Consider the following 68874-nt stretch of genomic DNA (forward strand, 5'->3'; position numbering starts at 1 on the left):
TGATTGCCATGACACCACAGACAAGTGCCACTCATACGAGTGGAGGCCGTGTCAATAAGTCGAGACTGTATCTGTTTGGTGTGTGTTGCTTCCTTTCCTACTAGACAGAGTCTATAAAGAAGATTTTGACTTGTAATAAAACTCAGCCAGATGTATCGAAAGATACAGAGGCTGGAACCTCTTTCATTTGCATAATGAAATAAGTTTCCCTTTGTCTAAAAAAATGTATGTTCTGTCTCGTACATTTATGCATTGATCAAGAGATAACTAGAGGAATGAATAGTTGACCACCGAAATATATGAAGAGCATGTGCCTCTCTATTGTAAGTTATCGACGAATCCATTGTACACGTTGATGTTTTGAAAGGAGAATCTCCTATTGTTACGAACGATAGGCAAGATAAACGACGAAGAACACCAGATCAATCACAGGGGACACAAGATTTAACGTGGAAAATCCTTCCAAGGAGGAAGAGAAAAAAACCACGAGCGTCAGCCAACAAATCTTCACTATGTCAGGTGAGGTTACAAATGTCGAAGATTTACAACTTGGGATACCCTAACTTGGAGGCCTTCCCGTACAGTAGTCTATGGTGCATCTTTTCTATGAGAGAGGTGGTCCGTATATATATAGGGAGGAACCCCCCACACTCATCTATTAGCAATATGATACTAATAAATGGTGTAGTCCCTCTTAACACTAATGGGCTGCTTTGCTTCGGCCCAAACCTACCGGCGAAGGCGAAGGGCCTCGCTTTGCTCCGTCCGAAAGTTGGAGCATAACTCAACAAACTCCACCTTGAGACAAATTCCTTCTTGTAGCATAAAATGAACCTTCACCTTGACACAACAAAGAGAACACTTTCGGCGCCAAATAGCCTCTTGGACTAAATAGTTATACCACCTAAGCTTGAGCAAAGCTCAAACTTAGCAACAGGAAATGGCTTTGTCATCGTATCAGCAGGATTATCATAAGTGCTTATCTTGCATACCTTCAGCTTACCTTGCACGACAACATCGCGAACATAATGATATTTGACATCAATGTGCTTTGTTCTCTCATGAAACATCTGATCTTTAGTGAGATATATGACACTTTGACTGTCACAAAACAAATTAATGCAAGAATCATCTCCACAAAGCTCAGCAATCAAACCTTTCAACTAAACTAATTCTTTACATGCTTCAGCAATAGCCATATATTCTGCTTCAGTGGTAGACAAGGTAACAATAGGCTGTAATGTTGCCCTCCAACTCATGGCACAACCACCAACAGTGAACACATAACCTGTGAGGGATCTCCGCTTATCCAAATTGGTAGCAAAATTTGAATCCACGTAGCCAGTGAGTCCCTCATAAGTCCTGCCAAACTTCAAACAAGCATCTGTTGTGCCACGAAGGTACCTGAAAATCCACTGAACAACCTTCCAATATTCTTTACCAGGATTAGCCATGTATCTACTAACCAAACTCATAGCATATGATAAATCAGGACGAGAGCAAACCATGGCATACATCAAAGAACCAACAACACTAGAATATGGAACTCTTGACATGTACTCAAAATCCTCATCCGTACTAGCACATTGTAAAGCTGATAATTTAAAATAAGGTGCGGTAGGAGTACTAACAAGCTTTGCATCATGAATGTTAAATCGATGAAGAACTTTCTTAATGTAACTTTGCTAACTAAGAAATAACAAACCGGAATTTTTGTCTCTAATAATCTCCATACCTAGAATTTTCTTAGCAGCACCAAGATCCTTCATCTCAAACTCACTACACAACTATTTCTTCAATGTAGTGATTTCTTTCTTGCTCTTGGCAGCAATCAACATATCATCAACATATAACAGCAAGTATATAGGTGATCCATCAACAAATTTAATGTACATATAGCTATCAAATTCAGACCTCTTAAAGCCATGTGACAACATAAAAGAATCAAATCTTTTATACCATTGACGAGGAGGCTGTTTCAAACCATATAAGGACCTCTTTAATTTGCAAACATGATCCTCCTTACCAGGTACTATGGATCCTTCTGGCTGGTGCATGTATATCTCCTCCTCAAGCTCTCCATGTAGAAATACAATCTTTACATCTAACTGCTCAAGCTCAAGATCACGCATAGCAACAATACCGAAAAATGTACGAATTGAACTATGCTTTACAACTGGAGAGAACACATCATTATAATCAACACTAGGAATCTGATTGAAGCCTTTTGCTACTAACCTTACCTTAAACCTCGAAGGCTCACTGGGAGATAAACCCTCCTTTCTCTTGAAGATCTATTTGCAACGAACGATCTTCTTTTGTCTAGGCAATCGCATAACATCCCATGTGCCATTTTTCTCGAGTGACTGCATCTCTTCATGCATAACGAAAATCCATTTCTCGCGGTCACCAGAACCAACAGCTTCAGTGGACATAGATAGCTCATGAATGTTCTCCACTTGTTCAGCACAACTAACAGCATAATGAACAATATCATATTCCTCAATTAAACGTGGACGAGGCCCACAATTCCTCTTTGTTCTGTGATCTACAATGGACTGATTTTGTGCCTACAAAACAGTAAGTGAGTGCTGAATAATATCATGAACATCATTATCAACAATTTCAGTTTCCTGATCATTTGCGTGCTCTACCTGCACGCTAACATGTTGCTGCTCCTCATCAGAACTAACTAGAAAAACATCTGTTGACAAGCTGTCATTAAACATAACAGATTCATTGAAAATAACGCTCCTGCTCATGAAAGTCTTTTTAGTTTCAGGATTCCATAACTTATATCCTTTTACTCCAGAACCATAACAAAAAAATAGACACTTAATGGCTCTAGATTCTAGCTTTCCATTATCAACATGAGCATAAGCAGTGCAACCAAAAAACTCTCAACTATGAATAATCAGCAGGCGTACTAGACCATACCTCAATGGGAGTATTTTTATTGAGTGGGATAGAAGGTGACCTGTTTATCAAGTAGCAGGCGGTATTAGCAGCCTCGGCCCAAAAATGCTTGTTCATACGAGCGTTGGACAGCATGCAACGAGCCTTCGAGATGATGGTTCTGTTCATATGCTCAGCCACACCATTCTGTTGAGGAGTGTACGGGATGGTGTGATGCCTGACAATGCCTTCCTTCCTGCAGTAATCATTAAAAGCATTCGAATAGAATTCACTGCCATTGTCAGTTTGAAGCAATTTTACCTTCCTTTCAATTTGACTTTTTATCATAACTTTCCACTCTTTAGAAGCAACAAAAGTATTATCTTTATCTTTCAGAAAGTAAGGTCACACTTTTCTAGAGTAATTATCAATAATGGTAAGCATGTAATGAGCACCACAATAAGAGGGCTTACGAGACGGCCCCCACAAATCAGCATGTACATAATCAAGTGTACCTTTGGTGCGATGAACAGAGGTGTTGAATTTTACCCTCTTGTGCTTACCAAAAATACAGTTGTGGTGGATCCACTTCGGATTTGCTTGATTAAACATGATTAAGCCGCCTGATATGCGACACTCACACCTTAACCAAGTAAACACGAAGTGCCGTCGGATTTCATCCAATTTAACCACTTGAACAGGACTAAATAGCAAACTCACACGAAGGTGAGTGGTTTCAGAGAATACAACAAGTCCACTGAGTTAAGCAAATTAAACATTTAGTTTGGCCATAAAACAACATCAAAGTTTACAAGGTTCAGAAGAAAACAACAGAAGGTAAAACAACAAGCGGAAGCTACTTCGTCGGGGTTAGACATCCTTGGTGAGGCCAACCGGGACGTCAGAGATCCCTCTCCTCGCCGTCTGAGGAGAGATCCCACTCAACCGTCCAACCCGGAGGGAGTTGGGGCAGCCAAGTGCCAACAGATGAGGGCTCAGAGGCAGCAACTTCACCTGAAAAAGAAGAGCCAAAACAAGGCTGAGCTACTAAGCTCAACAAGACTTAACCGGCAGGGAGTACGCTACTCCACCACTTCTAGACATGCAAGGCTTTTTGGCTGAGGGGGGGAGGTTTTGTTTGCCAAAAGCGCTAGGGGTATCCCTACTTTCAAGTTTTAGCTTAGGTTCGAAGTTCATTATCCGGTCTAAATTTGCAACCTAGTCTAAGCAACCATAGAACCAACCAAAGGTATATACATCATCATCAAGACCATGTCATCATCAGATTCCTTTATTACTCAGGGTGACATAGCGATCAAGCAGTCTCAGACTGTGAGAGGCAGACGAATCGATTCGAGTTTCTTGACCATGCATGGCGAACCTAATCTCACGACATCCGCGCACCACCAGGGTCGCTTCCTGTGTCGGCCGTCCCCATCAATTCCCAGGCGCGTGTCAGGTTCAAACTTCCCTTGGCATGCAATGCTCCACAGTCCCGATCTCTACCGTACTGTGACCGCACTTGCACCCACATGATGCACCATGGGAACCTCATTCCAGGGACAGCAGGGGTATAACCACGCCCTAGTTCAATCAGGTACTAGGCTTCCCCATCCCATACTAGGTATGAGATTAGTACATTCAAACACTTGATCACGAACACCACCACTGTCGGGCCTTAGCAAGTTTCATAGACAGACGGGGCGATCAACCGACCACCAAAGAGTTACCCAAAACCTTGCCCCGTCCATCGTCCTTATAGCTGTAACAGAAGGAAAACAGCCAAATCCTACAACTCGCGAGTGACAGGACATCACTCGGCTTTTACCGTTTCCTATTTAAGCAAAGCTTCTACTCGGTCCAACAGCTAGTGATCAGATCAAGGGATCTAAGTCATGCATCTATGGTTCCAGACAACCCCTATACGTAAATGCACAAGCATGATAAAGAAGGCATGCGCAAGTTTGGTAAAACACAGGGGGATTCATGCATCCGGGGCTTGCCTTCAAGCGAGAAGGAAGGAAGCTGCTTTTCTGTTTGGGCGGCTTCGGCTTCTGGAGGCAGGAGCTCGGCTACACCTTCGTCTTCTAGCGTTGGTGCAGCTCGTAGAAGTCGTTAGCGAGACGCAGGTCTACACGAATGCAATGCATGGGTTAGCATTTAGACGGTTATTTCATAGCAACACTTGCAAGTTTGAGCCCAGAAACTTGTGGCAAGTTACGGGAGGGTGGGGAGGTTCGCTTGAGTTGGTGGAGATCAAGATATAAGGGTCGGATGGGAAGGAACTTATGATCAGACCCTTAATCTAGAGGAATAGATGTGCTAGGGGTCCTCAGACTTAACGCTGAAAAGTCCCCAAGTTTTACACATATACCCTTGGTTCAAGGAAAAAGATACAGCCGAGCCCTCGGGCGAGGCGGAGAAAGGTCGGCGGAACAGACAGGGTCGGGCGAGACGGAACCGGGGTTGAGCGGATAGGAGGGGTCGGACGAGACGAACAAAAGGTCGGCAGCTTACCTTCGTCTTACAGATGAAGCTTGGGGTCGGGAAAGAACAGGCTTAGGCGGAAAGACTATGGCTTGGGCAGCGGCGATGATACCCGGTGGTACTCCGGCGGCGGCGGTGCTTCTTGTGAACCACAAGCAAGCGTTTGCGCAGTGCGGAGGAGTAAGAGGCTGGGCGGATTGAGAGAGCGGTGTGGAGAGGAGAGTTCCTCAGAAACTTAGGCGGTGGCGCTGTGAGCACCAACAGGGAGCAAAGCGGGAGGGCAGCGATGGCAAAGGGGAACTCCGGCGGGGCTCCGGCATTCCCTTTTATAGCTGCACGGAAGAGAGAAGGTTGGAGCGGCGCAAAGACCGGGGAAGAAACGATGGAGTGCGCTACCGGGGCGGCGATTGAGCAACGAAGGCGGTGGAGCAGGACTTCGGGGATGGCACCGGCAGTCATTGGGCACCAGAGGCGGGGCGGCGCAGGCGCGGTTTTGCCGGTGGTTGAGATTTGGCGAAGGCGGGCGTCGTCGTGCGGTGGATTTGATGGAAGAGACCGCGGGAACGGTGCTAGAAACGAGGGCGCACAGGTGAGAAGACAGGCGGCTGTGGTCGCGCGGGCGAGCGCGGAGCAACAGATTGTCGGGGGCGGAGCTCTGACAGGGCGTAAAAGGAGCTGTCGCGGCCGTGGTCTGGGTTGGCGGAGGAGGAATCGTCGTGTAGCGTGGACCGGGGCGGCGCGACTGTGGAGGGGCGACGGAAAAGACGGGCGGCATCGGGCTCTGCAGTCGGGATCTGGCGAGGTGATGATGGGCGCGGGCGGCGAGGTGCTGCAGAAAGGGTAGCAGAGGAGCTTCCGCTGCGATTGGGGAAGGGGCGCGAGAATCCATCCGGTCGTGGTCGGCGACGAGGCGGAGCGGCGGGCGTCAGAGAAGTTGAGCCACGCGGCAAGGGGACTCTGAAGCGGGCATGCAACTCGAGTGCGTCTGTCGCGGGAGATCTGGGAGAAAGATCTCGTGGGTCCACCGGTCAGTCTCGGTGGTCCACGGCTCAGATTGAAGGGAGGCGTTGTGGGAGGACTTAGAAAGATCCGGCGGGTGAGTTGGGGTCGGCGGGGTCGGAACTGGGGAAAACGGCGAGGGTCGGATAACAGGGGTCGGGACTGAACTGGAGGTTGAGCACTTAGACTTGGTAAAACTGAGACAGGGACCAGGGGCTCGGATTAAGATTAACGTGAAGGATTTTAACCGAGGTCGTTACAACAGTGCTCACAGAACTTCATGGTACTCAAAGTGCAACCATCTAGCAGGTCTCTCTTGATCAATTCTGCCATACCAAGTTCACACATATGTCCAAGACGCATATGGCACAGGTTAGTCGTACTTGGTTCATCATCAGAAATAGTAGCAACAGCAACAGAACCATGTAAAGTACTTCCTCTAAAAACATATAACTTTGCAGAATTCATATCACCTATCATATGAATGAGAGAACCATTTGATACCTTGCACACTCCACCTAAGCCGGAGTATTTGTACCCCTCGTCATCAAGTGTGCTGAGGGAGATGAGATTTCTGACCATCCTTGGTATGTATCTCACATTTTTCAGTGTGCGTATCATGCCATCATGCATCTTGATCTGAACGGAGCCAATGCCCACGATCTCTTGTGGGTTGTCATCTCCCATATGCACGACATCTCCACTCTGCATAGACTCGTAAGAACTGAACCAATCTCTGTTAGAGCATATATGAAACGAGCATGCAGAATCAAGTATCCATTCATCATGACTAGCAACACAACCATAAAAAATGACGAGACAGTCTTCTGAATCAGAATTATCAGCACCGAAGACAACAGAGGCCTTACCATCACCATCGGATTTATTTTTCGGTTGATACGTGCCGTTTCTTTACTCCTTATTTGCAGCTTCCAACAATCATCAATAACATGTGTTTTTTTCTTACAATACCTGCAGAACAATTTGCCTTTGGACTTCGAACAACCTGTACCGTTCTGGTTCTTGTCTCGATTATAGTTGTTGTTGTAGGTTTTCTGCTCGGGCCTGCCTCTAACCTGCAATGCTTCGCCTTTGGAGGATGATGCGTCAGACTGAACCATACCTTTCATCTTCTCCCTTATCTAGAGAGTCTCATATACTTCCGCAAGGGTTAGTTCATCATGGCTTAGTAGTATGGTGTCTCGAAAATTTGCAAACGAACTAGGCAGTGAGTATAACAGTACAAGACCTAAATCTTCATCATCATATTGTACCTCCATGGACACTAGGTCGGCAACGATCTCCTTAAAAGATCGATAGTTCATCACCGAACCACCTTCTTGCAGCTTGTGCGTGAACAACTTCATCTTCACGTGCATCTTACTAGTTAGATCCTTTGACATGCAGATCAATTCTAGCTTGAGCCAAAGTTCTGCGGCAGTTTTCTCCTGCAACACTTCTTGCAGAATATCATTGGATAGATGAAGTTGAATCATAGACAGAGTCTTATGGTACTTCCGCTTCTCCTTAGCGGTGTACGATTCCTTCTTGCTTCCGAAACCATCCAGCGCCTCGTCAAGATCCGAAAATTGCGCTAGAACTGCCCGCATCTTGACTTGCCAGAGCGAAAAATCTTGTCTTTAGTCCAGCAGCGGTAGATCAAATTTCATTGATGCCATCGCGAAACCCTAATGTGGAACAAGACTCTGATACCACTTGTTACAAATGATAGGCAAGATAAACAATGAAAAACAGCAGATCAATCACAGGGGACACGAGATTTAACGTGAAAAACCCTTCCAAGGAGGAAGAGAAAAAAACCACGAGCGCCAGCCATCAAATCTTCACTATATCAGGTGAGGTTACAAACGTTGGAAATTTACAACTTGGGGATACCCTAACCTGAAGATCTTCCCGTATAGTAGTCTATGGTGCATCTTTTCCATAAGGGAGGTGATCCGTATATATAGGGAGGAAAATTCCTCACACCTTCGTTTATTAGGAATACGGTACTAATAAATAGTGTAGTCCTTCTTAACATTAATGTGCCGCTTTGTTTCGGCCCAAACCTACCAGCGAAGGGCCTCGCTTCGCTCCATCCGTAATATGGATCATAACTCAACACCTATCAGAGGTAGATGCATAAAAAGAAAATCCAACCCATTGTCTTCTCCTATCAGAGGTACACGTTTCCAATTGTCTTACGCCTGAAGTACACATCTACGTATCGTACGTACACCGGTTGATCGATCTGGTGGGTGCCATGGAGTCTAGCAAGGACGTCGTCGTCCACGATGCGAAACGAGCAAAGCTGAGGCTAGCAACCGCCGATCACCATGGCGGCACCGCCGCCGCCGGGTGGCAAAAGGATCTCATCAGCGGCCTCTGCGACGACGTGCTCCTGCGCATCCTCGGGCTGGTCCCCGACGCGACCGACGCGGTGCGCACGGGCGCGCTCTCGCGGCGGTGGCGCGGCCTCTGGACGCGCGCCCCCGCGCTCCGCTTCACCCTGTGGCCACGGAACAGAATCTGTTGGCCGCATAGGCTAGACAACGCCGAGCGATTCATCGCCTTCGCCAGCAACGTCCTCGCTCTGCGCGCGCAGCAATCAGGCGACGCCGCCATCGAGCACCTGAAGATCTCGTTCCCATTCGACTTTGAAGGCGACACAGATCAGCTCCTCCGGCTACAGTCCATCCGCGCCGCGGAGACGTGGATCCGGTGCGCTGCGCAGCAATCGGTGAAGTCTTTCTGCTTCGACCAGCGCCTCCCTCGACGTCCTATACCTGCCGCAGAGAACGGGGATGAGGAAGATGAGGACGAAAGAGACGAGGGGCCTGACGTGATGGTCCTCGACGACCTTCCGAGCTCTGAAAAGCTCGAGACCATGAGTTTGGATCTAGACGGCGGCTGCAGAGTCCGGCTCCCTTCCGCCGTGGTGTTCGCGTCGCTCGTGGATCTCACGATCAAGTTCATGAAGGTGGCGGCCGGGAGCGGCCACCTCCTTGCCCGCCTCTTGTCGTCGGATTGCTGCCCGAGCCTGCAGAAGCTCTGCATGTGGTTCGTCCGGCTGCCTTCTGGGATGAACGAGCTGCTGCTCGAGAACAGCTCGCTGCTGGAGCTGACGCTGGATGACATGGACGACATGTCGCTGATCGAGCTGAGGACTCCCAGCCTTCGGGTTCTCGAGGTCAAGGAGTGCATGGACCTTGAGGTGCTCGTGGTCTCTGCCCCGAGGCTTGAGGAGCTCATGTTCTTGGAAAACAGTTCTCAGGTTCTGATCGACGGGGACTTGTCGTCCGTGGGGAGGCTCAAGCTTGACTTGTACGCACATAGGCCCACGGATGATCACGAAAGTAACGTTTCCCTCCTGCAGCGTTGTACCTCAGCGAGGTTCCTTGATGTGTCCCTTAAGCTGACAGCGGTAGGTTCTTCCAGTTTCACATAATTAGAATGGAACTTTCTTTCTTAGAAACAACTGATTTGGATTTTGACATTTATGTGATTGCATTTATATAATTGATGAATCCTCTGTTTCATCTATATGATGACCATTTCCCCTTCTTCCTCGTTGCCCTTTTTTTCACTAAATATTCTCAACTTATATGATTGACATGAATTATACTGTACTTACCTCCTATCTAGCTTTACATATGACATTTAATTTTATTATTCCTAGTGTCTTACTTTACCTAGCTTCAAAGTGTAAATTTTAACTTTGTTCACAATAATTTTCTGTGTGGTTGCTTATTTACCTATCATTTTATCAGAAAGAAGATGTGCACAACATTGACATAATCAAAGGTAGGATACCGCATCTTGATCATGTCACATCATTGAACGTTCATATTTCTCCACTCAAGCGACATTCCTTTGGAGATTATGTAGCAAGACTACTTTCATTGTTCAGGAATCTCGCGTACCTATGTCTTGACTTCGACACCTACATCAAGGTGAGCAGCAAACTTATCATACCAACATTAACCAACTGGTTGATTTAATTAGTTTCCTCCTCTGTTTTAACCATTACACTAAATCATGATCACATTCTTACTGCAGCCAGATGATCAATGCTTAGGCTCAGATTTCATCTGCGACCACCTAGACCATTGGAAATCCTATGAAATCTCATCTCTTCACCTCCAAAAAGCAGAGTTCAGGGGACTAACAGGAACCGATTGCGAGCTACATTTTTTTCGATCTGTGCTCGCAAGTGCGAGGCAACTTCAGATGGTAGTTGTAAGTTTCAACCCGAACTACTCGGTAGAGGAGAAGAGAGATGATTTACAGAACATGCTACTTGGCGGCGGAACATGGAGTGACTGCCATTGGTCATATGAGCGGAGGCCGTGCCAGAGATGAAATTTTAACGGAGTGTCGCGATACTTATGATGAGTCCTATGATACGGAGGCCGTGTTCATAAAATGGTGGATATTTGCTTCAAGAGTTGGAGAGCTCCATGTACATTTGCATATAAAGAAACATGTGCAGGCATTCATATCTACTTGAACAATTTATTTTTTAATTTATCAGTCCATGCCATTTTTGCCGCTACTATACTTATGCTTTCTAGCTATGCGATGCACTACACTACTCCTTTTCTAGCAAATATTTTATATTACATTTTAGAAAGGAGAATCCATTATAATGCTATTTCTTACGAGTGCATTTCGGAGCTCGAAAAATTTGTAAACTTTGCTCGAAAGAAAAAAAAATGGCACAGGATGCTATATATGTAGATGACCTTTTTTTTTTGACAAATAGATCAGCCAAGATATCAAAGAAGAGCACAGTGAGCCTAGTAGTTAGCCCATTAAAAGAACAGTTCCGATCATAAGAAAAAAAACGTCAGGGTTCGGTGTAGGAAATTTGTATGGGCACATTGTCCGATTACCACAGGCTGCCCACCGAGCCGATCGGACTGCATTTGGACGAACTGGATGGAGAGGGTCACGTATAAATGTATAATAATCCTGTTTGATTCCTATTCCAACTGTCCGGATCGGACGTAGTACGTTTCGTTCTGCATATATTTTGCGCTCGAGAGCACCAATAGTCTAGCGATCAACCTGTCGGCCATGGAGTCCGGCGATTACGTGGGCGAGGAGAAGCAAACGAAGCCCATGCCGGATGCTGACCACGGCGACGGCGGCGTCGATCTCATCAGCAATCTTCCCAACGATGTGCTCGTGTGCATCCTCCGGCTGGTGGGCGACGCGAGGCAGGTGGTGCGCACGAGCGCGCTCGCGCGGGCGGTGGCGCGGCCTCTGGGCGCACGTCCCCGCCCTCCGCTTCGACTCGGGGCCGGAGTTCCAGTCACCCAGCGACGCCCAAAGATTCATCGCCTTCGTCAACAATGTCCTGGCCCAGCACGCGCAACCAGCTGGGTCCGGCATGGAGCAGATGATGGTCTTCCTTAATTTGTACTATGAGCGCGGCGAGCCGCATCTCGCGGCGACGACCGTCGTCGAGGCCGCCGGGGGAAGGATTCGGTACGCTGTGCAGCACGAATTGACGTCTTTCGCCTTTGTAGTTAGTGCGATGACAAAAAAGTGGCTGGATATGTTCTACCCAGAAGAAGAAGACGATGACCAGGGTGAGGTGATCGAGGAGGAAGAGGAGGAGGAGGATATGCCCTTGATCGCTCTTGACGAGCTTCTAGCTAGCTCCGCGAAGTTGAAGACCATGCGTTTGTCTTTAGACGGCACCAGAGTTCGGCTCCCCTCTACCTCGGTGATATTCACATCGCTAACGGAACTTGCGCTGGAATAGCTAGAGATTGACAGTGGCGACCTCCTTGGCCGCCTCCTGTCGCCGGCGTGCTGCCCGCGCCTGCAGAAGTTGCTCATGGGCGCCGTCACATTCAAGCACGCTAGCACGAAGGAGCTAGTGCTCGAGACCAGCACACTCTTGGATCTGACGATGTGGAACATGGGGGAGATGGAGTCGCTGGAACTAAGGACTCCAAACCTCCGCTCTTTCGAAGTTAAGTACTGTTATGGGCTCGAGCGGCTCACGATGTCGGCCTCCAGGCTCGAGCAGCTCACATTCTCTCACAACAGCTATGAGGTTGGCATCTACCTGGACGTGCCGTGCATGGGACACCTCAGGATTAACTTGGTCTCTCATATGCGCTATGACAGCAACTTTCCCATCAATGATGCTAGCATCTCCCTCTTGAAGAGTTGTACCCCTGCTACATGCCTTGTCGTGGATCTTGACGTTCCAACGGTACATATCATACGCTTTCGACTATCAGTACTACTACTCCATATCAGTACTACTACTCCATTAACCCGTGCTTTTGTATAGACTCCTTAGAAGGCATATAAAATATTTGAAATTTAGCATATAAAATATTTGAAATTTATAAAAAATTGGAGGTAGTTAATAGTCCAAATTGCTACCTTCCTCTCTCTCTCTCATTAAATATTCTAACACAATATTCACACAGATATATACTTATCTCTTATCCGGTTGTGATATATTTTTACTAGCAATTATTCTATACACATTTTCATCCATATTCATAATTTTCTTCACTTTAAATTGCACCTTTGGATGTGTTGGCTTTTTTAAACCTTTGAGTTGTGTTTAACAAAATAAAATCTGTATCGGCATTGCTTTACCCATACATGATGTGTACCTTAAGTTAATATTTCTATTAACAATTTAGATTAAGATTAGGGTGTTACTTTAGGTTGTTTTTTTCATGATGTTTAAGGTGAACTTTCATGAGAATTTTTTTAAAAAAATCTAGCACATATCGTGAAGATTAGCATAGAGGAGCATCCAATAAGTAATAAATATTTATTTATTTAAACTGAATATAGATGATGAGTATCACGGAATTTGCAATATTTTCCATGATATATCAACATATCTTAACATGTATTCCCTCCGTTTCAAATTATAGGTCATTTTGACATTTCAGATTCATAGATTTTGCTATGTATTTAGTATGGTATATATATCTAGATACACAACAAAAACTATGAATCTAGAAAAATCAAAACGACTTATAATTTAGGACAGACGACCTATAATTTGGGACAGAGGGAGTATCATATAGCTCTTCCTAAAGTTCGTCTAGCTTTTAAGGTTCTCTTTGTCGGTTGTATGTTTAATGCCTTTATGTTATCAGGATTTATGGGAGCGGCGAGCTAACATAATAACATATAAGATACCACAACATCCGAATGTCACATCTCTGGTTGTTAACATTCATACTATGCGCGACCGCCATTTCTTTGGAGATGGCGTCGCAGGTCTCCTCACACGATTCAACAATCTCAGATACCTATGTCTTCAGCTAGATGAGGTTCCTGGATGCATTAAGAAGGTGGCCAACAATTACACTAAACTCAATCGACGGCATTGCTGTGGTTTTATCCTGTCTTTTCATCGCCCTAAACCATGCATATATATCCATGTTGCAACAGGATGAATATTTCTCAGAAGATGCTGATGGAAACTTAGCTTTCGTCTGCAACCATCAAGAACGCTGGGTCTTCTGCGAGATATCTTTATCTAACCTCATCAGAGCAGAGTTTAGGGGATTGACAGGAACCGTTTGTGAACTCCGGTTCTTGCGATCCCTGCTCGAAAGCGCCGCAGATCTTGAGAAGGTGATTGTAAGATTCAGCGTGAATAACTACAATATAGACGGCTGGGTAGATTATTTTCTGAACATGGTACTCGAAGATCACTCGTACGAGTGGAGGCCATGACCATAAAATTGAGTGAGTTTGTGCTTGGAGTCTTGAGAAATGGATGGAATGGTGAACGTCATGCATCTCTGCTTCATCAACAATTATAAACCAATTAATTAGTACCCAACTTCGTTCGTGTTGTAATCTTTTGTGCCCGTGGAAATGAAAAGCATGCAATGATATTACCCTGAATTTGTTGCTTCACATGTATACTATCAAATGAATTTGTAAATTCGTTCCTTGCTCCACATATTTGGGGGCAGCCCGACCAGCTTTGACTAGGCATCTTTTTTTAATATAAAAAAATACAGTACAGACACGACACTCACATATACGCTCGTGAGCACGTCGAAGCAACACAGGGAGGAAAAAGAAATCGATGAAACAAAAGGTACAAAATCCCAGAAGTTGGCACCTTCTCGGTGCACACTTGATGGGCTGAACTCATACTTAGCTCATCCATCTCCGGGGACTCGAATGAACCTGACTGGCCATACAGCAGGGGTAAGAAGGAACTGTGTTCGATCGAGCTTCTTCAGTGTAGGGAATGTTTATGGGCATTGTCTAATTACCAGCCCCAACCCAGCCGATCGGTGTACTGCATTGGACGAACTGGACGGATCGGAGAGGGGCGTCATAAAAAGAATTTTCCGGACGTAGTACGTTTCGTTCTGCACTTGTTCTCTTTTGTGTTTGTCGCCTTGTTCTGTGCATGCATAGGCATAGATCAAGAGCACACCAATAGTCTATACTCTATCGATCAACCTGTGGGCCATGGAGTCCAGCGATTACGTGGGCGAGGAGAAGCAAGCGAACCCCATGCCGGCTACTGACCACGGCGACGGCGTCGATCTCATCAGTGCACTCTTCCCGATGATGTGCTCGTGTGCATCTCGGCTGGTGGGCGACGCCGGGCAGATGGTGCGCACGGGCGCGCTCTCGCGGCGGTGGCGCTGCCTCCGGACGCGCGTCCCCGCCCTCCACTTCCACTCGGGGCCAGGGTTTCAGACTTCCAGCTACCCCGCGGCGCTAGCTAGACGATTCATCGCCTTCGTCAACAATGTCCTCGCGATGCGAGCTCGAACAGACGACTCTGCCATGGAGTACCTGGGGATCTCGCTGGACTTGTGCAGCGCGCGCGGCAAGCCGCCCCTCGCGCCGTCGTCCGCCGGAGCGGCGGAGGGGTGGTATGAATTCGGTACGCCGTGCCGCACGGCGTGACGTCTTTCTCCGTTGTGGTGCGCGTGCTTGGGAAGGAGAGGCTAGACAACGACCAGGAAGACGACGGCGGCGAGCCGGTGGTAGATCTCGCCGACTTTCCCAGCTCCACAAAGTTGGAGACCATGCGTTTGTTTCTAGCCCTCGCCAGGGTCCGGCTTCCCTCCGCCGTGGTGTTCACGTCACTCACGGACCTCGCGCTCGAATGCTTAGAGATCGCAGATGACACTGGTGACCTCCTTGGCCGCCTCCTGTCATCGGCGTGCTGCCCGCGCCTGCGGAAGCTGCGCCTCTGGGTCGTTAGGTTCAAGCATGCTCGGACGAAGGAGCTCGTCCTCGAGACCAGCACGCTCGTGGAGCTGACGATGTACGACATGGACCAGATGGGTTCGCTGGAGCTGAGGACTCCGAACCTCCTGGACCTTAAGATCCGGAGTTGCAGAGAGCTCGAGGCGCTCACGATATCGGTCTCCGGGCTGATGGAGCCCAGAATCACCATGCTCGATCAACTCCCCTTTTCCGCCAAGCCTCCCAACGAACCCGGGCGAGCTCGCGGAGACCTCAGCGCAGGTTCCCGGAGACCGAGACCTCCTCGACGAGGGCACCCGGCGAGGCCGCGGAGGCTTCCGCCATACGTGTCCCCAGCGAGGCCGAACTGACCTCCTCCGCGAGGGTGTCCTGCGAGGCTGGGAGCTCCGCCTTCGAGCGTGCCCCCGGCTAGGCGTAGCCGGCACGAGCGAGTCCATCACGTCCTCCTCCGCGCGCGTGGGTGTCCTGCGGGGCCGGGAGCTGCGCCTCCAGGCGTGCCCCCGGCGAGGCGAGTGTACCATAACATAGGGTTTGGGTGCTCCATTTCGCACAGCAGGACGGGGGGTGGCGACAGAACACGAAGAGTGACAAGAAGAGAGTTGAACCCGTGTGGAGGGCCGAGAGGCGAAAGAACACGACTGACAAGAAGAGAGTTGAACCCGTGGAGAGCGGAGAGGTGAAAAAACATACTCTATAGATAACAAACAACAAGCCCCCTTCTCGAATGCATCCTTTTTTTCATGACTTTCCTTTGTTCTGTCTTTATCAAGTTTGGAGTACACATCAAATCTCACGTCTCTAGGATTGTTGCTTGTTCTTAAGCAACCAACTTGATAATAGTATATGATGTACATACAAGCATTCCTAAATTGGAAGCTTCGGGTAATTGCACTCTCACTCACACCTGACTACCTGAGGAATGGTATGATTCTCCTTCAAAAGTCAACTGTGGGATGTGAAAAACAAAATACATAATGCTTTTATCCAATAATTGCAGTTTGTATGCTGCAGCACCAATGTGTAGGCACAATATTTTTTTATCTACGACGAATGTGTTGAAGGGAGAAGATGAAGTGATGATATATTAAGTATGACTGTACAATATTATCAAGCATTGCATGCAGCACTGAAATGTATAGTTTCTAATATTTTAAATAATATGTTGTTACAAATTATCTCAACTATTAAAAAAATAGTCTTTATGCTCACAAAATATCAAAAAATATGTTATGCAACATTTTAAATCATAGGGTGGGAAAAATCACCATGATAGATATTTTAGGTGCTCATGATGTAACCATTAAAATAAGCTACAAACACATGATTAGCTTTGAGAAGTTGGATAGTATACATCATATACAGTTTGACTTGCAGTTTATATCTAAAATCTTTCTACTTATAATTTCAAATTATTGTACCATAAATATGTACAAGAACTCACATTTTTCATGACTTGTTTTCTCTTAATAATGGCCATAATTTCAATTTAATCTTAAACATAATATTTGTGCAATAATGCACATAAATCATGAGAAAAAATAATAAAAGTTTTTGATATGATATATTGTTCAAACATATTACAATGACTTGTATTTAGAATCTGATGGAGTATAAATTTTTTTATATTATTTATGTGCATCCAATCTTGAAAATCTAGGTCGGCATCGAGGATTTTAGGACCTTCTCCTTCATTACTTTTTCTAGCAATCCCTTAGCCAAATTGACTAGGAGCTTCCAACGTCATGTTTTGTTCGGAATGAAGAGAGAAGGTGGTGGCCAGCAAGAACTTTATATCGTCAACCGCAAAGTGAGGTGGAACTTAGCGGCGTGTGCCGAGCTTGCGCTTCTAGAGGCGATCTGGTGCACGCATCGGCGCGCTAGCATCCTGGGACGGCGCGCCCTTGTCACCGATTGCCATGCAGCTTCCAACATCATGTTTTGTTCGGAATGAAGAGAGAAGGTGGTGGCCAGCAAGAGCTTTATATCGTCAACCGCAAAGTGAGGCGGAACGTAACGGCGTGTGCCGAGCTTGCGCTTCTAGAGGCGATCTGATGCACGCATCGGCGTGCTAGTATCCTGGGATGACGCGTCCTTGTCACCGATCGCCTTGCCACCCTTGGTCGCAGCCCGAGTCCCTCGCCACCCACATCATGCGCTCATGCTCCTCCACCTCCTCCTTCCCTTGCAGCTCGATCACCACGGATGCGGTAGCAGTAGTAAAAGCACAAGCTCACGAACAGAACAGTCTCGCCCGCAACATGAACAAAATTTGTTGGTCGCAGCCCGAGTCCAACCGCTACGACAAGTCGCTAAGGTTCTGAGTTAACCTGATGAAAATCTCGATCAACTCGCGAACAAAATTTGTTGGTCGCAGCCAGTATTCAGGTTTATTACAACTCATCCTTGTAGGATGGAGCCCAGCCCTTCCGAGAAGCGGGCACGCGTACACATAGCATCCTCTTTACACTTTCATCGTTGCTTTGTGCAAGGGTTAACCTAAAGGTGCTATAGCCGGTGAACAAATGCTTATAAGTTGGCTCCATTTTGCTCAACTAGTAAGGTGGTACTAAATATGTGCACCTGCGCTCATGAGCTACTATCAGGCCATATCCATGTTGGGTCCGGTGTCACAATCTTATTAGGCGCCTTATTTTATCTGTTCAAGTAGCTAATCTCAGGTAACATTTATTCCTTTTTTAGGTGTTGTTTTTTCTATCTGTTAGTTTGTGTAAAATCGTAAGCCCTCTTTGATCATCTAGACACGTATGGCTGCTTGGACAAACTTTGTATGTATTTCTGAAACTTGTGGTTTCTTTCCGGTGAAAAATTGAAATGGATACAGACTAGAATGAGCCTATATATATCATTTGACACTTTCGCTGCTTGAAATGAGATCCAGCATCAAACGAGAAAAAGGATGTATTTAAAATAACACAAACAAACTTTAACATTTGCCGGTCCAAAATCTCATGGCCAAGGTTTTGCTATAGCTGCGGCTTAGTTTCACACCCTCTTCACTTCCACTTGCGCCCGAACATCTTCTTGTGCTTACCGTACATTTTCTTGTGCTTGCCAAACTTGCCGTGCTTGAACTTGCCATGTTTGAACTTGCCGTGGTGGCCGTGCATCCCGTAGCCGCCTCCGTGGCCGTGGGATATCTTGTGAGCTCCGTACGCTGCAGCTGCAGCCGCGGCACCTCCGGCGATCACCGCGCCGTAGCCTGCAGAGCCCCCTGCGCCGTGGCCTCCTCCGTACATAGCACCGTGACCTGGGTAAGAGGGTTTTTTTCGAATTAGTAGATTGCATCTTTGATCCTTGCACTGGCTGGTGATTATTTCATTACATTCTTTTTTGAAACTTCACATTATTTGAGGTGTGTCTTATCATTATTATAAATGTGGAAGATTTTTAAAATAAATTTACAAATAAATTGCAATCCTATTACACGTAGCAATATCAAAGTAGTTAAATGAACAAAACAATAAACACATATTACAAGATATGGCATACCAGACATTGGTGGACCATGACTAGGATAGCCGGCTTGTGGGTAGCCGGGTTGATGGGGATATCCACTTGGAGGATATGCACCCGGCGGGTAAGCACCATGCGATGGCGGGTATCCACCAGATTGAGGGTAGCCACCTTGAGGCGGGTACCCACCAGATTGAGGGTAACCACCTTGAGGCGGGTACCCACCAGGTGGGACCGGATACCCTTGTCCATGAGGATATGCACTTGGTGGAGTAGGGTAACCGGCAGGGTATTGGCCGTATCCACCTGGGTACCCTCCATGGAATCCCTTGTCCGCGCCTGAGGGATCATGGTTGTCCTTCCCGCCCCCCATAGCGCTTCCTCTCCGGTCTCAAACACCTAACTGCACTAAGAGAAAAGGGAGGACTTGAAGTGAAAGTGCCCTGGTAGATCATGGGGACATGGATCAATGTACAGGAGGATTGCAACAGGTTACCTGGATCGTGGTGACCAGGTAGAGGCTCCTTGACAAAATAGCGACAACAATGGTGTATGACTTGGAAGATATACATGTCCTAACTCCACGTGCTCATTGGTTTTCTTCTATTTATGGCATGTATCATCGTGCGCAGATATAAAAGGGGTTGAAGTAGCAAAATCAGGGGTTGCTCTATGTAATCTGCCATCTTTAGAGTTGCGCTATTTCATGACGTTGTGGTTGTGAGTGAAGTTAGGGGTCCTCACTCCCTCCTCGCCGCACCTTTCTTTGTCCAAGTTGATGTCGTGCCGCCGAGAAGTAATCACGGGATTTAGCCTGCGAGACACGTTTTGGACGGATGACCTTTTCTTTCATTTTTTTTTTCTTTGGATAATTGACGAATAACCATTTGATGACCTGTGCCTATATTACGGCCCTCTTTAGCATGGCTTAGGACAATGGGGCTTCGGCTTCGTGCTATAGTAACATGCACTATTTAGCACTGTGCTTCACTGTAGCACGAAGTCGGAACGGATACCGAGGTTTCAAAATAAACCGGGAAGAAGATAAGGTGATGAAGCTAGAAAAATGGCTCTCCGCAGTCCAAGCTACGAAGAGGCAGGCTCAGGAGCTTAGCTAGCTCCTGAGCCATACCAGACGAGCCCCGACGAACGAGATGAACGGGAGCAGGCAGGATTCAGAGTCCAAAACCTTAGCCGGAACAAACCAACTCCCGGAGAATAAATAAAAGGGCCGCGATGTTGCGGCCGGTGGGCTGCTTGTCGAGGCTTCTTCCTCCTCCTCGTGCGCATCGCGCGATCTCACCAACCGCATCCACGCTCTCGCGCCGCCGCGCCCTCCTCCTCGTCGGCTTCGGGTGCTGTCGCGCCCCTCCCCTTGCGCACTCGTACGCCTCGATGGCGCCGCCGCCGCCGCCGGTGGCCAAGAAGGTGCCGCGTCAGCTCGTAGACCAACTGTGACATAATTTTCGTGGGGTTTGTGATAATTATACTTTATCTTACTTTTTTTGGGCCTTTTCAGGTATGGCTACATAAATTAGAGTCTGATCAATCAAGCGATGCATGTCTCTATCATGAGAAAGATGACACATTTTCTCTTGGTCTTCAAGCCTCTGAAAGCAAGAAATATTTATTTGTTGAGTCTGGAAGCAAAAATACTAGCCTTATCTTTTACCTCGACACATCCAAACAGAACAAGGAACTTGTGGTTTTGACGCCTCGTATGTATGGCATTGATACAACAGCTAGCCATCGTGGAAATCATTTCTTTATTACGAGGCGAAGTGATGAATTCTACAAGTCTGAATTGGGTGCTTGCCCATTGGATAATGTAGCTGAGACCACTGTACTGCTACCACATAGAGAAAGGTACTTGCCAGTTATACAAGTTTCAGAAATCATTCTTACGGTTCATAAATCATGTATCCAACATCACACTTTCTGGGGACATTGTTAGTGGTGTTGTGATGCTCTTTGTTAACTTGCCCTTGATGAGGAATGATTTGTGAAACCTTGCATAACCATTTGATAGCACAAGTCAATCTTCTTCTGGTAATTTTTTTAGAATACACTGGAGAACTGCATATCTTTGCATTAAGTAGAAGAAGTAAAAGAGTTTTCAATGTGAGTACCATGGACTGTCAATCTTCTTCTAGGATATTAATTGTGTTTTCTTAATGAATATTGGAACCAGGGGGGATACTTTGCAGCTGCAACTTAGACCTTTTCCTCTTTGAAAGTTCAGATGCATTCTTGTAGTGGCATTGCTTGCTATTGATTAATACTATGTGTGTTGCCAGCTACAGCATGGGAAACTTATGGGTTCCATCCAGTTTAAGCTTATGAAGGATTGAGATCAAATCAGCTTGCATTTAGTTTGGTTTTATGATATCAAGTTTATCTATGGAATATGTCAGTTTTAGAATATTCGATCTTCGAGAATATTGGATCTTTGATAGGATGGCTGCCAAAGATTTAGATTTAGTTACCACTGCATCCAGGCCCTGGGTTTTGTTATTTAGAGTTAGTTTCTATGTAAGAGGGATGATGCTCTGGCAGTGATATACAATGGTTCGTTGAAACTGCAGCTAATACAAATTTTGATGAACCTACTAGTTAAGTTATCCATCAGGAACTTTGCATGTTTGCAAATTTTATTGATGCCCATTGATAACAAAAGTGCATAACACGTCACTGTTGCATCAAAACTGATACTACCCTTCAGTGTGAAAATACAGGAAGTCCAGCTCTTTGACAACCATATTGCTGTATATGAGCGTGAGAATGGCCTACCCAAAGTAACCATATATTGGCTACCTGCTATTGGAGAGTCAATTGGACAACTTCAGGGAGGTCGAACAATTGATTTTATTGATCCAACATATGCTGTGGATCCTGAGGAGTCTGAGTTTCATTCATCTGTTCTTCGATTTCATTATAGCTCAATGAGGACCCCGCCCTCTGTTTACGACTATGATATGGATTCAGTGGTGTCAGTGCTGAAGAAGATTAAACCCATAAGGTATAAGTTGCAATAGGTTTATATAAATATTTGGTATTCTGACCAGGATTGATTTCTTTTTATTTACTTTTATAAACCCGTTGTGATTTGATCTTCTAAATGTCCATAGGTTTTAGGTGGATTTGACGCATCAAATTATGTAACAGAAAGGAAATGGGCTGCTGCTGCCGATGGCACTCAGATCCCGATGTCCGTTCTGTACAGTTCTAAATGTCCATAGGTTTTAGGTGGATTTGACGCATCAAATTATGTAACAGAAAGGAAATGGGCTGCTGCTGCCGATGGCACTCAGATCCCGATGTCCGTTCTGTACAGAAAAGATCTTGTGAAGCTTGATGGCTCAGACCCAATGCTGCTATATGGCTATGGCTCCTACGAGGTATGTCGTGTGTTTACTATTCTGTAATGAAAATGTGTTCTGCCATTTTGAATGCCTTGAACAACTCTTCAGATTGGCATGCAGTTCATGTCCACATCCTTGGGTCATCTTGGGATGCAAATGATTCATTTGGAATATTATGTATTATTTGCTAATGTGGCATCGTATATACATTTACTGTTATTCATTGTCATTTTGAAGTGATAACAGTTCTTAACCATTCAGTTAGTCTAGTGTTTCCTCGCTGAATGGTATACTTCGATAATTCGATGTCATAAAGATTCCTTGTCAGGACCCAGTAATGAAGTACCAGCAAAATGGGGTCAGAATTCTAGTCTCTAAATCAATGTCTAGCAAGTAGCAACTTATAAAATTTGGCAACTTGGCATTGAGACTATGATGATTCTAGGTTTCAGCAGTAAGTAGCAGAATGGCATTGAGTTAACCATGCCCTTATTTTCCCATTTTGCTATGGTTGCAGATTTGCATTGACCCGAGTTTCAGAGGATCCAGATTATCTCTGGTAGATAGGGGTTTTATATATGTGATAGCTCATATTCGTGGTGGTGGTGAAATGGGCCGGAAGTGGTTTGAGGATGGGAAGCTTTTGAAGAAGAAGAATACTTTTACTGATTTCATTGATTGTGCCGAGCACTTGATAAAAAACAAATACTGTTCCAAGGAAAAGCTTTGCATCAATGGAAGAAGTGCAGGTGGCCTACTGATGGGTGCTGTCCTAAATATGAGGCCTGACTTATTCAAGGCTGCTGTTGCCGGAGTCCCTTTTGTTGATGTTGTCACAACTATGCTTGATCCAACTATCCCACTGAAACAGCTGAATGGGAGGTATCCATTTCCTCTTCGGTTCAGATGCTTTTTATACCATTATTTTTTCCACATGTCTCACTATCATGTTTATTGCCATTTTATAATTAGCACAAATAATGCGTAGAGATACTTTCTGGAAATGTTCTTTTGGTTGTTCCCAGCACAACCCAAGCCAGCTGTGCATGTAGTTGGCAACGCTTTGCCCCGACGAAAATAAAATCTAAGCCAGACAGTGTTATGCGCAGCGCTGGGTCGCTGACGCACAGGGTAGCTTGAGATTTAGCTTCTAGTCATATAAGGATTCAAAGAACCTCCTTCCAACATCCGTTGTAGTCTAGCTGGTTAGGATACTCGGCTCTCACCCGAGAGACCCGGGTTCGAGTCCCGGCAACGGAATTATTTTTTTAACGGCCTTGCCTTTGGGTTCGCTTTTAAATCTGCCTTTTCAAGTTCACAAAGCAATGACGTGCAGAACAAAACATCACTTCGTCATCAGCCATTTGCTATCATTTCCAACTTGAATGGATGGACTTAGGCGGTGTTTGTTTCTTTAGTCACTCCTAATGCTACAGTAAACATAATGATGGATTAATTAGGCTTAATAGATTTGTCTCGTGAATTAGCCTCCATCTGTGTAATTAGTTTTATAATTAGCTCATATTTAGTCCTCATAATTAGCCTCCGAATATTCGATGTGACAGGGACTAAACTTTAGCTAAGAAACCAAACACCCCCTTAGTTTAGCAGTACTGCATGAGTACCAAGTAGTGTAGCAGCAGGAACTACCATCATGCAGACAGCATGACTGCCCGCACATCCTTGCAATTTGGCCTGCGGTGTGGCTAATAATCTTCATGTTAAATTGGCTAGAGGCTGTCGGATTGGGGCACTGCTTGGATTGATATTTCTGTCAAAAAGAATATTGAAATCTTACATGGAAGAGGGATTGGGTTAAAGAGGACAGAAAGTAGCATTCAAATTATAGGTATTACTGTAGTTTCTTTATGGTGAACTGCTCTGAAAATTGCTTACCACGTGCATCTCTTGCTTTTCAACTTGTCACAATTACACTATTAGAATCTTTTTTAGATAAGTAATATATTTATTTATTCATGATGCTTCAGTTATGCTTCTCTGATAGTACATATTGGTCTTTGCCTTTCTGTTTTGTTGCATTTGCCCCAACTCGGCAGCTGTGCAATTGAGAGGAGCAGAGGTGCAGGACATGGCTTGAATGGCCCGTGAGGGAGATGGATTCGGAGGAGTCCATGCTGGATTTGTGGCTCGGGTAGGAGGAGCGGCTGAGGAGATGGCGTGCTTTGGTATGTTGGAGATGCAGCAAAATTTGATGGAGAGAGATGAGGTCATGGCGGTGATGTTGGAGCTTGGGGATTTTGGAGATGGTCGTATGGTCTGTTCTGTGTTTGGTTTCATGACAAAGTGGGGATACGCTCGCAGCTGAAGTAAGAAATTGGCCACTGAATTTAACTTGCTTCATACTGTAGTGACAAAGGAGAGCAGGAGATGGCCAAACAAATGAGCTCAAGAGGTGGCCAACAACATATTTTTACAACGATCTCCACTTTGGCTTTTTGATGCTACGTACCATTCTAAAACCAACACTCAAAGAGTTATTTAGCTCAGTGCCTCTGCAAAATTCCTGGCTGATTGATTGAGGATTGATTCATGTGTTTTTTCTACCTGTTAGTTTGCAATGTGATACCCTGGACTCTCTATCATGATCTGCGTGGTTCTTTGCTCTACTTAAAATGCTTCGCAGAGTTGATACCCCATAACTCTACTGCAAACAAAATGTTTCGATTAATGGTCAGCATGTCAAATTATTTCGACTAGGCTGTACGGAAGCTCACTTGCCAAGAACTAGATAGTATTTGGTTCACGTGGTGGTAATGTAAATGAAAATGTCATCAGATTGCAGTGCGCGGGGTCCAATGGATCCTCGCCTATGGAGCAGCTGTAGGCTGGTACCCAGGTAGCCTGGAAGTCGGCCGCGCGGGGCAAGGCGGAGGTGGCAAGCCGTCGCTGGGAGAATCAGCGCAAGGCAGAAACAGCAAGCCATGGCTGGGATCGGCGTTGGGCAAGGCAGAGGTGTCAACATGGTTGCCGGTCAATCGGTCGTAGGAATCGCCGAGGTCACCGATGGGGCCAGTACTCTACTTATTTTGTTTAGATTTTGTGTGCCCCGTAGCAGCGCACGGGCTATTACCTAGTATCAGAAAACTTAGGCATGAGCAATCCCAAAAGATACAGTGCTCGGAATAATCTCAGATAATAATACGGTCTTGAGTTTCCACATATTATCAAGATACAGTATTAAGTTTCCAGTTTTTTCTAAGTTAGCTGCAGGAAGGGTGATAGTTTTATGCAAAAGAAGCGACTGAGCAAACAGTGGATGTTCCGTTGCTCCCAGGGACGACCAATTCACCAAAGCCTTAGCTATCTTAGCTATGCTTCGACAAAATGGACTCCGCAACACTGCGAGCTATTGGGTGGTAAAATTCTTGAGCCTCTGAGAAGATCCTCTGGGCCAGCATCTTCTCCTCGCCAGAGCACTTGGCCAGTGAGCTGTAGAGCGGGCGGAGGTACTTCATCCTTCCCACCTGCTTCAAGCATTTCTCGACCTCGTTGAAGTAGCACTTGCACCCGGTGGGAATCGCCAGCTGGAGGAACGCGACCTTGACCTCGTAGTCACGGCTTTCAGATAGCTTGTACCGCTCATCAAGAGCAGTAACCTGCACATAGACAAGTTACGGGCATGTGAGCAGTTGATCTTTAAATTACTCGTGAGTTATACTGTACTTCTGTTAAAGAGAAACTCTGGTCCACAACATGACCAGGCCAAAGCCTTTCATGCATGGTGATTGCAGACCACACACAGATGAAAGTTAACTGCCCTGAACAGCAGAACATTTCCTTTATTCGTCTCATTTGTGATGAAAAAGCTAAATTAAAACCGGCTTGGAATCAGGCAATAAGCTATATGTTATTGGATGCTCAGACGTGAAAAGGCAGCTACATGTAGTACTTGCCAGTGAGTATTGAACGTAAATAGAATGTTATGGAAATGGCAATATTCAGCTTGCTAAACTGGCTACAGAGGTCTCCTCGTGACTAAACGGGATTCTGCCATGCAATCTACAAACAAATGTTTTTCACACACTACCCCAATATTAAAAAAAAAGTCAGGAGACTGCAGAGGACAATATAATTTTCAGCGTTGATCCACATATATCTACAACAGATAAATGTAACATTCAAGTATATATGGTTGTAAACAGATGGAGGAACTGAAACAGAACATCCTCCACATGACTGATATTTTTTCTTTCAGCTACCCCCGATTGACAAAGCCAACAAACCACATAATCTAACAAATACAGCGCATTTACAGTATGTAACATAAGTGAACTAAGCAAACTCATTTGACGCTAAATGCTTCTAGCACAACAAGAACAGCAAAGTCTTAGTCTCCAGCAAGTTGGGATAGGCCTATATGTGCCACTCATTTGGATCTATATTACATAATCCAATTCTAGGGCACCTTCCACTTAAATAGTGATGAATCAATAAACATGTGTGCTATTTTGGCAAGTGTTTTACATAACTCGATTAGGATCAATAAAACATGGATGCTACAAAGGTCGGGATTTCAATTAAGTGGAACACACACTTTCCAACATTCTGCGGTGCTAAAAAAAATGATGATAGGACTGCAATGCTAAAGCCATAACAGTCCATACTATGACAGCCACCATATTCTGAATAGAATCGTCACTCATCACAATAAGCAGGATAGCTTTCAGACATACTGAGAGATTGCATCAGTAAGAATTCATACCTGTGAGGCTTCAACATCTGTGGGTAGATTTTCCAAGTAAAGCTCCCATTCTTGCCCACTCCAGTCTGCCACCTCATCTTCACTTGGAAGCTTACCTGACTTGAATTCTGCAGCTAAGTCACAGATCTTCTTGTAAGTAGCTGAATCTGGTTCCATGGCATCAGGAGGAATACCAGTCCCCTCAACCCACAGTTGAAGGTCAATTTGGTTTTCTATCCCAGGTACATTCGTTTTCAGGAATTCAAGAAACGTCTCAGTGTCTATGGATTTGAACTTGAACGTGGCAATGTACTTCTTTAAGAACTCATCAAAAGCAGGACGGCCAATCTAACACAATAAACAAGCAGAAGACAAACTAATTTAGAAAATAATCCAATATTGCAACGATTGTAAGTGAAAAAGTTGCAATGCCCCGTACTCCCACCCACCTGGCGCTCAATGCGCCAAAGAAACTGGAAGCCTTTCTCGTAGGGCACTTCAGAGTACACATCATCAGGGTCAATCCCTGCCATCTTCGGCTTCAATTTGGTGAACTCCATGTTATCCTTAAACCTCTCCATCATTCTGTTCAACCCCCTCCATCCAATTCCCATGTTTAAGGCTGCCCGCTCCTCCCCTTGCACCACCTCAACAATCCTCCTCTCAGCATATGTTGTGAATCCCTGTATGCATCGACAACGATATGAGACTGTGACATGTGAAAACATAAGTATACAATATCTATATGTAGTTGTCAGGTTTAGGCATGACCAACACCATCATGATATCTAATAAGTAATTAAGTATGCTCTCTAGCAGCTCCCACCTTAACTTAAGGGAAAAATCATAAGATTCCACGCACTACTCAGAGAAAATGTAAAGGATTAGATGATAACCGGGTGATGGTACACAGTATTGACCCTGACCATGACTGGAACCAAACCATTTAACCAATCTAGCAGAAGACGAACACCGCTAATATATATCTAATATCTTCTCCATTTATACTGCACGGAACATAGTTCTTCTAGAGCAAAATTCTCCTGATCTAAACCAGGATATTATGTACTGGTTATATTTCGCTCACACAAATATTCAGTGCTACAGAAGACTAACTACTGCCTACTGGTAAGGCCAGATTTTCCACCTAATACTGGACTGACTACAGCGAAATAGGAGGAGCACTATTTGTAGCACAGTGGATGACAACGACAACATTAAAAACAACAAGTGCTCACTCACCTCATTTAGCCAGAAATCTTCATTGGTCTTGTTAGTAATCAGATTGCCAGTCCAGCTATGCGCGAGCTCATGCGCCACAACCTGAGCCCCTGCAGCATCCCCCTTAATTACCGTCGGAGTGAGGAACACCATCCTGGGGTTCTCCATGCCTCCATAAGGGAAGCTCGGAGGCAGTACGAGCAGATCGAACCTCTCCCATTCATACGGCCCAAACAGCGATTCCCCGACCTTGACCATCTCCTCCACTCCGGCGAACTCCCTCGCCGCCTCGTCCAGCACCTTGTCCCCTCCCTCGGCGTACACCCGCGTCCTCGGGCCGAGGTCCCTGAACCCGATCCCACCGGCGGCGAACGCGAAGAGGTAGGGCGGCACGGACTGCTCCATCTGGAACTCCTCGACGATGCGGCCGGACGCGCACCACAGCTCGTCGTCGCAGGCGCCGCGGTGGTCGGAAGGCAGCGGGTCCCGGCGGCCGACGTGGCGCGCGGCGGCGACAGCGGAGAGCTGCGAGGGGACGTTGAGGAGGAGCGAGAAGGTGATGCGCGCGGCGGGGGTGTCGTGGCTGGGGAAGATGGAGCGGGCGTGGATGGACTGGCACTGCGAGAAGACGAAGGGCTGCCCGGAGGCGGTCTGCGGCGGGGCCAGCCACTGCAGCGCGGAGGCGTCGGGGGAGGTGGAGAAGGTGAGCCGGAAGGAGGTGGTGTCGGGGGGCAGGGTGAGGGTCAGCGCCGAGCCGAGGACGGGGTCGGGGCTCGCGGCGAGGGAGAAGGGGATGGGCTCCGGCGGGTCGGCGGCGGTGGAGACGGAGTGGACGGCGAGGGCGCGGGTGTCGAGGAGGAGGTCGCCGGAGTGTGGCGCGGAGAGGGTGAGCAGCGCGGAGGCGTGGATGGTGGAGGCGGCGAAGTCGAGGTAGAAGGCGAGCGCGGCGTGCGACACCACCGGGTGCGCGCCGTCGGTGTAGGAGTGGGGATCGACGGGCGCCATGGCTGCTGCTCCTCCTGCTGCGGCGGCGAACGAGACGGGATGGGAGGGTTTGGTTGGTCCGGTCGTGTCGGGTCGAGCCGAGGGGCTTTCGGTGGGTCTTGTTGGTCGGGTCGAGCCGACAAGACCTTTTGAGCTTTCCTTTGGCTCTCCGCTCTCAGATTGTAGGGCCCTGATCGGAAGGAACTGATACCTCCGTACTTTGACGAGATGAACCAGCTAAAATCCCTCAAAATTCAAAAGGCAACTTAAAAAACTCTCAAAAGCAGAAAAACGTATCATAGAAGGAGTGCCAATCAAATTGCTGAAAAATAGTATCAATTAAAATATAGATGCCTAACATATATTCTCACTTTACTGTATACTAGTATATATCTTTAAGAGTAACCTCCTTTTCAACATTCCAGTCAACACAGAGTGTCTTCAGAGCAGCACTCTGGAGTCTCAGAGTTTTGGGTGCAACATAAACTGAACAAGGTCAAACTTGCCTTTTGGTTTTAACTTGCCGAGCAAAACCTTTGCCTAATTGACATGGGATGGGATTAGTGAGTAGTTCTGAAATTCTGAAAGTATATCAAGGAACTGAGTGTGTGGAATCAGCATGCTATAATTCTGGTATTAGGTAGCATGAAAAAAATAAAAATGTATATGTACATTGGCATCAACTATGCAATGCACATTCTTGAGAGAGAAAAAAGTCGTCTAATCTCGTGAGCAGACAACCAGTGGGCACTCGATAACCAGGCGGTTGATATCGGAAGGCAGGCATTACCTGCAGGCTGCAGCAATCCTATAATAGAATGTAGAAACAACTCAGAAGCAAAGAGAACAGATGGATTAGATGAAGTGCAACTCATACAGCTCTTAGGATTTAACATGGCACCACAATAATGAAAACTGAAAAGGTTCTGAAGTGAATGTTATTGCAATATGGTATTAGATTCACACTCGTAACAATAATAAGGAAGCGTGCGGTAATCGATAGTGTAAACTTCATGGTTTCCCTGCCACTAAATGGGCTAAGCAGAAGCTATGCCTTGCCATCAAGATGCTTTTCATTCTTTTTCCTCCATCTGTCTTGAATCGTTTTCCTTCCAGCGTCAAGCAGCAAGGAGCCATCAACGACGAGGTTCGTGATTGAGAGGCAGGACAGCCAATCGATCTCATATGGGCAGAGGCTACTTCTTTGTAGCATGCTTGTCACCAATCTTCCTCATCAACTCATCGCTCAGGCTGAACAGAAAGAGGCCTTCACCATCAATCCAAAGCACCACCGCACCGCTCATCCCTAGAATCAGCTTGATCTTTTCTGTACATGCATCTGGACCACCCTCGTCGGCAAGGAACTTGCCAGGTTGATTTTTTCAGAGAGGACCCAGCCATTGGTGTCACTGCCATGCTTCCAGAGCGATATCTCTAGGCCCTTCAATAAGAGTAACAGAAAGCTCCCGTCTGCAGAATTTGCTAACAATGGTGCCGTGCTGCGTTTAATATCACGTGGGAGCTCCACATACGACAGCTTTGGATGTTTGGCGAGATGCAACGTGGCAATGTGAGTGAGCGTCCAGTTAGGGCGTGTTGGGATCTTTAACTAAAGTTTAGCCTTTGTCACATCGAATTGTCACATCGTGTTCGGATGCTAAGTAGGAGGATTAAATATGAGCTAATTATAAAACTAATTGCAGAAGTCATGTGCTAATTCGCGAGACGAATTAATTAAGCCTAATTAATCCATCATTAGCAAATGATTACTGTAGCACCACATTGTCAAATCATGAATTAATTAGGCTTAGTAGTTTCATCCCGCGAATTATCTTCCATATGTGTAATTAGTTTTATAATTAATCCATATTTAATACAATTAGTATCAAATATCCGATGAGGAAACAAACACCCCCTCCCTTAGTCAAGTTGCGACAAAGAAAATGGATGGCGCCATGAGAAGCAGCAGCTGGGGATCTCACCGCATACAGGTCGGGTATTAGCTCAGGAGTGTCACTAAACCACGTCCAACGTTTGGCCTTCGAGCAGTAGGATCCAATCCTGAACATCCTTTGTCTGATCCAAATGGCAACCAGCTGGAAGGACTGGGATACCAACTTGCCACGGTTCACATCCTCAGTGACATGTAAGGCATACATATCAGGTGATGCAACTGGAATCGGAGGAATGTGAAAGATTTCACCAGTGAGAGGATTGCAGACACAAAACTTGTCCGACTGAGCTTGATCATTAGTGCCTTTTGGGTGGTGATGAGGGCCAAGAAGCCGTCTTGAGATGCAATGGGCTCATAGAAGTTGAGCTCAGCACCGAGACCCCGAATGAAAGTACAAAGTTTAGCTGGTGTGATGATCTTGCATCCAATTTTGCTGCCAATGGATTGTGACAATTCAGACATGGGCATGAAGCTCGGTGCCAAACTGCGCCACTTGCTCTTGTGATGCTGCAATAATTGTTGAGGAGACTACTGCTGTCCTGGTAGAAGAAACCAAGGAGCAACGATGGGGTAAAACCATGGTCATGGCAGCGCTTCCTGAGGCAATCAAGAAAGCTTCTCCCCTTTATGATATTACGCCAAAACTTGTAGGTTGAAGCAAGGCGTGCTAGGGAGGCAGGATCAATGATGTGAGACAGGATCTTATGGATCTCCACCGGAAGCTGCAGCATCACGCCATCATCCATGATCCTTGTCTGCAAAGAAAAGACAGGCATCGATTCTGTTTAAAACATAACCAGAAGGAGACCAGCTCCAAATGAACTCAAAAGAGTTCAGACAACTGTTTTCCTTATTTTTACCCCAAAGACAATTTGTTCTCTTAGATGTACTATAAGCAACAGAAAGAACCACAGAAACTTTGGCAGCATAGCCAAACAACGGATTTGGATTCACCCCAAAATAAAAATATGGCAACCTTACAGACATACTATTTAAATTAATCTGTACTTCAGCTATTAAAGAAGCCACACTTGGTCTTGAACATTTCACAAAACTACACCTTGTCAGAACTAAGAACACATGATCGTGTTAATCAATCCCTAAACCACATCTGGCATTGTTCGTCAGTGTTCGACCTAATTTTTCACGCAGAATCCTCAACCGGTCTGTACGCAGCCAGAGGAAGATAACTAAAGCAATCAGTAATCACCTCATTTAGTCGCTCGTTAGCAGTCCTTCTTCACGATGATGAAGTATACAAGGAAGATCAAAGCGGACTAATCGACGCAATACAATACATCAACCCTAACTAGTAAGATGGTGCGCCCTGCACTTTAGGGAGAGGGCATAGAGAAGAAAGATACCTATAGCAGGAGACAGGAGAGGACGGAGGTAGTCGTCGTCGCCGGCGAGATCAGCCTGAGCGCGTGCAAAGAAATCGATGGGCCCTGAGAGGCGGAAGAGAGCACACGGAGATCAGTACAACGTGGTTTTTACTTTTTACCTAAAACCAATCTGTCTCATCTCCCTTCAAAAACAGTTTTATTTTCTTATTCTTTTTTCAAAAAAAAACTCTTTATTCGTGGGGCCCCCTTCCACAGGAAGGTCCAGCCCAGCTGTTTTTTTTCTTAAAGGGCTAATTCTTAAATGGGTTGGGCCTCAAGTTATAAGCATGTTGCTGAGACGACCTGGTCAACAGCTGGCACACTGGTTTTCAGACAATCTTTCTGAACTATGGAGTACTAATTGTTTGCAAAAGCTCAATCAAAAAAAGTTTACACAATATACTTAAATACCATACCAACATCGATAGATTGAACTGAAGCGACAATTAATGGCTTAAGGACGAGGGCATCTTTGCCATGCCACCCGCAAACCAGATTAACATCATGCCTTGCCCCAAATCTAATGTGTTCTTTCCTATACTTTTGTCATCAAGGTTCTCCATCTCCCCTGCACCTTCTTCCTTCCTACATCCAGCGACGATGATCCATCAACTACAAGGTTTGTGACTAGTAGGCAAGACACCCAATCCATATCATATGGGCACAAGCGGTACTTTCTTGTAACACGATCATTGTCAAGCTTCCTCACCGACCAGTCACTGAGGCTGAACAAAAAAAGGCCTTCCTTCTCAACCCAGAGCACCACTGCACCGCTTTTCCCTCGAAAAATCTCCAATGCTACCTTTGCCCTTGACTGCAACACAGTGTTAATTGGCAAGTAATCTGCCATATCGATCATTTGAGAAGAAACCCAGTCACTGGTGTCACTGCCAGGCTCACTTTTGTGCTTCCACAGTGACATCTGAAGGTCCTTCAGGATGAGCAACAAAACGCCTCCATCTGCAGAATTTGCCAGCAACATTTTGCCCTTTGCTTCAGATGGGAGCTCCAGGTATGATAACTCTTCTCCGTCCACATGCAGTGTGACAACATGAGTGACCATCGAGCTTTTCAAGTTCCCACAGAGCCAATGGGCAACCATGCCCAGCAGAAGCTGAGGAAGACACTACAAAGAGACCAGGCATTATCTCAGGAGAATTCGAAGGCTTCCAACATGATCTGGTCTTCGAGCAATAGTAGGAATAGAATATCCTATTTCCTGTAGTCCAAAGAACAACCAGTTGGAAGGATCGGGACATCTGCCCACCAAAGCTGACATCATCAGTGACAAGCACAGCATAGTTGTCTGGTACTGGTCTGTAATATGGCAGGTCAGGAATATGAAACACTTCACCAGTGAGAGGATTGAAGACGCGTACCACATCCAGTGTGGTGGCATCTTTTGAGCGATGGCAAAGGACCAAAAGGCTGTCTTGAGATGCGATGGGCTCATAGAAGTTGAGGCTTGCTACAAAGCCCTCAATGAAGGTGCCAAGGGACAGTGGTCTGACTACATCGCTGCCCTCTTTTCTGCCAGTGGATGGTAACAATACGGAGGTAGGCATGAAACTTGGTTCCAGGCTATAGCATTTTTTCATGTAGCGTTGCCACAAGTGCAAGGAAGGCTGGGTATTGTCCTGGTAGAAGAAGCCTAGGAGGAAGGATGGGGCAAAACCATGGCTTAGGTGCCGCATCTTGAGGCCATCAAGAAAGGTAGAGCCCATTATGATATGACGCCATAACTTGCAGGATGAAGCAGCGCGCACAATGGAAGCTGGATCAGATATCTGTGTTAGCATCTTGTAGATGATGTCTGTCGGGAGATGCAGCAGGTCTTTCTCCATGATATCTTCCTGAAAGAGAAATACTAGTTATGTTAATATGTTATCAGCATTCAGCAGAAAAATAGCTTAAAAAAAGCTCGAACAATTTAGTTTCTTAGATGGAAATAATATAAACTACAAAGGCTTAATCTAACTATGCATCGGGATGCATCCTGATACAAAGTTCAGGACATTACAGAGACTTTCTTCCTATTCTACCTTTTGGAACAAATTCAAAATAATCTAAAAAAAAACTGCTGTTGACCCAAACATGTGCGTGTGTATGAGTGTGCACATTTCAGAGAAAAAAAAGTGCATCTGCATCCGAAATCAGAGAAATCGGATGCTTATTTTGTAACCGTTAAAATTATTTTTTGCCTTTTTTATTAAAAAAATCATAAATTCACAGTTACCAAACAAAAATAGTGCACGAAAGCAATAGTCGGAAACCTAAAATAAGGTTCTTCCGAGTACTATAGTGATCCGATTGGTAGTCACGAGGGATAATTCATTTACATGTCAAATACTGTGTAATAACTGGAGGTCTGGAGCGAAAGGTTGCCTCGTCTTTGCCCAGTAACCACGTGATCAGATCGTAATTTCACAAGAGCCTCATATGCTACAATGGTCATGGAGTACATCTGACAAAGGTGCGCATGCGAATTAGAAAAATAGTTAACCAGGGTCCAGGAACGACAATGGCAACACTTGCCTTAGAATATTACCATCACATCACAACACTGAAAGGATCGAATTGAACCGAGAATACTTGGATTTGATTTCAAACTACTAGTCATAACAACAATAAGCATAATAGTACAACGTTAACAGGAATTGAAATTTAGAAACCATGTTGACAAGCCACTAGCAGACCATATTTAACTCATGCCTTGCTGCTTTTCGGTATATTCTTTGCCACCAAAGTCCTCCATCTGCGCTGAGCCTTTTCCCTTCCCGCATCAAGTGGTAGCGAACCATCAATGACAAGGTTTATGACTGCAAGGCAAGATAGCCAATCGATCTCGTAAGGGCAGAAGCGATGCTTCTTTGTAACATGTTCATTGTCAATCTTCCTCATCGACCTATCACTGAGGCTGAACAAGAAGAGACCTTCCCCCTCAATCCAGAGCACCAGCATACCACTCTTCCCATGGAAAATCTCCAGTCTGACCTTCGCACTGGCATGCATCTTTAGCACCCGCATTGGTAAGGGACTTGTCATGTCGATCGTTTCAGAACAAACCCAGTTGCCGCTACCATTGCCAGGTTCACTTTTATGCTTCCATAGTGTCATGCGAAGACCCTTCATCAGCAGCAACAGAAGGCCCCCATCTACAGAAGTCCCTAGCAGCGGTGTTGTGTTGCGCTTTACTTCAGATGGGAGCTCCAGGTATGATAGCTCTTGTCCGTCCACGTGCAGCGAGACAACATGACTGAGCGACCAGCTTTTCCAGCACCCGCAGAGCCAGTGGATCCTACCATGGGAAGCAACAGCTGGGGATGACACTAGGTAGAGGCCAGCCATTAGTTCAGGAAAGCCTGCAGGCCTCCACCACTCTTTGGTCTTTGAACAGTAGTAGACATAGGTGAAGCTCTTTCCTTTGATGATCCAAATGGCAATCAGCTGGAAGGATTGGGTCATACGACCATCGAGGCTGTTATCATCGGCAACAATCAAGGCATAGTGGTCTGGTGGTTTGTATGGAAGGTCAGGCAGATGAAACACTTCACCAGTGAGAAGATTGCAGACGCGTACCATATCGGCCCTGGAATGACCTTCTGTGTCTTTTGGGTGACGGCAGAGGACCAGGAGCTGTCCTGGGATGCAACGGGCTCATAAAAATTGAGGCTTGAACCAATACCCTGAATAAAAGCGCCAAGGGACAGCGGTCTAGCTGAATTGTAACCCTCTTTGCGGCCAGTGAATGGTACCAATTCTGAGGTGGGTGTGAAGGTCGGTGCCATGCAACAAGTGCTGTCCTTGTGATGCTGCCACAGTGCTAGGGAGCCTCGGCACTGTCCTGATAGAAGAAACCAAGGAGGAGGGAAGAGGTGAAACCGTGGTCGAGATGCCGCATCTTGAGGCATCAAGAAAGGCAGGGTCCTTTAGATACCGCGCCATAACTTGCAGGACGAAGCAGTGCGTGCTAGTGAGGCTGGATCGGGTATGTATTTTGGGATCTGGTACATGATGTCTAATGGAAGATTCGGTGCCTCTTCTTCCTCCATTACCCCTTCCTGCAAAGAAAGTAAAGGTACTATGTTTGTTTAAGATATCACTTGAATAAATGCTGCAAAATTTTCATGCACTCTAATACAGAAACATGCTGTAACCAAACTGTATATCTGGATGCACCCCCCAAATAAGAAGATACCTCTTTCTAATCGACCTTTAAATCACAATTCAACATAACCAAAACACCCCTATGCAATACAGCAATTTGTAGGAACTAGTCAACTAGGAATGCACGGTCATGTTATACCTTGAACATGTTTCCAAGATTCAAGAAACTAATCAGTAAGAACACATTCACACCGTTCACCAGGGTTATGGCTAATTTCTGAGCATAATCCCTGACTGAATTGTCCTATTTCAAAACATCACAAATTTAACAGCCCCCAGCCACAACGGCCGAATCAATCAAGGTAACCGAAATCATCTAGCACTCAGGTAGTATTCTACCCAATCTGGCGAATCGAGGGGACCAAAATCAACTAGCACACTAGGTCTGCGACAGGAACCAAAAGCGGCTATGTCTACAAGGTCGAAGCCATCGATCCAAGCAGGTGACTGCATGCTGTGAGGGTGAAGAGGAATACCTTAGAAGAGCGAAGTCTCGCCGGAGTAGGAGAGCGTGACTGCAGGGCCCATCGCAGCCTGGCCGGCTTCGGCGGCGTGCCGCGTGCGAACTGCGAAGAGAATCGGTGGGTGTTGCGGAGAGAGAGATAGTAATCCCGTGGAGACAGAGACAGAGAACAGGTGTGAATGTGGGCCGAATTCTCGTCAGTTCCAATTCAAATGAGCCTGGCTCTCAAAAGTGACTCCCCTCTCTCTCCATTCAGCCCAACTACACTTCTTTTTCTTTTTGAGCATTCAGCCCAACTACACTTCTCCTCTGTGCATCACGTACATCCCCCCCCCCCCCCCCCCCTTCTCCTTCTAAATAATAATACATGTTTCCATTTTGCTTGATACAGTTTTTTCTTTTCTCAAGAACCTTATAGTATCTAATATTCTGAAATCCTGCAGCGTTGTATTGATTTTTTTTTTTTGGTATAAGGCGAGATAGAGTTTGGTATTGTCCGCAGTTTTTGCTTCCCGTAAACTTTGGAGCAATGAGGTTTTTTTTGTTTTTTTTCTGAACCTGGTGGCGTGACAAGAATGATCACGTGCAACTTGACCGCCGCCCGAGCGAGAAGTGAGAGCTCAGCTCAGCCAGCCGCAACTCGACATCGGCGCACGGAATCGATGTTAGAGTGACTCCGTCGTCTACTTGGTAGTGCACCAATTTGATTATGATTCTCTATGAAAACTAATTCTCTGAGAGAAGTGATTTTGTGATTTGAAAATGATTCTTTTTTATTCTCTAGCATAAATTCTTAAAATTAGGATGGAGAATCACTTCACAAAATTAGGAGAAACTATTTTTTCAGCTCCCAGCCTCTTAGTTCATTTTAAAGAATCACTTCACAGAATCAGCAGAGAATCACTTCTCTCTAAAAAACTGTTTGGTGGAGCTCTGCTGGATTCAGCAGAGAATTAGCTCTGAGAGCTTTGCAAAATGCATCCATAGGCTCGTATATAAAGGTACTACAGATGATCTGCTTTCATTATTATGCTCTTGGAGGACAGAGAACTAGTACTCCGATCCGTAAAGTAGAGAAGAATCCAAGTACCCATATCAAATCTTTGCAAATATCATGTCGACTAACGAAAGCGGAGAAACACCTCATATAATTAACCTCACACAACTAAATATAATATAATTGAAGCAAACTAACCAGTTCAAGTGTAAGTTTAGATTAAATTAGTATTTTTTTTAAAAAAAGGAACAATTTGTCAAGTCTACACTGACAAAATGTTTGCTCAGACATTATTGTTTAAAAAAGAATCTTGGCGCCAGGACGTGTCGTGAAGAAAAAAAAATAACACGCGAAGTAGGGCAGGATCCACAACATCGCCGTAAAGATAAAATCACGAGAAAAAATAGCATCCCGCGTGTGGATTCGATCTCTATCCTAAAATATCCGAGAACAGTTATTCTCCACTTCCACACAGGGCATCCAAAGGATGTGAAGCATCCAACCAGGATCCTACAAAGATGTATGCTCACACTTTTATGTCGCATCAATGTATGTTCTGGTCGGCGTTACGCCTAGTACTGTGGTTTCCTTCTTCTTAAAAAAAAACTCCAGCATTAGTTCTCCACTCTGAATTAAAATCTCGCAGAAGGATTCTCCACTTCCAGGCAGGTGAGAGGAGGAGGAAGCATCCCTAAAGTTCCTACGGGTGATGTAACGTAACGTAACGGCCACCTCTCGTGTCCCAGCAGCAACAGAAAAGATGAGCCATACCATATGCGCGCCCCTGCAGTGCAGTGCTGCACGGACGAGACGACGATGAGTGGCCACTGCCGGCCACATCCATCAGTTAGCGTACTAGCTATCCGATTTGGAATGGATCGATCCCGGTCCACATCACTTGGCTTTCTCTCCTTTCCCTTTAAAGCCCCGTGTCGGCTGTCGCCCGGTCGATCCTAACGCCTCACCGAACGCCTGTCGTCGTCTCCACTCTCCACTAGTAGTGGGCATGCACGGCGCGCGGCATCCACTACTCCTCTCGTTGCCGGGCAAAAATGGCGATGCATCCCTCCCCATCCTTTTTTCTCACGCCTGCGTGCATAGCCCTGTGGTAGCCTATAGCTGCCGTTGATGGATCGATCATGCTAGCAGTAGCATTGCCTCCAGTATATCCGTTAGCTTCGGCAGCAATGATATAAGCACATGGTGGTTGCATGCAAGGTAAGGGGGGCGTGAGACGACACATCGATATATGCTAGCTAGACGTGAGAGATAGCTTGATTTGACAGATAATGACACAATTAACACGTGTATACTGTATAGTATGTATCAAGTGACATTAATGTATTTAAATTTTAAAGAATACTAAGTCATGCTAAGATGAATTAGAGACTATTGGAGTATAACCATGAAAAATAAAAAAAATTCAAATTACTCCCCTCAAGTATAACTAAAGTCTGGATGATGATTATTGAACAATTTATCTTGTGGAACATGTTTTCATGCGGGTAACCAAACAACATCTCTTCTAAGCCAAACTCAATAGGTATAACCAATCAAATATAGCGCGACCCATATACTCATCAGCTAGGGGCGGACCTAAGACTTGGCAACCATGGGTGCTCGTTCGGTCGCCCCAACTCATCATCTGCTAAATCAATACTCCATCCGTTTCAAATTATAGGTCGTTTTAACTTTTCTATGTGCATATAAGTGTACGTCTAGATTCATACATACATCTATAAATCTAGAAAAGTCAAAACGACCTATAATTTAAAACGGAGGGAGTAGCTTATTTAGGGGGTGTTTCGATCCCCGGGCTAAATTTTAGCCCCTGTCACATCGAATATTTGGACACTAATTAGGAGTATTAAACATAGGCTAATTACAAAACTAATTTCACAATCCCTAGGCTAAATCGCGAGACGAATCTATTAAACCTAATTAGTCCATAATTTGATAATATGGTGCTACAGTAAACATTCGCTAATGATGGATTAATTAGGCTTAATAGATTCATCTCGCGATTTAGCCTAGGGGTTCTGTAATTAGTTTTTGTAATTAGCTCATGTTCAGTCCTCCTAATTAGCATCCGAATATCCGATGTAACATGGACTAAACTTTAGCTTTAGGATCCAAACACCCCCTTAGTATCGAGGTGTTGGGTAGCACCGTTCGGATAGATGTAGAGTGGAGACGTTTAGAGTTTTCGAAGTTGCTAGGTTCACCACTACACTCAGTGTGAGGTAAGTGAGCCTGGCTCACAAATACGAGCCGTGGCCTTAAATTTGCGTACCCACGGCTGAGTGACTTTTATTTTGCACTATTTGGCGTAGAATCTTACCGCGACCCGGGCAACCAAACATATACTGTAGATACTGCATGGCACGATCCTGGCTAGAAGACATGAGCAAACAACCAGTCACGCCGACGTGTCGCGGGCCATGCATGCGCTCGCGGACGCGCCCTTGATGCGGCGGAGTACACAGGACCATGCACGGTCGACTACTGGCGCACAGCCTGTTTGGACGTCCGAGTTGGGCATGCAGGTGGTACACGTTAAGACCTGGAGGGCATGCGTACGCATCTAGCACGGCGGTCTGATGTTGGCGTGTCCTTTCGGAATGAATAAGGTGGCTCCACGCCAATAATCTCGAAATGGACTCTGCTGCCCGAATAGACAGCCCACCGGTAGCGCATTATGCATGCGTGTCCGTGGGTCCGGGAGTGCAAACGATTGTAAAATAGGGTGAAGACCGGTGAATGCAACTGTTCATCGGCCAAATAACCACGGGAAAAATTGAAGATGGTGAAAATTAGTTTGAACGGGAAAATAGCAGTAATGCACGAGATGTCCAGGCCGAGGAGTGTACGGAAAACAAACACCATTTCCCCCAAGAAAGCTGAAACGTTGGAGCAGAAACTTTGGCATCCAGGTGCCAGCAAGGAGGGGGAAAAAAAAGGAAAAGGAGAAGTCTGTGAAAAATGCGACACTTTTGGCCTCAAGGAAAGAGACGAAAGACGAGGCAAGCGCGAGACGGCTACAGTACGCGGTGGTTGGGAAATGGGCACCACCACACGCGCAAAAAAAACAACATAAGGAGTGGTGGGAATTGGTAAATTTCCTCGGCGAGACGACGCCCCCATACTGTAGCGGGCCACAGCCGCCACAGGCGCATGGACCACCGGCCTCCGGCGGTGCCGGCTCGAGATTTGGCGAGAGCTCTCCAGCCTGAAACGGCCGCTCTCCCGTGCAGCCGGAACAGGTGCGGGCGCTGCTGGCACGATGACTTCACTTCCGAGTTCTGACTGGTGGGTCGCAGCCTCGTAGCCAATGCGATGGCGGAGCAGTAAAAATAGGACGGTCAAGTCACTGAACCAGGCTCCCCGTGGACTGCAGCTGGATCAGCATCACGAGCCAGCCAGCCGGCCCCCGATCGAGCAGGAGACAGCTGGGGCTCACGCACAGGCCAATACGACATAGCCTACGCACTAGCCCATCACCACCAGCAGTCGCGGTGTCACGATCCTTAGCGGTGTCTACGTGTATGGACTAAGCATTTGGTTTCAATTGCTTATTTTTAGCACGTGTCATATCGAATATTTAGATACTAATTATGAGTATTAAATGTAAACTATTTACAAAATCCATTCTACCGATGGAGGCTAAACAGCGAGACAAATCCATTAAACCTAATTAGTCCATAATTTGACAATGTGCTGCTAATGATGGATTAATTAGACTTAATAGATTCGTCTCGGCATTCAGCCTCCATCCCTGCAATTAGTTTTATAATTAACTCATATTTAGTCCTCCTAATTAGCCTCCGAATATTCGATGTGACACGGACTAAACTTTAGCTCGAGGAACCAAATGCCCCCTTAATTTTTTTAGTTCGGATCACATTGGAGGTTGAATACCACGTGAACTAATTATAAAACTAATTACATAAGCTGTGGCTAATTCGCAAGACGAATCTATTAAACATAATTACTCCATGATTAGCACGTATTTACTGTAGCACCATATGGTTAAATCATGGACTAATTAGGCTTAATAGATTCGTCTCGCGAATTAGCTTTCATTTATGCAATTCGTTTTGTAATTAACCTATATTTAATACTTCTAATTACTATTTAAACATTCGATGTGATAGGGACTATTTAGAGGGTTTTGCTGGCATCACGCACGGCGGATGGATCGGCAACGCTGGCACAGAAGAAGAACGGATGAAGAAGGTAGGGTTTGAAAGATAGTTTTTGGTAATTGTTCATTGATTGCTTCCGCACAGGTTCGGTCTCAGCTTAAGGGGGTGTTTGGCATAGCTCTAGAGCTGAACTCCAGCAACTCCAACCAATTTTCCAGCCAAACACCCTACAAAACTTCATGGAGTTGTAGTGCAGATGGGGGTGGAGTTTTGAGCACCTCTTTTGCAGCTCCAAAACCACCCAATATGAACCTCCTCGTGAAGTTGGTGGATAATTACCCAATAATACCATTGATTAAAAAAATGATTTACTTCTATTTTCTTCCGAGACCCCTCCCCGCGTCGCGACTCCCTTCCCCATGCCACCCGAGGCCTCCTGATGCCACTCTCCTGCGCTGCTGCCAGCCGCTGTCGCCGCCCGCACCCTGTATCCTGCGTGCGTCGCCGCCTCACCATCCGCGCGAGCCCCCCCTGCACTGCCGCTAGAGCCGCTGGCCGAGCCGCCACCGGTTTTCCGCTGTCTCGCCGCCTCCTTCCTCAACTAGAGCGAGCCAGTAGCAGCAACAGATTCCCCTCGGCGAGCCACGCCCGTTTCGCCGGTTCCGTCGTCACCTCGCCACCACCCCTAGCCTCCTCCGTCCATGCCCTCCGCCGGTGAGCACACCCGTAGACTCCCCTCCACCCCCTCTCCCCCTTGCGCCACCTGCCTGAGACACCACCTCGCCGGAGCGCCGGCAAGTCGGCTGGCCAGAGCCCTGAGGAAAGGAGGAAGAAGGAGCTTGGCTCTTTTGTGATTGGGTCCTTGAGGAAAGCTAAAATCTTTTGCTCCGTTCCTTGTTCCTGGCGAGACAAGGAAGAACAGTGGGCTTCTGTGGTGGAGGGCGAGATCGAACTAGGAACAAGAATGGCAATTTACTCTCGAGCTTCTTTTTTCTGGAGCTGGGGACACCCTCCCAGCCAAACACCTCCATCATACAATTTCAATTCCACTTAGAGGTGGAGTTTTGAAGTGGAGCAGCTCCAACCAAAGTTGAAGTGATGTAAAACAGAACGTAAGGTACACATGACCAGCGTGCCAGAACGACGGTACACAGGCTCGTTGGCCCAAACGGCATACGGGCCCAGTTTTCCTGTTACATGACCTTGGGCCAACATAGGTGGTCACACACGGCTCCGAAAAGGGGCATGGGGAGAGTCAGGAGAAAGCATCGAAACCGCCATCACCTTGGGCGTCGCCACCATGGCCCGCGGCAGCTGCCGTCCTCGGGAGTGGGGAGAACCGGGAACGAGACGGAACAAACCATGGGATGCGATCGCTAGCAGTGGGGTGGGGTGCACGGCGAGCCGGGCGGCATTGGGCGCAAACGGGGAAAGGACGAGAAGGGGGTGAGCGCGACGTGGGACGGCAGCACTGTGCCGCTCCAGTGTTCTGGACGGGACACACACCGAGCACGAGCAGGCCAGAGGCCACCACCCATAGGGCGAGAGCTCTCTCGCTCAGGGCCTCAGGCTCAGTCACTCGGTCAGTGTCAGTCAGTAGCAGTCAGCCAGTACAGGGCACTCCTGTTTGCTACAGGCAACAGCAGACAGAGTAGGGAGTAGCTCTCGTCCTACACGGCTACACTCCTACTCCACCACTCCTCGACCTCTACCCTCTGCTTGCTCCGGCAGTACAGTGTCGTGTAGGAGCATACCACTACTTCCCCGGCTGGCTGGGCTGTGGCTAGCTCCACAAGGCTAGCATACCACTAGCTTTCACTTCACTGTGCGGACTTAACTGGAGCAGTGCCCGCCGGGGCCCCAGCCCATCAGGAGTTGCTCCCAAAGTGGTGGGTGCCAATCGCAACACCAACAACGGACAAACGCTGACTGACAGCCCAGGGAACGTACGAGGCACAGTTTGCTTTTTCCCTCCTGTGTGTGGGCCCCACCTGTCAGCCCGTGCGCTCGCCGGGGGCCGGCGGCTACAGTGCCGGGCCAGGGCTGCGCTAGTGAGTGCTGGTAAAACGCAACAGTACTGTACTGTCGTCAGATTTGCTCTGTGCCAGGTTTGCCATTTCCCTTTCACTAGGACACTACACTAGGTTGCCAATTCCTTTCACTAGGTTGTTTTTTTGGTTCGATCGTCCTAATGTGGATGTGCTTTTTGGATACGGTATGTGGGTGTGCTTTGAGGATACGGTATGTGTACACCCATGATCCGGCGGAACAAATATATTTCAGAACAAATTCATGCATGGGTGATGGGTAGAAAACCTCAACCATGACAAATCCAGGGCATTGTAGTTGTAGCAATAGCCCATATTTTAACAAGGAACATACCAGAGGGAGATGAGCCATACTGCGTCTCCTGGCTCGCTCTCTTTCCTCCCAATAATTAAAAACGGTTACCGGCAAGCAAAAGCTGCGATACTGCCACCAACACAAGACCAGCCGCCGCCCCAGGGGTGTTTGGGAGGAGGGGGCTAAATTTTAGCCCCCGTCACATCGAATGTTTGGACACTAATTAGGAGTATTAAACTTAGATTAATTACAAAACTAATTACACAACCCCTAGGCTAAATCGCGAGACGAATCTATTAAGCCTAATTAGTGCATGATTTGACAATGTGGTGCTACAGTAACCATTCACTAATGATGGATTAATTAGGCTCAATAGATTCGTCTCGCGATTTAGCCTAGGGGTTCTGCAATTAGTTTTGTAATTAGCTTATGTTTAGTCCTCTTAATTAGTATCCGAACATCCGATGTGACAGGGCTAAAGTTTAGCCTCCTCCTTCCAAACAGCAGGCTGCCAAGCGGTCTAGGAGAAGAACTGGTAGTTCGGGAACGACGGCGCCGGCGGGTGAGACGGCGGGCCGCCGCCGTTCGCGCCGCCGACGGCGGTAGAGAATCCTGATGATGCTGCAGAGTGGTGCAACGGCATGTGAGGGGGACCCTGCGTTTGCCATGCCCAGGTGGGGAACGGCTGGGCGCCCACCTCAGGCCTTCGCTCCATGGTCCTTTCCTGCAGTGGCAACAGCACGAGCATGAGCTTTGTTAACTTTTGACCACAGTAATGCCTCACCTGAAAATCGTTCATTCGCAGGGAACAGAGTGAAGAACCATTTGGTTAATCACCAAAACCAAAATGACTTCAGGGGTGTTTGGATACGAGATGCTAAACTTTAGCAGGGTCACGTCGGATGTTCGGATACTAATTAGGAGGACTAAACATAAGCTAATTGCAAAATTAATTGCACAGATGGAGTCTAATTGGTGAGACGAATCTATTAAGGCTAATTAATCCATCCTTAGCAGATAGTTATTGTAGCACCACATTGTCAAATCATAGACTACTTAGGTTTAATAGATTTGTCTCGGGAATTAGACTCCATCTGTGCAATTAGTTTTGTAATTAGACTATGCTTAATACTCCTAATTAGTATCCAAATGTCACAAGTGATAAAGTTTAGCGGGACAACCCCGAGCTAAAGGATGATATGGTGAGCATGCATGAAAGAATTCTTCAAGGTTTAGGTTTTCTGTTTTCGCAAAACCAAGGACTTGGCAGTTGGCACTAGCTCTGCTTCCTGTAAATTCAGAGCATCCTCAAAGTACTTTTAAAGCTGCAGCACGTGATCACTGATCAGCATACCAAGATGCATCACATGTTATGTCACGAAACTGTTAAGCCTGAACGAGACTGCGGTTTTTTCAAAAGATGCAAACGGGCAGAACATCCTGATCGAAACATCAATCAGTTCACACGCCAAACAGTATCTGCCATTAGCAAGTACTACAATGCTGAGGGAGCTGACGAACAACTGCCCTTGAGATACCAAGAAAAAGAGCTGTACTTCAAAGAAACAAGACATTTCATTGGAAATTTCAAGACATGTTAACTGTTAATAGGGAATCAGGCTACTAAATTTATCTCCATGCCCAAGTTCAAACAAGAAGTACATGAAATGGAACTGAGAAACTGTTTAGCTAGCTAGTATCAAGTATAGTAGTAGGACATGCTGAAATATTTAATTTTTTTTAACTTGAAACACAGGTCAAGTTCAGTTAACATCATACAAAAAACAGTAACAGTTTGGAATAATTGATGCGTAGGAATGGGCAATTTGCAAGCATAACAAAGGGGTCTTGGTGGTACCTGATGGTTCGGAAAGAAGCCAGGACAAGCCGACGAGTACAAGCGCTGATGGTGAGATGGTACTGCTGGGCTTTGGTGATACATAGGCCACAGGGACGATGAGCTCATTGGCTACAGCAAGAGATAGGTGCAAATATCGTAAGATCAATGATAGCCATAGGACCTGGACCACGAATTAATGTCTCAACCAACCATAGGCCAATCAGACAATCCTATGAGTCGTCAGAGGTTAACATTCCACATGAAGATCCAAGACAAGTCAACCTAGTCGCTTCCATCTTAAGATTCTAAATTTTCTGGATACCTTTTTAGCCACCGCAAATAGAAAATTATATATAAACTGCTGTGTAATCTTGAAGCAAGTTTACCTGAGAGGTCATCGTATTTGAAGATTCAGGGGAGTCATATGTTGGCTGGAGGCCAACTATGATATTGTCCCTTTTAGTATCTTGCACATTAGGTTGTGAAATTCGCAGATCCAAATCAACGGCGTCAGCGTCAACAATTGCTATGAACATATTGATAATTATGAGATACAGCTTGGATGCTTGTGCTTATATGAAAGAAAAAAAAACTACGGCGAGGCTGCTTGTAATACCTTCACTTTCAGTGTCGGGCAGGGAATCTCCTGCATTGTAGGAGCTAGGCTCGAAGTTAGTAACAGCCTCCCTCCCGTTGAAGCGAAGGGCTGCCCTGTCATATGCCCTACCAAATCCAACAAGCATGGAAGTCAGCAAAGTCAATGGAGCTGATAAAATCGGCAGGCCCTTAAAGAAAATGAGCACCTTGCAGCTTCAACTTCGCTGTCAAAGAGCCCAAGATAGATGTACCTGCGTGTGAATTCCAGTTCAGAGACGTGTCTCAAGAGATGGATGCCTAAACTAGTAGACTTTGACAAAAATGGTCCTTGGCTAAAAAGTGCAAGAACTGCATTGTCTGCAAATGCACATATGTGAAATCTAGTGGTTGCTGCAAATAGATCTGTGTCACATTGTTAGGTGCCATGGAAGAACAATTGAGCTGTGGGAGTGCATCTTTCACCAATATAACAGAGACACACTAACTACTAGTGGTAGCATCGATTATAACCACACTGACCCAAACTAAAATAACCTGCAAGTCTCAAGCACCTAACACAATCATAGATTGAGTCGCTTGATCACACCTATGCCCAATGACAAACTTAGCCATCTATATTTCAACACAATTTGCTCATAACCATGGATTAAAAACATTTAAATAAGCTGATAAATCAGAAAGCTTAATAACAGGCACTAGCTACTATATACGCGGGTCAAATATTACTGCCAGCTTACTTCTTGCCAAGAAGTTGGCCCATCCTCGCCTCCCAGCGGCCGCACTTGTGCAGCGTCACGCCACGGTACTTGGAACTCCCTCTGGCGAACCCCGTGCTCTGTCGGCGGAGTATGTGCACGAACTCCTCCTTGGTCCAATTCCTCATCTGAAAGCACACCCATCAATCCACGGCAAGACTATTGATCATGGAAAAACTGTAGAAGCCACTTGACGCAGCTATTACCTGCTTCAGATCATCCTCGTAGTCGCCCAGACTGAAGTTGATGTCGGCCTCGAGCCCCCGGAATTTGATCGCTGCTCGATCGTATGCCCTGCGTGATCCAAGATTACCATTTCAGCGCACTTACGATCAAACTGCAGATCGACTTGAATTCAAGCAAGCCAAAGCTCCCTAACCTCGCAGCTGCGTGCGCAGTGTCAAAGCCACCTGGTAAAACAGCATCAGCACATCGAAACCAAATCAAAAGCACGAAGACTAGTCAACAGCTAATAGAAGCTCGAGCTCGAACTAGAACCGGGGCGCTCACCTAGGTAGACTTGCTTCCCACAATCCCTGCCCAAATCAAGGAGCAGCAGCAGGAGGAGAAGAAGAAGAAGAAGAAGAGGAAGAAGACGACGAAGAAGAAAGTGATTAAGAGCTCCATGAGCAGATGGATTAGTAGATGGTAATTACGACGAAGCCGGCGAGGTCAGAGGCTGAGTACCAGATGTGCGACTCCCAGCGGCCCGTCCTCCTGTAGAAGGTGACGCCCCTGTACTGCGAGCTCCGCGACCTCGGCCCGCGCCGCGTCTTCTTCGCGGCCACCGCCGCCGGCGGCCTTTGCGCCACGGCGGGATCCTCGGCGCGGCGCGGCTGCCAGACCGGCACCGGCGCCGCCGCCCGCTCCGGCTCGGTCGGCGGAGTCGGGGGCGGGAAGAGCTGCCGCGTCATGAATCCCGAGGAGGCGCCCGGCGCTATCTCGCCGGAGCAGTCGTCGTCGTCGACGGGGCTCCCGAGCAGGCCGAACCGGAAGCCGCCGTCCCCGGAGTTGAGGACGGACGAGCTCGACGTGCCCGAGTCCTCCGGCGACGCCACATTGAGATCCAGCACCATCTCCGATCGGGGGTCCGGCGGAGCCAAAAGTCTCCACCTCCTCCTGCCGCTCAAGCTTCAAAACTCACCACCCAGTCAGTCTGCTACCACTCCTCCTGCTGCGTGACTCCCCCCACCCTCGAGCTCGATCGGCGGCCTCGACCAATCGACGTGCGCGTACGCCTCTATGGCGCCGGAGCAGGAGCAGCGCAGACACGATAAGTAGCGAGGTGGGAGGAGGAGCAGTGGGTGGTGGTGGTGGTGGCCATGGGGTGGGGGTGAGGAGGACGAGAGGAGAGAGAGAAAGGGTAGGGGAGCAGTGGGAGAAAAGGAAAGGGGGATGGGACGTCGAGGAGGGTGAAGGGTATCAAAGGTAAACTATTTTTGTGCAAGGGAGCTTCGCTACGGGCACGCGCGGCTCCGCCACCGTGTTAACGTATTGCGCGGCGGCTCGCCGGAGGCGGGTTAGGGAGGGGGGCTCCGTGTTTGCCATGGACGAGCCTCCTCTGCGGTAGGGTGACTCGTGCCACTGACGAGTGGGTCCATATACGATCATAGCCTACACGCTGGTGACACCAAGTCACTCTGTAGTATCGTAGAGGAATCGTTTTCGTTTGCCATGATTTTTAGCTGCATTGGACGGGTGGTTTTTTAAGCTGCTTCAATTTTATACCACAGGTTTCATTTTGTTTTTTTTTTCTAAAAAGGATTGGTTTCAGAAGTTGTGTGCTTTTTTCTATCGAAGTGGTAATAATTATGTAGCTATATTGTTAGTGTTACCTCGGTGGTTCTATACGAGGAACCATAGTTATAATATTTTTCTAATTTGGTTGAGTCGAGCTTGGTTATAAAACATGGTACCATGAATGTGGTAGACAACCATGAGAATATTTGGTTTTGTTGAAAAGTAAGCTAAGATATCATGTCGGTAGGGGGGCTTTTAGTACAGGAACACTCCAATTGTACAAGTGGAACAAAAAGATTGTGTTTCAACAACGGACGCAAGTGTTATTTAAACTTTATAGTTGCAATGGAACAAAAAGATTGTGTTTCAACAACGGACGCAAGTGTTATTTAAACTTTATAGTTGCAACGTAAAAGTAAAAGCTGGTCCTTTTAAATGAAGTAGGGCGTGCGGTAGACTATATAATATAGTAAACTTCAGATCTACTTATAAATAACAAATTTTTTATATATGATAAGTTGTACTATTTTAATATTTTTGATCAGCGTGCCTTGGTATTTTCAGATCCTAGTAGTCAAACAAACACCACTTCGAGCAAGGTAGCAGAGAATACAAGCACCCTGAATCAGAAACCGATCAGCCGAGTGGGAGCTCAGGCTGCCCTCTTGCGTTCGAGCGCTGACCGACGCGGGAGAGGTTTTTTCCCTGTAGCACCTAGGATGTCCTAAGTTATGTTAGGGTACGCACACACGCGTGCGTGTTCAGGTACCGTGCGTACCGAGGGTTTAGACCCTCCAATCTCTCCCGTGATGTGTGCGGACGCGTGCGCGTTTTCTACCCTCTCGAAAAAATACCCTGAATAAAAAAAAAATCCCTGGCCGTGGCACCGATTCACCGTGGCTTTCCTCGTAAAGCCGGCTACCACACTGACAAACCCACGAATCAAACGCCCGGATGCGGGGTACCGGTTCTCATGGCTCCATATGCCCAGTGGCCAATCAGCAACCGACAATGGCGTTGCTCTCCTGTGCCGTTGTGCGCCAGGCCAGGCGGATGAGATCCCCGGCGGCCCCCGTTCTCCCACTGCCCCGACCAATAATGCCCGCGCGCAGCGCAGCGGCCAGTGGCCACGATCATCATCTCCTGTTGTGTCGTACGGCCGGTACTTATATTCAGCGAGCGAACAAAAGCAGCGCACCGTACCCGCCGCGGCACACTAGAAAAGGCGCATTATTGCCAGACAAAATCCCAGACTAATCCCGCCGCACAGTGGCGTGCGCGAGCTCAGCCTCCTCGGCCGTCGGCCGGCCAGCCGCCGCCCGGGGCCTGGCCCCAACGGTGGTCAATGCCGCCCCCGTCCGTGGAGCCGTCGAGACGCTGCCGCCTCGGCGGCGCGCCACGAGCGCGAGACGTGCGTTCCGTGTGGCCTTGTGGTTGTGGGCGTGCGTGCTCGGCTTTGACCGCGCGGCCGCAAGCGCGTCCGGCTACGGCCACACTGCTACGAGCGCGCGCGCGTGCGGACGCGGCCTAGGCGGCGTAGGCCACCTCCCTAAAACCGCAAAGAAACGCGCGGTCTCCGCGTCGAGCACGAGATGCACGAGCGGGTTGGTTGGCTGGCATTGGCAATGGCAACTACTCATCCTCCAGTAGGGATCTCTGTATCCAGATCTTTCACCTCGAGCCCAACCCCTAACGGTTCTGAACCATCCATCAACAGTTGCTCGCCCGTGCTGGGGACTCTGCTGCACCGTCAGGTCAGGCTCAGGGGCCTCTCACTACCTCAGGGCCCGTGCGCATGGGGCGCTCGCAATTATTCGAGGAGCCCGTGTGTGTGCCGCCGGCCGCAGGTACCTGTCCGTGCGACTGTGCCGTTGCTCCGTCCAGGGGGAAACGTCGTTCGCTTCGTTTCTAGAAATGCGCCGGCGGGCGGCGGAACAGTGCCCTCCCCCCGCGGAAAAAAAACGCGCGCGCGGCGGATCTGCGTGCCATCCCATCGCCGGTGGGGGCGCCGCGGCCGGCGAGCGCTCGCGAAGCTCGTGACGACGGCGACAGCGCCAGCGGTGGCTTTGCGTTGCGCCGGCCCGGGCCGGCACAGTGCTTTGACTTGAATGGACGGTGTACTGGTGGTCACTGAAAGGCCTGGCTGCCTTGCTTCGTCTGCAGACTCCAGCAGCGGCAGCGGCAGGCTAATGTACATGTACTTGGCCCGTGCCTCGCCAGGCTCGACGACGTGCCGTGCGTCGCGGGAAGAAGGGGGAAGAAAATGTCAAATGTGGCAGGGGGGAGCGAGAGCCCGTGCGGCCGTGGCTCGGTACCTGCCGGATCGCGACGCGATTGATTGCGCGCGAAGCACGGCTCTGGATCTCATCGTGCACCGTGATCTCGTCTGACTGGAGATTGATTAGCCGTGACCAGCTGCCACTCCGTAAGCACAGAGGGATTAGTGGCGTGACGGTACTCGCTTGTTTGGCATCGCAACGTCCGGTCCTGACGCATGCTGCATGTGTTTTCGGTGGGATTTGGCTTGTTCATTCGTTTAGAAGCTGCCACCGATTTGATGGTTCTCCACTGAAACAAATTTTAGCGGCTTTATTTTGTGGGCGTTTTCGGCGACGACTTTGGTGATTGATTGGGTCACGGGATTGAAAAAACAACGAGGTGTGAGTTGCTTTTTTTTCTTCTTCTCCTTTTTCCGGGTGAGGAGGTGTGTTGCCATGTAGGTTCTTGACTTCTTGTTTGGGCCTTTCGGGGTGTGGGCCGGCTGCCTGACTAAAAAAAAAACATGCAGCTAGCTGGGCTAACTTTTACACGGCCTTAACGGTCCAAACATGCAAACATGTATGGGCTGTGAGCCTGCAAAATACGTGGCCCATATAAATCGACCCCAAAGGCCTTAGCCCATTTACTCTAGCAAACACGAGCCCTAGTGCAGGTCCGAAAGGGATATAAACGCTTCGCCCACTCCTGCCTCCAAACCCTTTCGCCGCCGCCGCCGCCGCTAGCTCCAGCGCCCTCGCCGTCGGCCGCCCTACTCCCGCTACGAGCTAGGCGTCACCTTCGCCCATCCAACATGGGGTAATTCGCTGTGTTCTCGATCTGATTTCCTAGAAGTTGCGCGCTATTCCTTGAAAATTGTTGCTGTTTTTCCAGATCTATTAGATGCCAGCGTTTCAATACATTACCTTGCGATGCATGTTGTTTTCTCTGCTTGTTGATTCTTAATTTTTTTGTTGAATACTTGCTGGGAAGAAGATTTGATTAGCGCGAACTGCTTACCGAACCTGTGCTTCAAATGTTTGGTTTTATCAAATTACTAACTATAGGGTATTCTTGTATTTCTGGGTAGTGGCCGCGGTCTGTTGCCTTATTAGATGCATGAATCGTAGTTGGAGCTGCTCAGTTTTCATGGTTACGTGCTCAATTCTAATCACGTTTCTAATTTCTGTAATAACTGAATTGACTGAAATTTTGCACCATCTAATTAGTTGAAAATGGTGGCTGTACTTTCGTGCTGAAAGTCTTAAGCCTATGTTACCCGTCATATCTTGTACTTCTTATACTAGTCTTCCCTGAGCTGCTGATGTTACTATGTGCTTGATGCTGTGCATTATCTTTATGGTGCATCTGAAATGCTGAGTGCTGGCAATATTATCTACTGCTATTTTCTAACTTTTGTATACTGAACATAACAGTCTCAAATTTTGTGTGCCTACCTATATTGATGCGTAAACCTCACTCTGGCATGCCTAATAGTCAATTCCTGTTCTGTGTGCCTTAACTGTGTACTAAATACAGGGATTCAGATATTAGTTTAATGTTCTCTTGCGGTTCAATTTTGTTTCTTCTTACTTAGAAATCTGCATACCACCAAACTTGCACTGTGGAATCCTTATAAAGTTGCATTGGATACGTTTTCACATTTAGTCTGAACAAATGCGCTTGTAATTTGAGATATTAGTAGTACTAGTGTGGTTCTAGGGCTAACTGGGATATGATAACATATTAACATGTTCATTTGTTGAGCATTTGAGTGTTATATGGTATTGTATCTACTGTCACTCTATCAGTTATGTAATATGCACAATGATTCGTTTTATTTGCCAAATTAGTTTCTTTGGAGTAGTCATAGAAATCTGGATATATTCTTCTTGTTCTCGTGCTTGACTACAGTTTTATTTTCATCTAGTTAGCTCATGTGGTTGCCATAAATAAAATCATATGTTCTAGTATTAGGGTTGTTGTGCTTTTATTGAAGTCGAGCTTTGTGCCTACTGCCTACAAACTACTCAGGAACATAATTTAATTCCAAGCAGGAAGTTCATTCCAAAGTAGAGGTTTTAGCCGATAAATAGAGTTCAAGCGTTAAGCAGCAGAGTTTAATTGTACTCTCTTTATCAAAATTGCATTAAGCCTGGTAGTCCTACTGTTGCTGGAGCTTTAGCAGATGACTGTTGAATACGGTGCACATTGGAAAAGCAGTAACTTTGCACTTCTTAGCTGTATTTCTTTCTGGATGTTTATGATGGGAAATCTTTAGTGTGGAGTTTCATATGCTTGCCTCCACTTGCTGTGTTGTGCTAGTTGAATCGTTACAAATTCAATTAATTTTCTATGTTATCCAGTTGACTTTGAAGAAAGGAAGTAATTTTGTTGTTTTGTGTTATGTTTATAATTGAAAATATTTGATGTTGAGTTTCATGTGCTACACTTGGTGCTTACAAACATTCCATGAATGCTAATGTTCATAATTCTCCTGCAGTAAGACACGTGGTATGGGAGCTGGACGCAAGCTCAAGACCCACAGAAGGAACCAGAGGTGGGCTGACAAAGCCTACAAGAAGAGCCATCTTGGCAACGAGTGGAAGAAACCCTTTGCTGGTTCATCTCACGCTAAGGGAATCGTCCTTGAAAAGATGTGAGTTCGAGAAATGCTAGCTGCTAATTTCTTATGAAGAACAACCAAATTAAGGAATACCTGACAGATCTACTTGAATTGCAGTGGCATTGAGGCTAAGCAGCCTAACTCTGCTATCCGTAAGTGTGCTCGTGTCCAGCTGGTGAAGAATGGGAAGAAGATTGCTGCATTCGTGCCGAACGACGGTTGCCTGAACTACATCGAGGAAAATGTAAGTTGTATTTCTACCACTCACCGGGCATTCAAGTAGGCAAAATGATGTCATCCCTCGCCATTGTTCACTGCTAATTTTGGCACTCCCTCTCTCTGTAGGATGAGGTGCTGATTGCTGGGTTCGGTCGTAAGGGTCACGCCGTGGGAGATATTCCTGGTGTCCGTTTCAAGGTCGTGAAGGTCTCTGGAGTTTCCCTGCTCGCCCTCTTCAAGGAGAAGAAAGAGAAGCCGAGATCTTAAAAACCTGTCCCTCCGTCACCGCAATGAACCTTGTAATGTTTTTTGGCCTGTGGCGCACCTGAAGGGCTCTCTCATATCAGAACTCAAGTTATGTCGAGATGAACCTTACCATCAGACCTGTATGGCCATTAGTTTTGTTGAGAAGCATATGAATTTGAATTCTAAACTGCTTGTCAGTGTGTGATGTTACATATGGTCCTGTATTGGCATCGTGGTGTGTTTCTGGAATCTCTGCTGTTAAACTCGGCCGCGTGTCGGTGAAGCAATGGTTGGAACCAACTGCTGCTGTAGAGCTGAATACTGTACACATGCTGACTGTTTGTTCCCTGAAGTTATGAGCCGTTTCCCTGAAGTTATGAGCCGTTGATGAGGGGATCGACGGACCGGAAGGCGTCCCTGCTGCCGCGAGCACCTGATGCATCCATCATCGGAGCAGAGTAAAATTGGAAAGTGGAAACCGCGATCTGATTCTGAAACGGGCCCGGCGCGCCGGCGCGGAATGGCCCACGGCTCGCAGGACGGGCCCAGGTTATGCTTGACCCGGGCCTAGCGGCGCCAAGTCAGTAGCCTATCCGGGCCCGCGCTCCCCTAGCCTCCGCACCCTAGTTGCCCTCTACCTCTACTCCAGTCATCTCACTTCCACGTGGGGTCGGCACGAACCTCCCGCTCCTGGCCCATCGTGTCAGTGTCAGCGTCCAACGAGGTGGCATCGCGGCGCGGGTCGCGAGGCGTGACCGAAACAAACGAAGCCTTTTGCCTCGGCCGGGTGTAATAATAAAAGATAGACGAGGAAGCAACGCCGGCCGAATCCAACTCCTGTGTGTGCTCGACTCGTCGGCCGCAGAGCAGCTGCCCGTCCCCGCCGCCTCCGGCCGACCACGCCGCCGCTGCCGGCGCGGGCGCGCATCGGCGGCCCGTCCCTTCGCATGGACATGGCCCCCGCGTCCATCTCGTCCAACCCGCGCTCGGTAGAGGAAATCTACAAGGACTTCTCCGCCCGCCGCGCCGGCCTCGTCCGCGCCCTCACCTCCGGTAACGACCGCTCCCCCTCGCCTCGCCGCAGCGCTTTGAGCACCCCACAGATCTAACGCTGGGCTCCCCTCTCGTGTCGTTGCCGGTGCAGATGTGGACGATTTCTACAGCGCCTGCGACCCAGGTGAGTGAGATCGATCCACGGCGAGCTGTTCTCGGGTGCGTGCGTAGAGTGGTCGATCTGGGCTGGGGGATGATCTGATCGGGTTTTTTTTTGCTCTCCTCCACGCAGATAAGGAGAATTTGTGCTTGTACGGCCTCCCCAACGGGACCTGGGCGGTGGCGCCGCCAGCGGAGGAGGTGCCGCCGGAGATGCCGGAGCCGGCGCTGGGCATCAACTTCGCGCGCGACGGCATGCAACGCCGCGACTGGCTCTCGCTCGTCGCAGTACACTCCGACTCGTGGCTGATTTCCGTCGCCTTCTTCTTCGGCGCACGCCTCAACGCCAACGATCGGTACCAATGCTATTCCGCCACTGTACACTCTGAATTCGATTCGCTCTTTCAAGCAGTCCCCTTGAGTTGTTAAGAGAGTAAATGTTTGTTCTCTCTTTCCTGTGACAGTTGCTTTTGTTAACTTCAATTTTTGCCATTTTGGTGAATCAGTTTGTTTGTTTGTTAGGTGACTTGGTAGTGGGGAGACGCTTGTTCATGCTTGTGATCTATTTATTTTGTTTCACTTGGTGCATGTGTTCGCATGTGCACATGTTTGGTGTGCTCCTCTTTTGTTTCCTTTGAGTGAATTAGGGTTCATGCTTTGGGGATGAGTTTACTTTATTGGCACCTTCGCATGCTGTTTTCCTTGCTTTTTCTTTTTGTTCATGCTACAAGGTGCAATCGGAATCACGAGACTTTACATCTCATGATAACACATTTCATAGGGTGGGATATATGTATTTCCAATACCAGGGCCCATCAGTTCATTATAGGGTGCCAAACTCTAGGACCTTTTTCGCATTTTAAATCGTGTAGAAAAGTTGGAGATCTTGTGCTTTTATGTGGTTCTAGAATTGAATGTTTCATTGATTCTATGAGTTCTAATATCAATCCTATTTTTGTTGCAAAGAGCAATGCCACAAGTTCTAGAACCAAAGCTTAAAAAGCATGTACTAGCCTGAAGTCTTCTCCTACATTGATTGCTGGGCCATCCATTTCTGAACGCATTCTGACATTTTAATTGTAGGGTAATTAGTTCTTTGATGAAAGATGTCTTCATGGTGGTTGGAGAAGCTGTCATTACTGGCTGATACAATGTTTAGGACGGGAAATACAAATATAATTTGACCAAACTGCACAAGGACATGGTAACAGGAAACCCTTTTATAATATTGATGCCTTAAAATATTCAGAGCATCCTACAGTGTGCTGCTCGTTTGCTAGTTCAATTGTTGTATGCTTGTCTGGACATAATCTTAGCTAATCGGAAAAGGTGGGAAAATATATGCAAAATTTAGTGGATTATTGAAAATACCTTAAGAAAAAATTGCTTCTTCTGATCTGCACGTGCAGTATATTAATTCATTGACATTTATTTTTGTTTTTTCTTTAATTTCAAATAGCTTTTACTAGGCTCGGACTGTTCAAGCTCCTTTCCTTTTTCTTGAGTATTTGTGTATTTTGCATTGTGTAATCGAAAAAGTTTGATTGTTTCTTTGTATTATATCTCTTGGGCCTATCATGTTCTTATTCTCAGAATTTAAATGCTCACCATCTGTAGTATTTTGAATGTCTTGGTGTTGAGGTTGAGATTCATCAGATGTTTCAACCTCCTTTGCTAGTTGAGAGAGCTGATTTTGTTCCCCTATGTGGCTCATTCTATTGCAAGTTTCCACTTATGAGAATCACATCGAGAATTTTATGCCTAATTAGTCTTGTGTGTGCCTTTTCTGGCTGCTGCTTTCAGCAGTTCAACCCCTTTTAGTTCCAAAACATTTTCCAGAACCTTCACAGTGCTTATTTTTGCTCTTGCAAGCTTAACTCATCTATTTAGATGAAAAGAAAATGAAATCACCTTAGCTCAACTCTTTTGGAAGGAACAGATCTATCACTTTTTGTATATTAATTTATAACAACCGGCAATCTTTTAGTTGCTAAGATACACCTGTTCTGTCTTGTTGATAGTGGAGTGTAAATTCTGAGTTTCTCAGTATTTCCATCTCTTGAGCAGAAAGATTTTGGCCTGCAGTATTCTTATACTGTCTCATTCTATCAGCCATGATAATGTTGTTCTGACTACATTTTCTTTTTGACTTGGGATGTTTATTGCAATATTGTTTCCCAGAAACCTAATTAGTTTCTTTGATGCTGTTCATACCCTGAACAGCGTAGTTTACTAGTAGTGCATACACAGCTGTTTATCAACTCGTTTTCAAATTAACAAATTGGTAATCCACTGTCTGAGGAGGTGTTGTGTGCTAAAGTATATGTATATTTTTCTACAGTAAGAGACTAATTATGATCCACACTGGACAATTGACTGCAATAAGAAATTATCTGCCAAGTTTGTGAGAAGGTGCTGCAGTCTCTGATTTGATGATTTGCTCCTTTTTTGTTCTTCAGGAAGCGCTTATTCAGCATGGTCAGTGATCTTCCATCTGTCTTTGAAGCATTCTCGGACAGGAAACATGGCAGAGATAGGTCTGGTGTTGATAGCAGCGGCAAGTCCAGACACTCGTCAAAGGTACCACATTCATCTTCAGAATCTGAGAATCCAGGTGCTTATGTTCGAATTTTAACCTGAAAAGAGCTCCCTGTTGCTTGTACAGAGAGGAAGCGACGGGCACACGAAGAATTCTAGAGCAGCAGCTCCGCCTGCAAAGGAGTATGATGACGACGACGACGAAGACGACGAGGAGCACACCGAGACCTTCTGTGGCACCTGCGGCGGGCTCTACAATTCGAACGAGTTCTGGATCGGCTGCGACATCTGCGAGAGGTGGTTCCACGGCAAGTGCGTGCGGATCACCCCCGCCCGAGCGGACCACATAAAGCACTACAAGTGCCCGGACTGCAGCTCGAAGAAAATGAGGCAGTAGAAGGCCCTGCCGGCCGGCCGGCGCTCGCTGACCCCCCCGTCTGATGAAGATCGAAACCATACTCCCCATTGCAGGTAGCAGATGTGAATTCGTTTAGAACGTTGTTGTGCGTGCGTGGTGTTATGTTGGTGGTAGGGAAGAGGCAAAATTGACTGATAGATACATGATGCTCGTTGCTCGTTTTTACAAATGGCTCGTTAACTGTCAATGCCGTTTGCCAGCCGTGGCTGCCGAGTCATTTCTCCCTTGGCACTACTGGTCTGGACTGGTTCTACTAGTGTTTGGAAAACGTTGTTGAGCAGATTGGAACGTGACCCCAAGTTTGGAAAACACTAGTCGTACTACTAGTGTTTTTAAACAATCTTGTACCAAACAAAAATTTGGCTACGAATGCTCCTTAAGTTTAAAAATGGCAGGGCCAAATTGGGCGGTGCAATCCAGTGACTGATCGCCCCTTTTATTCTGAAAAAAAGATCATTCGGACTATTCATGTCCAATTGTCCATACGGCCAATCCTGGCGGATGGGAAACTTGCATTCGCTAGGGACGAGATGTATGGAACGAGACTCGGCCCCGCGGAGATGGGCTGCATTCGGCTAGGGACGAGATGTATGGAACGAGACTCGGCCCCGCGGAGATGGGCCGAAGGAGGACTCGGCCCTCTGTTCCTGTACGCCGTTACATGGGCCAGAGGCTAACTAATAAATACCCCTCCGCCTCTGCCCCTGGGACCCAACCCCCTCCGCCTCTCCCCCTGGACCCGACCCCCTCCCCCTCTCTGCTCCTGGGACCCAACCCCCTCCGCCTCTGCCCCTGAACCCCCTACGCCTCTTCGCGTGACGATGGCGACGACGCCGCCCGTGTCGCACGCGACGCCGCGCCTGGAGACGCCGCCGCCCGTGTCGCACGCGACGCCACGCCTGGCGGCGACGCCGCCCGTGTCGCACGCGACGCCACGCCTGGCGGCGACGCCGCCCTTGCCGCACTCCTTGCTGCAAGCCTTCTGGCGAGGCGTGAAGGCGGTTGTGATGAGCTCCCTGGTGCAGTACGTTAAGGAACATTTGCCGGACCTCTCGGACCACTTCCCGTGGCCTTCGGAGGAGCCGGAGGGCGGCGAGGCGCCGCCGGAGGTCTCGTTGGAGCCCAGCCAGCAGACGCCACGGGAGCTCCCGAAGGTGCTGGCGGCGGCGGTCAAGGAGGGGGAGCCCGCGGAGGGCTCCTCCAGCGCCGAAGCCGAAGCCGACGCCACCGACGACTTCCCCATCGTATACTACATAATCTTGGGCCTGATAGGCGCCGTGGCAATCTGGGGTTTCTTGAGCCTCAGGCGCAGGCGGCGCCGAGGAGGCGGTGGCGGAGGAGGAGGAGGAGGCGGGCCACCGCCCGCGGGCGGTGGGCCAGCGCCTGGCGCCGGCGCGCCTCTGGACGGCCCTGCGGCCGACGAGGGCCCAGGAGGAGCAGACGGGGCGCCGCCAGCTGACGGCGCGTCTCAGGGCACCCCAGAGCGTCCGAGCGTCGCGGGCGTGGCGCCTCCGATGGGGATGACGAACTCGGTCCCATTGCGACCGTTCTTCGACGCCGCGTCGAGGACGCTCGAGCCGCTGCGGGGCTGCAATGGCGGCCTGAAGGACGTCGAGAAGCTAGCAATATCAAGGGCGGCCACGGGTTCGCCGGAGCATCCCAAGAAGCGCAAGAGAGGCACCGGTGGGCGGTGCGAGGGCGCAACTGCGTCTTCGACGAGGAGGAGCGACTGGAGGGTGGAGGCCGTCATGCTGGCTCTGCGCCACGTGCGCTCCGAGGAGGTCGACCCCGACGACCCCGGCGCGCCGTACTCGAAGGTGAGAGTTCTTTCCACTCGCCGCGGTTTTTTTTTTCCTTCGACGCGTTCGAGTTCTTGGGATTTGCGTAGAAGAGGATCGCCTGGTGATTAATCGGTTTCGCATCAAAGATTGGCGGTGTTTTAGGTTCACCTCAAGAAAGGTTCGCGGCGCTTAGAATGGGGAATTTCGCCATTGCAGTATCTCTGACTTGCCACCATTGCATGCTCCTGTGTTGTTAGGACTCAGGACGCAGAATTAATAGCTGTCTCTATACTCCTATGCGTCTAGCTTCGTAAAGCTGTATCTTCAGTGCGAGATTTGCGGTTGTTTGGAACTTTGGATGGAAATTGGTTAGTCCGCATCTTCCATTTCTTGTGTCAGATTGGTTAGTCTGCGTTTTCCATTTCTTGTGTCAGATTCTGTGTCTGAATAGGACACGGCATTGCTAGCAGGGCCAAAGATTCGTCTAGTTAATGTTGGAATTAGAGTGCCTCTTACCATTTATACTTGTTAATTCTGTTAATGTTTGATCTGATTGAGGCTGATTCTTGGGGCTTGCTTATAATGATCGAATGGAGTGTGCTGTTATTAATTTTCCATGTTATTATGATGGAATCTTCATGGTTCTCATGTCAAGATTATGTTACAATGATGTGAGTTGTTTTTATCAGATGAAGTTGAGTGGAGGCTGTGGTGATTAGTGTCTGTTAAGGATAGTGTTAAATTGTAGCCATGTGTTATCAACTTCTGCACTTGTGCCCTGTCATTAATGCTGTTTCACCGTTACCTTGGTTGAGATTTCTATTGGTGTCGTTAATGTTATTTCGCTATTTCCTTGATTGAGATTTCTGATCGCGTCACATGATAATATGATAATGATTCATTGTTAGTTTTATTGCCACCCTCATTGCCAATGTTGCAATTGGACAGGATATATAGTGACATTGTAGGAGGAAAAGCTTGTGCTTAGTTATGTTATGGCAGGATTTCATTGGTTATGTAGAAACATTGTTCCTTTATGGTTTATTTCTATCGTTTATCTTGTGTCTTTATCAGATGTTTATGTAATTATGAACACAAAGAATACAAAGGGCCGTGGCTGCGTGGGAAATTATATTATCTTCTGTTAACTCTATTCTTATCTCAGTCAAATTTTGTTGTAGTCAGTTTAGCAGAATTATTAGGAATTTGGCAGGTCAATGTGCACACATTCATTCTGACATTAGCAATACATGCATAAAAAACAGATGATTCAACACAAGGCAATTGCTTGCCTACCCCCCTTTTAGATGTTAGTTCATAAGAATTTATTTATGGTTATGCTTCAGGAAATAAGGTATCATAGCTGTGGACATGCGCTCGTAAGGTCATGCAGGGGTAGATTGATCGTTAGGTGCTAAATTGTCATAAACAGTTGTATCATGGATCTGATTTCCCAGTTCTGCTGACTGGTTGGTAGAATTTGTGTGTGAATTTTTATCATTAGACTGAAACATTTTGTGCTCATCTTTGCTGTCAAAGAAAATGATACAATGCCAGTCCTGCTGCCGAGCGCAGTCTTGATAAATAGCTGTTGTTATCACTGCTTGGTACCTTCCTTTTCTCATCTATGAGATGTATCATTTGCGAGCAGGAGTTTTGCTCAAGTTGTATCTAATACACTTCTGCATGCTAACAGAAATAGAAAAGACTTCACCAACTAGTCGCATTGAGTTCAGCTGATGAAGGTAACAAATGATGACAACAATGAGCACCACTCTAAGGAGTAAGGGCTCAGGAACTTCTTCCCAAAGGTAGCAATATCACGTGATCCTTTGAAAACTATGTTACCATTTTCGCAGTTTTTTTTTACTAAAGAGCAAGCGACCTTAATGTATGATTTGGGTGTATATCAACCGTGTTCATTGGGTTTTCCATAATGATAGTTCTGTATTTTGCACCTGTAAATTTTCAAACAGAGATGGTTCCCTTGCAAATGGTTACTATATTAGAAGCTGTCAGAGGGTCCTTGTCAATTAAATATAGTTCCCTGAAAAACAAAAAAATGGCTTTATAACTGGATGAAATCAGGCTATTGCTTTCTATAATGCTAAACCCACATCATACTACAGTTGATACTTATAAAGCAGAATGAGAAGTTCAAATTTGTCTGTTAATCCCCTCAAAACTAAGTTACAATTCAACAGTTCGCTACCTGTCTTGGAAAATTGCTTCGGTAGTTTATGAATCCTGTCTGTGTGCATAAAGATTGGTTGGTATGGTGTGACAGTTTTTTAACTGCAAGTCGAGTATGTCTTTGATCTTTGCTAGTGTGATAATTTCGTTCAGCTTTCTTTGACAGGTCCAGGAAGAAGGAGAATTGACAGCTTTCTGCGGAGGTAGAGGAAGAAATACCTTAATTGCCCGGACAACCGTTCAGTTCATTCTTTTTGCTGGTTACATATCTGACTGTACAGCTGGAGTAGAAAAAACTTTCACTATTGCACCGTTTAAAAGTGAATGATTCTTAGGTATCGTACTGAAATCAGGTAGCAGTGAGTAATTGCTGGAGTAAACATATGTTGATACTATGTTTGTGTCCTCTGGAGTGAATATGTTCATGCGTTGCTCCGTTTTGTACCGACGTGTGTACATGATACTGAATCGAGAACGAAAAAACATGGAATAGAGATGCAGAGCTTACCAGATATCTTGGTCACCGTTTGTGAAATTGTTATGCCGTGCATCTTAGAATCGAAATTTCGCTGAGGCGCTTGTTGCAAAATTACCTGTTTTTTTTTCTCTGTACCCTTGACGAGTTGCTATCTTGTATCGTTATGCTAATCTGGGACTTGTCAAATGAATATCTGAGTTAATCTTGTCATGCCTATTGTGAGATCGTGGTATGCTAATTTCTTCCCCTGTGGTGGCTTTGTTCTGTGGGGGAATCAAATCGCTCGAGTCACAGTATCGGCTCACCGAATATCCGAATCTTAATTAAGAGGACTAACATAAGCTAATTATAAAATTAATTACATAGATGGAGGCTAATTCACGAGACGAATCTATTAAGCCTAATTAATCCATCATTAGACTTAATAGATTCGTCTCGCAAATTAGCCTCCATATGTGCAATTGGTTTTGTAATTAGTCTATGTTTAATACTCCTAATTAGTATCTAAATATTCGGTGTTTTAATTTTAGGAGCTCCTAAAGAACCAAACATCCCCCGCCACGGCACACCTCGGGAGGACAATGCCAACGGAATGGAATGGAATTTCGACCTGCACATCCTCTACACTTGCAGAGGCACATGCTGCAGCAGTTTTTTTGAACGAGCTAGCAGGAGAGCTGCTGCTATATTAAAAAAGAGGAATGCCCGACGAGTCGATTAAAAAAAAACTCCGCTAGTGGTACTACAAAACTCATGCCGCGTATACGAAATAATGTAAGTGTTTAGCTCCCGCCGTGATTCACATTGTCGTCTAGTCTTTGATGTCGTTGACTATCCGATTAGCTTACTCCTCCTTTTGCCGGAATATCCTCTGATTTTTTTCTGACCAAATTTCCTATAGGACAAGGATAATTAGACTACGCAACCCTTTTCCGCCAGCCGGCTCGGGTCAATATCTGGACACCTTGTCCATGTACTCATCGCGGTCCAGATTGTTCTTGCAAAGTTGCAGTCGGTGAAAAGATGATAGTCGGTCTCCTATGTCGTGTTGCATAGCACACACTGCAACACACACCTTGGGTTAGTGGTCCATCCCCGACGCTATAGCCGGTCTAGTGTCCATATCCTGTCTTGTATAGCCAGCCAACTGAATAACTTGCTGTGGCGGATCCACTTCGGATTAGCTTGGGTTAACATGGTTAAGTCGCCTAACATGCGACACCGATGCCTTAGCCAAGTGAACCCGAAATGCCGTCGGATTACATCCGATTTAACCACTTGAACAGGACCACTTTAGCAAACCCACACGAAGGTGAGTGGTTCCAGAGAATATAACAAATCCACTGAGTTAACAAATTAACCATTTGATTTAGTCGCGAAAAGAACATCAGAGTTTTACAAGGTCCAGAAAACAACAGAGGGTAAACCACTAGCGGAAGCAATTCGTCGGGGTCGGACATCCCTGGTGAGGCCAATTGGGACGTCACTGATCCCTCTCCTCGCCATCCGAGGAGGGATCCCACTCGACCGTCCAACCTGGAGGGAGTTGGGGCGGCCAAGTGCCAACAGGAGGAGGCTCAGAGGCAGCAACTTCACCTGAAAAAGGAAGCCATAACAAGGCTGAGCTACTAAGCTCAACAAGACTTAACCGATAGGAGTAAAACTACTCATCCTTCTAGACATGCAGGTCTTTGGCTGAGGGGGGTTTGTTTGCCAAAAGCACTAAGTAAAACCCTATTTTCAAGTTTTAGCTCCGGTTCTAGGTTCATTTACCAGTCTAGGTTTTGCAACCTATTCTAAGCAATCATAGAACCAAACAAGATGTGTAGATATATCAACAAACACCATGTCATCATCAGATTCCTCATTTACTCAGAGTGACATAGCGATCAAGCAATCTCAAACTGTGAGAGGCAGACGAATCGATTCGAGTTCTTTACCATGCATGGTGAACCTAGCCTCACGACATCCGCGCACCCGGAGGTCGCTTCCTGTGTCGGCCTTCCCCATCAATCCCCTAACCCGTGTCGGGCCCATTTCCTTTGGTGCAAGGTTCCACAGACCCGGCCTCTGCCGTCCTGTGACCACGCTTGCCACCACGTGCGACAACCAGCAGGGGAAACTCCGTTCCAAGAACAATGGGGCGACCGCTCACGTCTGGGTTCAATCCGGTACTAGGCTTCCTCATCCCATACTAAGTATGAGGCTAGTACTTTCAAACACTTGATCACGAACACCACCACTGTCGGGCCTTAGCAAGATTTCATAGACAGACGGGGTGACCATCCGTCCACCAAAGAGTTACCAAAACCCTGCCCCGTCCATCGTCCTTATAGTTGTAACGGAAAGGTAGACATGCAACTCCTGCAACTCGCGAGTGATAGGGAATCACTCGACTTTTACCGTCTCCTAGTTAAGCAATGCAACTACTCGGTCCAACAGCTAGTGCTCAGATCATAGGGATAACTAAGTCATGCATCTAGGGTTCCAACCAACTCCTATACGTAAATGCACAAGCATGTTACAGAAGGCATGCGCAAGTTTGGTAAAACACGCAGGGTTTTCATGCAACCGGGGCTTGCCTTCGAGCAAAGAGGAAGAGAACCGCTCGACTTCTGGGGCGGCTTCGGCTTCAGAGGGCAGGAGCTCGGCTACAGCTTCGTCTTCTGGCGCCGGGTGTAGCTCGTAGAAGCCGTCGGCGAGGTGCAGCTCTACACGAATGCAATGCAAGAGTTAGCATAGACGGTTATTTCAACAGCAACACTGGCTCGCCTGAGCCCAGAAACTCGTGACAAAGAGCAAGAGGGTAGGGAGGTTCAAGAGAGCTAGTGAAGATCAAGAGGCAAGGGTCGGAAAGGAACTTATGATCTGATCCTTGAACTGGAGGATGTGGTATACTAGGGATCCTCAGACGCAAGCGCTGAAGGGTTCTTAAGTTTTACACATACACCCTCGGGTTGAAGAAAAAGATCACAGCCGAGCCCTCGGGCGAGGCGGATAAGGGTCGGCGGAACAGATAGGGTCGGGCGAGACGGAACCGGGGTCGGGTGGATAGAAGGGGTCGGGCGAGGCGGACTGGGATCGACAGCTTACCTTCTTCCTGAAAGGAAGGCTTGGGGTCGGGAAGAGGCAGACTTGGGCGGAGGGACTAAAGCTTTGAACAACGGCTAAGACCGGCAATGCTCCGGCGGCGGCGATGCTTCTTGCAGATCACAAGTAAGCTTTTACGCAGCACGGAGGAGCAAGCGGCTGGGTGACTTGGAGAAAACTGAGGGAGAAGCTGAGAGAAAAGTTCCTCAAGAACTTGACGTGTGGCGCTAGGAGCTTGAGCAGGGAGCGAGAGAATGGCTGAAGGCAACAATGGCGGAGGGAAACTCCGGCGGCTGGTGCATTCCTTTTATAGCTGCTGGAACGGAGAAAGGAAACGGCGCGGGAGAGAGAGAGAGAGAAGGGGAGCGGCACGAAGGCCGGGGAGAAGCAATGGAGTGCTCTGCCGGGGCGGCGATTTAGCGAAGAGGGCGGTGGTGCAGGACTCCGGGGGTGACGCCAGTGGTCATTGGGTTCTGCCGTCAGGGCGGCGCAGGAGCGGGTATGCCGGTGGTTGAGATTTGGCGGAGGCGGGCGTCGTCGTGCGGAAGATTTGATAGAAGCGACCGGTTTAACGGCGCTAGGATTGAGGGCGCACAGGTGAGAAGACAGGCAGTCGCGGGCGCGTGGGCGAGCGCGGAGCAACAGATTGTCGGGCGGCTTCTGACAGGGCGGGGAAGGGAGCTGTCGCTGCCGTGGTCGGGGTTGGCGATGGAGGAATCGTCGTGTAGCGGAGACCAGGCGGCGCGACTGTGTTCGAAGTGACGGAAAAGACGGGCGACATCGGGCTCTGGGGCCGGGATCTGGCGGTGTGATGATGGACGCGGGAGGCAAGGCGCTGCAGAAAGGTGGCAGAGGGGCTTCCGCCGCCATTGGGGAAGGGGGAGCGAGAATCCATTCGGTCGCGAGCCAGAGACAAAACTGAGCGGCGGCGTCGGAGAAGACGAGCCACGCGGCAGGGAGACTCTGAAGCGGGCATGCAACTCGAGTGCGCCTGTCGCGGAGGATCTAGGGAAAAGATCTCGCGGGTCCACCAGGCGGATAGAACGGACATTTGAGGAAGACTTAGAAGGATCCGACGGTGAGCTGGGTGAGCCCGGGTCGGGATCGAAACGAGGCGGGGAGGGGTCGGATCTCAGGGGTCGGGACAGGGCGGAAGGCTGAGCACTCAAGCGCGGCAAAACAAAACAGATGACTACGATCAAGAGCTAGGATTAAGGTTAACGCGGAAGATTAGGAACCGGTCATCACACTTGCACTTTGGAGGCACCCATGTTTTCCAAATTAGGTTCTCAAAATTAGTCACCGTGGACCCTATGAATTGTGCTCGATAGGCCGACTGTGAGCTGGACTTCCCGTCCGCCATGAGCTTCCATGCGATGGTGTCCGGGAGACCAGGTCTTAGCTGCAGTCAGCTGACCTTGATCCATAATCGATGGTACTCAATAAAATATGCCAGGGTGAACCCTCGATGTAGAAAGTTTAAATCTCGTATCCATGTGTTGCCCGTCATCACATCATAAAGCGTCCTGTTCTTTCTTCTGGGGATGTGATGTCGAAAAGGTTCGGCACCATGTCCGTGTGCCTTTGTCCACGTACCCAGCCGCTGTCTGAGAATGATATTTTCTTGCCGTCTCCAATTGTAATTGTGGTTGCCGCAGCAAAAAGCTTACGGTCAGCTTAGGATCAAGATATCTCGCGTCCCTCCCAAGACGGCCCTTCATTCATCCAATCCTACCAAATCCAATCGCAGATGTAAAGCTCTGGAAAACTTTTCGAGGTGCAGTACTCCGAGTCTGCCCTCGTTCTTTGGCCTTGCTGACCGCGTCCAATTCACCTTGCACTTGTTGCCTGTGATTGGCTCCGTTTCGGCCCATAGGAATTGTTTCCGTTTAGCATCAATGGTCTTCATTATTTCTTCAGGATGCTGCAGCAGTTTGGTCCATGTACAAAGAACAGCTCGCCAGGACCGGATGGTTTTGGCCCTAGGCTTGTACTGCGCTGCATGGGAGTTTCAAACCAGGTGTACAGATTCTGCAAGATTTCTACGCAGACAGGGCTGATCTCGAGAAGGTCAACTAACCGATCATATATGGTTGTGCTAAAACTGATTAAATTATACCAAAGAAG

At 47.3% G+C, this 68874-nt stretch overlaps 8 protein-coding genes and 1 non-coding gene across 9 annotated transcripts; 5 read left to right on the top strand and 4 right to left on the bottom strand.

Moving 5' to 3' along the window:
• The first annotated feature begins 8644 nt into the window (after nucleotides 1-8644).
• Nucleotides 8645-10459, top strand: LOC101773661 (F-box/FBD/LRR-repeat protein At1g80470). The gene is made up of 2 exons (XM_004986097.1): nucleotides 8645-9705; nucleotides 10441-10459. The coding sequence occupies exons 1-2, from the start codon at nucleotides 8645-8647 to the stop codon at nucleotides 10457-10459; spliced, it is 1080 nt and encodes a 359-aa protein (XP_004986154.1).
• An 8020-nt stretch (nucleotides 10460-18479) lies between these two features.
• On the bottom strand, nucleotides 18480-19468 carry LOC101769991 (protein SRC2 homolog). The gene is made up of 3 exons (XM_004981209.1): nucleotides 19303-19468; nucleotides 19132-19266; nucleotides 18480-18889 (listed from the first exon to the last, which is right to left on the bottom strand). The coding sequence occupies exons 1-3, from the start codon at nucleotides 19466-19468 to the stop codon at nucleotides 18636-18638; spliced, it is 555 nt and encodes a 184-aa protein (XP_004981266.1). The 3' UTR covers nucleotides 18480-18635.
• Nucleotides 19469-21979: 2511 nt separating this feature from the next.
• LOC106804112 (dipeptidyl aminopeptidase BI) lies at nucleotides 21980-25068 on the top strand. Its single transcript, XM_014805858.2, has 4 exons — nucleotides 21980-22114; nucleotides 22224-22493; nucleotides 22975-23339; nucleotides 24515-25068. Exons 2-4 carry the CDS (start codon nucleotides 22413-22415, stop codon nucleotides 24564-24566), a joined length of 498 nt encoding a protein of 165 aa, XP_014661344.1. The 5' UTR covers nucleotides 21980-22114; nucleotides 22224-22412; the 3' UTR covers nucleotides 24567-25068.
• On the top strand, nucleotides 23645-23717 carry TRNAE-CUC. The gene has a single exon. It is a non-coding gene; the product is annotated as a tRNA-Glu (tRNA).
• A 504-nt stretch (nucleotides 25069-25572) lies between the features above and the next one.
• Nucleotides 25573-29385, bottom strand: LOC101770400 (leukotriene A-4 hydrolase homolog). The gene is made up of 4 exons (XM_004981210.4): nucleotides 28402-29385; nucleotides 27609-27842; nucleotides 27181-27507; nucleotides 25573-26074 (listed from the first exon to the last, which is right to left on the bottom strand). Exons 1-4 carry the CDS (start codon nucleotides 29383-29385, stop codon nucleotides 25784-25786), a joined length of 1836 nt encoding a protein of 611 aa, XP_004981267.1. The 3' UTR covers nucleotides 25573-25783.
• Nucleotides 29386-35215: 5830 nt separating this feature from the next.
• LOC101770813 lies at nucleotides 35216-37504 on the bottom strand. Its single transcript, XM_004981211.2, has 2 exons — nucleotides 37347-37504; nucleotides 35216-36764 (listed from the first exon to the last, which is right to left on the bottom strand). Exon 2 carries the CDS (start codon nucleotides 36283-36285, stop codon nucleotides 35410-35412), a length of 876 nt encoding a protein of 291 aa, XP_004981268.1. The 5' UTR covers nucleotides 36286-36764; nucleotides 37347-37504; the 3' UTR covers nucleotides 35216-35409.
• Nucleotides 37505-45195: 7691 nt separating this feature from the next.
• On the bottom strand, nucleotides 45196-49398 carry LOC101772000 (AP2-like ethylene-responsive transcription factor TOE3). The gene is made up of 10 exons (XM_004981214.3): nucleotides 48698-49398; nucleotides 48521-48546; nucleotides 48390-48420; nucleotides 48217-48304; nucleotides 47993-48138; nucleotides 47462-47506; nucleotides 47275-47381; nucleotides 47045-47184; nucleotides 46677-46787; nucleotides 45196-45542 (listed from the first exon to the last, which is right to left on the bottom strand). The coding sequence occupies exons 1-10, from the start codon at nucleotides 49084-49086 to the stop codon at nucleotides 45339-45341; spliced, it is 1287 nt and encodes a 428-aa protein (XP_004981271.1). The 5' UTR covers nucleotides 49087-49398; the 3' UTR covers nucleotides 45196-45338.
• Nucleotides 49399-52670: 3272 nt separating this feature from the next.
• On the top strand, nucleotides 52671-55346 carry LOC101771599 (40S ribosomal protein S23). Its single transcript, XM_004981213.3, has 4 exons — nucleotides 52671-52825; nucleotides 54510-54665; nucleotides 54750-54876; nucleotides 54978-55346. Exons 1-4 carry the CDS (start codon nucleotides 52821-52823, stop codon nucleotides 55116-55118), a joined length of 429 nt encoding a protein of 142 aa, XP_004981270.1. The 5' UTR covers nucleotides 52671-52820; the 3' UTR covers nucleotides 55119-55346.
• A 565-nt stretch (nucleotides 55347-55911) lies between these two features.
• On the top strand, nucleotides 55912-59542 carry LOC101771198 (PHD finger protein ALFIN-LIKE 3). Its single transcript, XM_012848883.3, has 5 exons — nucleotides 55912-56150; nucleotides 56242-56274; nucleotides 56383-56605; nucleotides 58709-58829; nucleotides 58915-59542. The coding sequence occupies exons 1-5, from the start codon at nucleotides 56045-56047 to the stop codon at nucleotides 59182-59184; spliced, it is 753 nt and encodes a 250-aa protein (XP_012704337.2). The 5' UTR covers nucleotides 55912-56044; the 3' UTR covers nucleotides 59185-59542.
• The last annotated feature ends 9332 nt before the right edge of the window (nucleotides 59543-68874 follow it).

This window comes from Setaria italica, chromosome IX (assembly GCF_000263155.2).
Source record: "Setaria italica strain Yugu1 chromosome IX, Setaria_italica_v2.0, whole genome shotgun sequence".
Lineage (NCBI taxonomy): Eukaryota > Viridiplantae > Streptophyta > Magnoliopsida > Poales > Poaceae > Setaria > Setaria italica.

Bases quoted from the DNA above. Each gene is read 5' to 3' on its own strand.
- LOC101771198 (XM_012848883.3), top strand. From the start codon at position 56,045: ATGGACATGGCCCCCGCGTCCATCTCGTCCAACCCGCGCTCGGTAGAG. The intron at 56,151-56,241 runs GTAACGACCGCT...TTGCCGGTGCAG, and splicing joins CGTCCGCGCCCTCACCTCCG to ATGTGGACGATTTCTACAGC. The intron at 56,275-56,382 runs GTGAGTGAGATC...TCCTCCACGCAG, and splicing joins CTACAGCGCCTGCGACCCAG to ATAAGGAGAATTTGTGCTTG.
- LOC101769991 (XM_004981209.1), bottom strand. From the start codon at position 19,468: ATGGGGGGCGGGAAGGACAACCATGATCCCTCAGGCGCGGACAAGGGA. The intron at 19,267-19,302 runs GTGGTTACCCTC...ACCCGCCTCAAG, and splicing joins TGGTGGGTACCCGCCTCAAG to GTGGCTACCCTCAATCTGGT. The intron at 18,890-19,131 runs GTATGCCATATC...CCTCTTACCCAG, and splicing joins TCATGGTCCACCAATGTCTG to GTCACGGTGCTATGTACGGA.
- LOC106804112 (XM_014805858.2), top strand. From the start codon at position 22,413: ATGTCCGTTCTGTACAGAAAAGATCTTGTGAAGCTTGATGGCTCAGAC. The intron at 22,494-22,974 runs GTATGTCGTGTG...CTATGGTTGCAG, and splicing joins ATGGCTATGGCTCCTACGAG to ATTTGCATTGACCCGAGTTT. The intron at 23,340-24,514 runs GTATCCATTTCC...CCAACTCGGCAG, and splicing joins CTGAAACAGCTGAATGGGAG to CTGTGCAATTGAGAGGAGCA.
- LOC101770813 (XM_004981211.2), bottom strand. From the start codon at position 36,285: ATGGTACGCGTCTGCAATCTTCTCACTGGTGAAGTGTTTCATCTGCCT.
- LOC101773661 (XM_004986097.1), top strand. From the start codon at position 8,645: ATGGAGTCTAGCAAGGACGTCGTCGTCCACGATGCGAAACGAGCAAAG.
- LOC101772000 (XM_004981214.3), bottom strand. From the start codon at position 49,086: ATGGTGCTGGATCTCAATGTGGCGTCGCCGGAGGACTCGGGCACGTCG. The intron at 48,547-48,697 runs GTACTCAGCCTC...TGATTTGGGCAG, and splicing joins CGCTGGGAGTCGCACATCTG to GGATTGTGGGAAGCAAGTCT. The intron at 47,507-47,992 runs GTAAGCTGGCAG...ATTCACACGCAG, and splicing joins GGCCAACTTCTTGGCAAGAA to GTACATCTATCTTGGGCTCT.
- LOC101771599 (XM_004981213.3), top strand. The intron at 54,666-54,749 runs GTGAGTTCGAGA...CTTGAATTGCAG, and splicing joins GGAATCGTCCTTGAAAAGAT to TGGCATTGAGGCTAAGCAGC. The intron at 54,877-54,977 runs GTAAGTTGTATT...CTCTCTCTGTAG, and splicing joins TGAACTACATCGAGGAAAAT to GATGAGGTGCTGATTGCTGG.
- LOC101770400 (XM_004981210.4), bottom strand. From the start codon at position 29,385: ATGGCGCCCGTCGATCCCCACTCCTACACCGACGGCGCGCACCCGGTG. The intron at 27,843-28,401 runs GTGAGTGAGCAC...CGATGCATACAG, and splicing joins AAGATTTCTGGCTAAATGAG to GGATTCACAACATATGCTGA. The intron at 26,075-27,180 runs GTATGAATTCTT...GTCTATGTGCAG, and splicing joins CAGATGTTGAAGCCTCACAG to GTTACTGCTCTTGATGAGCG.